The 72,089-nt window shown below is 36.2% G+C and overlaps 1 protein-coding gene and 1 long non-coding RNA gene across 2 annotated transcripts; both read left to right on the top strand.

The window, feature by feature from the left end:
• Positions 1-24,795: 24,795 nt before the first annotated feature.
• LOC114268459 (uncharacterized) lies at positions 24,796-49,257 on the top strand. Its single transcript, XM_028209639.2, has 5 exons — positions 24,796-26,070; positions 26,182-26,948; positions 27,031-27,120; positions 47,644-48,438; positions 48,668-49,257. Exons 1-5 carry the CDS (start codon positions 25,962-25,964, stop codon positions 48,806-48,808), a joined length of 1,902 nt encoding a protein of 633 aa, XP_028065440.2. The 5' UTR covers positions 24,796-25,961; the 3' UTR covers positions 48,809-49,257.
• Positions 31,287-32,534, top strand: LOC114268461 (uncharacterized). Its single transcript, XR_003631264.2, has 3 exons — positions 31,287-31,415; positions 32,225-32,295; positions 32,480-32,534. It is a non-coding gene; the product is annotated as an uncharacterized LOC114268461 (long non-coding RNA).
• Positions 49,258-72,089: the final 22,832 nt, after the last annotated feature.

Below are 72,089 nucleotides of genomic sequence, written 5' to 3'. Positions count from 1 at the left end.
TAAAAAAAATAAAAAAAAAGAAAAAAAAGGGGTCACTGACCAAACTCAACAGTCCCATCTTATTATTCAACTAGGAAGACCATGGACTATCATAAGATTTGACTGTTATAATAAAATAAATTTTTAATTTTGTTAATTTAAATTTTATATTTTTTTTATTTTCAATCTAAATATTTATTTATTTTTATTGAGTAAAATTAAAAGAAAAATGACATTTAAACTATTAAACTCAATAAAAAAAAATATTTTACACATTTTAGTCATTAAAAGAGTTTAATGATTAAAATACTAGTTTTCTAAAGAAAATTACTAGTCAATGTTAATTTGGAAAAGTTATGACACATACATGGAAAAGTGTATAATTTTAATAATTAATATTTAAAATGTTTGTCATTAATTTATAATTATTTTTAACTTTTGGACTTATTTGAATTTTTCCCTCTATTATACTGATTTTATTAATGAAAATAGATAAATAATTTAAATTGAAAATAAAATTTAAAAATTAAATTTTAAATTAATAAAATTAAAAATAAAAATTTATTTTATTAAAAGGCTCAAATCATTATTTTTATTTTTATTCATTTTTTGTAACTGTCCCTAAGTGAAAAAAAAAAAAAAACAAACGAGTGTATGGGAAAATTTTATATGCACCCTGTCATAAAAAAAACGTAATTTTATTATTAAATTTTGTAATATCAATCATAAAATATAAAATTTTGTTTCAAATTAATGTAATAAAGATTGTCATAACTAAGTCATAAACTTTTGTAATATCAATCACAAAAATGTTAGATATTTTGTTATGTCAATTTGTGACGAAAATTATACATTTTATAATTGACGTTACAAATTTTAATGATAAAATTACACATTTTTTGTGGTAGGATGTATATATGTGTGGTGTGGGCATTCGTCGGGTCAGGCCGAGCTTGGTTCAGGCCAAGTTAGTATTATATAATAAGGGATTTTGTGTCTGTCCAATCTTGACCTAACCCTAACAGCGGGTCTCTACATCTATCCAAGCCTAGCCTGGTCCAAAAAATAATTATAAATTATAAGCTCACTCGTCAAGCTATATGTTAAAAATAAAATGAAAACAGAAAAATAAATAAACAACTTACTTTATTAAATTCTTGAACAATATTCTGATCAAGTCCAGTGTTTGACACTGTATCCTTAAGACAGATTCGTCTTCTTCACGGTATTTTCATAATATGGACGTCTATTTCCCGGGATAAAATGATCAATCAACGAAAAATAGCAGCACTACAAATTTTTTGTACAACGAATACACTAAGTGTTTTTACTCTTTCTCACAAAAATTTAGATGCAGCAAAATACAGAGAGTAGTAGCAGATTTGAGGACGAAAATTGAAGTAAAAATCCAAATGAGGGACTAGTCTATTTATAGGTGTAATGGTGACTTTTCAGTTTGAATCCAACAGGTAGCAAATCTGTTTTGAACAGATACAACCTGTTCAGTTTAAATTTGAATAGATAACCGAATCTGGTTTGAATCTCAAACAGATAAAACAATTTTTGGTTTGAATCTGGACAGATTCCGGTCTATTTTGGACCTGTACAAAATTCTAAAGAGGTGCAACAATTTTGAATTCAAAAATTGAAATTTAAATTGGACAAATTTTATTTTACCAAAAAATAAAATTGAATTCAAATGTTTTTTGTCCAAAAAAATAAGTATTAGGCCGGACAAGCCCAACCCAACCTCACACCCGCGCCCAGGCCAACCGTAGCGTGCGTGTGTGTGGTGATTTTTTAGTCCAATGGGTCTAGTCCATTTTGCCCACAACCTCTCTCTCTACAAAACTTGGGTGCCCCTGGAGGCCTACTCCAAGTTCCAATCACATGCCTTATGAACCCACTCAAAACTTCCCACAAAATCAATGTGGGACAAGCCTTAATCAAACTTTTAAGGATTTTATACCAAAATTCCATTTTCATGGAGCTTAATTTGGCTTCAAATTTCCATTTACCCGATAGTGGTTTTGAGCAACCAAATATACCACGTGAATTACAACGCGACATAAAACGCGTTATCACTTAGACCCGCAAAATACAATGCATGGGTCCTACCTAAAAATCAGACCCAAGTTTAGAAAAAATTCTGTTTTTATTCCCAGATTTTTCCAGAAACCATTCTAACACATAACTTAGCCAAAACAAAACACTTTCTGATTCTCTATGTGGTTTGATTTAGTGATTTTTATTTTTATTTTGTGAAAATTATATATTTTATTGGTGAATTTTATCAAAAATTTTCCACTAATTTATCATATTTTAAAAAAATAACTAACCTATCATTAAGGGTGAGAAGTAGATATATCGATCTGTCTAAATCGACTGTACAGAAGCAATCCGCCGCATTTTGGACAGATGTGTGATGACAAGCGGACGATTGTGGATTGATTTTTTCCAATCTGCCTAGTTTTGGACAGATGACGGATTTGAGATTCCTTTGCCTGCAACTGAACGGCCAAACCACGAGCACCTCTAGTAATTTGTAACACTTTGTGTTTTCAATTTGTTTAGATATTCTATTTGTGCTTTTAATTGAAAAAGAGTTTAAATATTTTGTTGAAAAAGAGTTTTCAGCTTGAATATATTTTTTGAATTGAAAAAAATAAATGTATTATTTATCTATATTTTTTGGTTTTTAAATCTAACTCTAAAAATAATAAATAAAAAAGATAATATATGCTGATTGGTTTTTGTTTTCAAAAACAGATATAGATGTAACAATACAGAGGCATACAACTCGACTACGGCTCTGTTCATGGTTTTGGTGGTTTGAATTGTTTTTATATTTTAAGAATCACAGATTATAATATTTTTATGTGGATGAAGCATGCTGTGATTGTAATATGTAGATGAGACATGCAATGATTGTAATATTCTAAAGTTTCAAACTTTTTTTTTTTGGATGAGGCATGCAGTGATTGTAATACTTTTTTAAGTCATTGACAGTAATACCATTTTTTTTTTTTAGGAAGTGCATAAGTTGAATTATATTGAAAATTTATAAAATTTTAAACTGCCAAACCGATTCGCATCCATTCGTCAATCTGCCAATCCGTTCAATCCACATTTGCTGGATTGATAGACGGATGCGGATTGATTTTTTTCAATCCGTCAATCTGACAGACGGATGGCGGATTGAAGGTTCCGCGGCCGTAAACGACTCCGTGCCCACCCCTACGTATCATTATGTTTTGAATATAATGAAATTTTTATGTATGTATCTTTTGCTGTACAAATTTACATAAAATGTATATTTATATTTTTTCATATATGATGATGCATAATAATAATTTTTCTGGTTTTTTTTTTTTTTTTTTTTTGGCCTTTGACCTAGTTGAAAATATAGTTTTAGAGATTTTCAAAGTCAAAACAAATAAAAATCAATTTTCTATAGGTGGAGCATGGGAAAAAGAGTTGTCCAACTTATTTTAAATTAGGAAAGAAGGTTGTTGGACCATCTAATTTTATCGTCCAATTTTGTCTATTTTTTATATATATTTTTTTGTTTTGTTTATTGGAAATTCGTGTGCCTTATTACATGTAAAATCACAGTTGCAGTAATATGATTTTACCCCACTAAGCTTAAAAAATCATTTGTCTATTTTAAATTTATATTTATTATTTATTTATTTAACAATAAGTCTAAGTGTATAAATCATGAAATACAAAATAAATACACACATCTCACGAAGTAGTGGGGCTTACATGTGTGACCCATTGTTTATGGCATATTTGTATCAAATCTTGTGTTTAGTCATTGTAAATTGTGATAGTAGCGTTGATGTTTATTTAAAAACAAATATGATAAAAACATTATATATATATATATATATATATATATATTGAGAGGGTAATTTTTGGTAAAAATTGGGCCGAGCTATGAGATGGGTTTTGCGGCCCAAAGTGCCAAAAGCTTGGTGAAAAGGCCGCAATGTTACTCCGGACTGGGAAAGGCCGCAGTGTTACTCCGGCCCAGGAGAGGCAAGGCTATTCCGGCCTAAGAGAGACAAAGTTACTTCGGCACAGTGACTGTAAAAGATACTTCGGTCCGAAAGCAACTTGGAGTTATACCGGTATTGGGGTTAGATCGGCCGAAAGTCGTTGGCTCGGTCCAAGACCGTACCATGGGTTCTACATGGAAAGCTGAGATAAGAAAGGGAAAACACAAGGACCGAACTAAGGATGAGCTCGGTTTATTCAGTGGCTCTGCATAGCCAAAGCTTATTTCGGTCATATAGTAGTTCGGCCAAAGTAAAAACCATCCCACTTGGTTTAAGCAGTGGGGGAGGGTTTAAAAGGATAAGCATTATCCTTAGGAGTATGAATCCTAGGAGGACTCTGCATGGAGAAATACAAGTCCTACTAGGGTTGTGCCACAGGAAACTTATAAAAGCTCACAAATATCACCTTGGAGTAGGTAATTGAACACAATTTTCTGAGAACTTAGAGCTTTGTCTATTTGTCAAGTTTTCTGACTTAGGCATCGGAGAGGTTTCCAGCACACACCCGCCGGCTAGCTTACGTTTGTGTTTTCAGGTGAGAGAGCGACGTCGTACGGAGAAGCGTGGACTTGGTTAACAGGATTATACGAGGAGAATTATTTCCTCCCCGTACATATATATATATATATATATATATATTATATTATATGTATATAAATATAAGAGTAAATTACATTGAGCACGTTGAAGTAAACTTTATAAATTTGGCATAATTATACTAATTCATTTTTAATAAGACTAATAAATCAAAATTAATGCAAATATTATGAAACATGAAGACAAATTAACTAAAATACATTGTCATATAAAGAAATGACAATATTTTTATTTAAAAAAATAAATGACAATATTATTTTTTTTATTCATATAACTATCAAATTATGAATAAAAATAAAATTAAGTATTATATGAATAAAAATTTTAAATTTGTTTAATATGATTATATTAAAATTATGAAATTATAACTATCAAATATGTAATATAAATTTGAAAAACAAACCAATCAATCATCGAAACAAGTCATATCATATTTAAGGCATCAGATCACCCAAAAAAAAAAAAAAAGAGAAAGAAAAAGAAAAAAAGGGGGTCACTGACCAAACTCAATAGTCCAATCTTATTAGACCATTTCCAACGCTTCACCAAATCTGGCATCAAATTTAAAATTTGGTGAAAAAAATATTTTTTCATGCTCCAACAATTTCACCAAACTGGTATCAAATTGAGAATTCATCAAACAAATCATTAAAGTGAGGACAGAATACAGATTTCAGCAAATCACTGTGTGTGACCGTGGGAGGGAGGAATCGGTCAACTAGCCAGTTGCCCAGCCAGTTGACCAACCAGTCGACCACTAAAAGGTTCAAATAGTTCAAATTTATAGGTTCAAACAATTCAAAAAAAAAAAAAATTTTGCCTTGCCGGTCAACCAACTAGTTGACCACTAAAAGGTTCAAACAGTTCAAATTTATTGGCTCAAACAATTAAAAAAAAAAAATTGCTCTTACCAGTCGACCAACCAGTTGTCCCCAGAGTAGATTTGATAAAAATAAACCATTGGAGCAACTGATATCAAATTGAGAAAATGAGTTATTTTTTACTCAAATTTGGTGAAAAAAGAAGTTCACCGTTGGAAATGCTCTTATTCAACTAGGAAGGCCATGGAATAAAAATATAAAATAAATAAAGAGAATATTGGCCTAAGGTCCCTTCCTAACTTTTAATAGGAGTAGAGGTACACAATAATATGTTATGATGGCTAAAGTCCCTCAACTTTATTTTATGTTATAAAATACCTAATTTACCCTCGTTATAACATAAGATCGTTTGGATTTTGGCAAACTGCTGACTTCACAATGAGATCCTGGAAACTGATTTCACGGTAGAGATTTTGTCGGAGATTTTGTAGGGATTTCGCAAGTGTTGCAGTGGACTTCACGATAGAGATTACGATGATCGTGTAGGTGTTATAGTGTGTTGATCACGTAGATTTTTCAGTGGAGTTGAATCAGGTATGGTTTCGATATAGATTCCACATAAATTTTTGATTTTTGTTTTGAATTTTATGTAAGGATTCCAATTTCATATTAGTTTTTCGAATGTATTTTTGCATTAGGTTTTTATTTTCAGTTTTGATCAATTTAAAAGTGAGGCTAGCTCAGTGAAATTGTTTATAATTTTTGGAGTTGATTTTTCATTTGCTGTTATTGATCAATTTTAGACAGAGACCAGCTTGATAGAGTTGATTTTATTTTTGAAATTAATTTTTCATTCTCTGTTTTTTGATCAATTTCAAAGTGTGTTGACAGTGTGGTTGATTTTGATGTTTAGAGTTCATTTTTCATGCTTTGTTTTTCATCAACATGCTGATCAAAGTTCATTTTTCGTGCTCTATTTTTCATCAACGTGCTGATCAATAATAAGTTTTGTTCTCTATTTTTTCAAACCAAAGAAATTTGTTTAAACCAGAGAAATTTCATTCTCTGCACTTTTGTTGGTATAGTTCAGAGAAAATTGTAAGTTTTTTATTATAATCCAACAAAAATGACAGAGAAAATTATAAGTTCATATAGACATAAAATTAATGCAGACAAAATCTGAGAAAGTAAATGTAAGTTCTTAAAGTTCTCTGAATTTTTATTTGTAGTTGAGAGAAAATTATAAGTTTTTTTTTTTGAACTAGGGCCCACAAGAAAACACTTTGCAGGCAATTGTTGACTACAAAGGCTTCCCATGGCAATTAAATACTCACACTGTAACAACCCAGATTTTTAATTATTCTGTAGAATTTATACTAATATTATTTAATCTCAGTTCGAAAAATATATAATTTATTATATATTATTATGTGTAATTTTGTAAAATAATATAATTATTAAAAGTTTAAGAGTTAAAATATAAATAATAATATAGATAATATAAATAATAAAAAGAATAATGGGTGTGGTAGTAAAATAAATAATTAATATCTGTTAGTATACGATAAAGTGTAATTTAATTAGGAATTATTTTATTTATATAATTATATTAAAAAATTGGGTCAAGAGATAATTATCTTAAATATCTATTAAGGATAAGATTAAATCTATATAATTATGAATTATATTTGAGGGAAAGGGACGCATAAGCCACGCGTTGGCTGATCAATGGCCTGACCTAGGATAGAAAAAAAGGAAAAGAAAGAGGAAAGAAGAAAGAAAAGAAAGGAATTAGAGGAAAAGAAGGGAGAAATAGTGGAAGGTGAAAGGGTCTTTGATAGTGGAAAGGAAGAGTGAGGTATTAAAGTTAAGGTGAGTTATATTATGCCTTGAATTAGGGCTGCTCGCGGGTCAGTTTTGGTCGGGTGCGGGTCAAAACCGACCCGACCCGCACTTATGCAGTTGGGAAAAAATGGACCTGCAACCGCCCGCGATGCGATTCGCGGTTTGTGCAAGCGGGTGCGGTTCGGTTTGCGGTTTAGTTTTTTTTTTTTATTTAACTTAAGCAAATTTGACATTTTTTGTTACTTTCTAAACACTTTTTTTTTTTTAGAAGAGTTATAAATTAAATTACAAGATATACAATTCATGATCATAATAAATAGTCCACGTGTTAGATAAGATGATATGGAACCATGCTTGAGGATAGTAATTAATCTTCCTCCTTAGTTTGCAAAAACAAATCCTTAAAAGTCAAACTAGTAACACTAATTTAAATATGTAAAAACAAGCCCTTAAAAGTCAAACTAGTAACACTAATTTTAATAGTGGATTAATCTTCACTGTTTAGTGATAATAGAATGACAATTCAAAATATCATATTTAACTGTGTCTACTAGACTAATGGAATATAATGATTTATATATATATATATATATATAAATAAAAGTCAAACTAGTAACACTAATTTAAATATCATTAGATCATGATAATGTATATAAGTGCCCATATAATAAATTTTACTTTCATCCAAAATGTAAAAATAAAAGTAATAACTAGTTATTTCCATCAATCCAAAATGCAAAAAATAATAATAATAACTAGTTATTTTTTCTTTAAAAAAAAAAGAAAAAAAGATGCAGGTTGCGGGCAGGTCGGGTTCGACCCGAACCCAATCTTTTGCGAATTTCTTGACCCGCACCCGCCCGCCTACCTACATCGAAACCGCCCAAAGCACTGCGGGTAGGGTAGGGTCGGGTGGTTTGTGCGGGCGGGTGGGTTTGTTGCCCAGCCCTACCTTGAGTCACCAAAATGTATTTTACGTATATTTTAACGTACCAAAATCTGTTTTATACAAGTTATGTTTTTAATAAAAGTTATGTTTTATAAAAGTTTTAGTTACGTGGTTTTGTTTCTGAACCCTATTTGCTTAAAATGAAACCCATGGATATATTTGTTTTACTTTTAAAGAATATTTGACTATGACCTTATAAACAATTATGTTTTGTAAGTACCACCACGGGAGTCCCACACATTGGAGGACTTAAATAACCATTAGCCTCTGTTTGACCACTTTTGGTCCTCTGTTTGTCATGAATCCACTGACCTTTGTTTTGTGCGGACCAAAGTGCTGTGCGGAACTAAGTGCTACACTATTGTGGGAGCCACCTCTAGAATCCGTATGAGCCACCTCTTGAATCCGTACCTCTGTTCTGTGCAGACGAAAGTGCTGTGCGGAACTAAGTGCTACACTATTGTGGGAGCCACCTCTAGAATCCGTACGAGCCATCTCTTGAATCCGTACCTCTATTCTGACTGTCACTTCTGTGACCTCTGTTCTGTTCTGTTATGTACCGTGGTTATGGCTATTTACTTACATAATCTATGTATTTCAGTTCTGCTATTCAAATGATTTCTGCTACTCAAAAAATTTATTTATATAAATGTTTTGGCCTAATTAACTATCCATGGTTATTTCGTGTCCCTTATACTCTTGGTATAATATTTCTCACTCTGCCACGTGCTTATAGTTTTTTACCAATTTCAGGAAACATGCAATTCAGAAATAGCTTCCGGAAAGTCTTAGACGCGGGGCTGCGGAATAGACACACACAACACTTTTATGATATTATTTATATGTAAATATCGGCCTTTTGGTCAATATATTTTGTAATAAAAATAAAAGCTCCAATGATTATTTTGGTACCCTTACTCAAATATTTCTTTCGCTTGCGTTTATTTATTTGTATAAGAATTGGCCGTAGGTAACTTCAGTTACTGGCCATCACGATGCTTAACCCTTGGGTACGGGGAGCGGGTCGTGACAAATGGTATCAAAGCAATGGTTTATAAAATAAAATAAAAAAATCATCATTGAAGCATAGGACACATGCACATTTAAGAAGTGGGATAACGGGTAATTAATACCGAATTATTACATTTTGTTCGTCGATTTAATTATATTATAATTTTATATGATTACATATATAATAAAAAAAAAAATTTAGTGTGCCTAATTTGTGAAGGATATTAGATATAATTTATGTTTGTTATAGTAAAAGAAGGACAAGAAAAGAAGGATGTCGGGGTCAAGCACCCACCAAAATTATAATATAATTAAATGCATATAATTTTCAGTTCAGTATTCAAAAAAAAAAATTTATTTTGATATTTTTTAAAAGTGGGTTCAAATTATAAAAATACTATTTTTGAAACTATTTCCTGTCAATGAAAAGTTCATCTCAAATTTTTCAATTTTTGTATATAATTTTGTCATTGTGTTCTCATTTTTATCATAAACAAAACGAGTGAAAAGTTTTTAAAGTCGCCCATTATTTCTCATTTTGGCCCAAACCAATTTTTGACAACTAGACAGTGAGTTATTTTTGGTAAAGTTTTTTTTTTGAGGTACTATTTTCTATTAGATTAATCATCTAATATATATTTATCAGAGTGCGCAGCGGATAACTTACACCTATGACAAATTTCGAGGACGAAATTTTAAAAGGGGGGAAGATTGTAACAACCCAGATTTTTAATTATTCTATAGAATTTATACTAATATTATTTAATCTCAGTTCGAAAAATATATAATTTATTATATATTATTATGTGTAATTTTATAAAATAATATAATTATTAAAAGTTTAGGAGTTAAAATATAAATAATAATAATATAGATAATATAAATAATAAAAAGAATAATAGGTGTGGTAGTAAAATAAATAATTAATATCTGTTAGTATACGATAAAGTGTAATTTAATTATAAATTATTTTATTTATATAATTATATTAAAAAGTCGGGTCAAAAAGTAATTATTTTAAATATCTATTAAGGGTAAGATTAAATCTATATAATTATGAATTATAACTGGGGGAAATGGATGCGTAAGCCACGCGTTGGCTGATCAATGGCCTGACCTCCCTATAAATAGGGAGTAGGCGTTTCATTGGGATAGAAGAAAGGAAAAGAAAGAGGAAAGAAGAAAAAAAGAGGAAGAAGAAAGAAAAGAAAGGAAAGAGAGGAAAGAAAGGAGAAATAGTGGAAGGTGAAAGGGTCTTTGATAGTGGAAAGGAAGAGTGGAGTATTAAAGTTAAGATGAGTTATATTATGCCTTGAGTTATCAAAATATATTTTACTTATGTTTTAACGTACCAAAATCTGTTTTATACAAGTTATGTTTTTAATAAAAGTTATGTTTTATAAAAGTTTCACTTACGTGGTTTTATTTCTGAACCCTATTTGCTTAGAATGAAACCCATTGATATGTTTGTTTTACTTTTAAAGAATATTTGACTATGACCTTATAAACAATTATGTTTTGTAAGTACCACCACGGGAGTCCCACGCCTTGGAGGACTTAAATAACCATTGGCCTCTGTTTGACCACTTTGTGGTCATCTGTTTGTCATGGATCCACTGAACTCTGTTTTGTGCGGATCAAAGTGCTGTGCGGAACTAAGTGCTACACTATTGTGGGAGCCACCTCTAAAATCCGTACGAGCCACCTCTTGAATCCGTACCTCTGTTCTGTGCGGACCAAAGTGCTGTGCGGAACTAAGTGCTACACTATTGTGGGAGCCACCTCTAGAATCCGTACGAGCCACCTCTTGAATCTGTACCTCTGTTCTGACTGTCACTTCTATAACCTCTGTTCTGTTCTGTTCTGTACCGTGGTTGTGGCTATTTACTTACATAATCTATGTATTTCAATTCTGCTATTCAAATGATTTCTGCTACTCAAAGGATTTATTTATATAAATGTTTTTGCCTAATTAACTATCCATGGTTATTTCGTGTCCCTTATACTCTTGGTATAATATTTCTCACTCTGCCACGTGCTTATAGTTTTTTACCAATTTTCAGGAAACATGCAATTCAAAAATAGCTTCCGAAAAGTTTTAGACGCGGGGCTGCGGAATAGACACGCACAACACTTTTATGATATTATTTATATGTAAATATCGGCCTTTTGGTCAATATATTTTGTAATAAAAATAGAAGCTCCAATGATTATTTTGGTACCCTTACTCAAATATTTCTTTCGCTTGCGTTTATTTATTTGTTTAAGAATTGGCCGTAGGTAACTTCAGTTACTGGCCATCACGATGCTTAACCCTTGGGTACGGAGAGCGGGTCGTGACACACACACACACCCAAGGCTATCTGATGTGGAATACAAAATTATAAGTTTGTTATTCACTTTTAGTTTGTAGTTCAAAAAAAATTATAAGTTTGTAGAAAATGAATATAAGTTTTTGTTTCTCTGAGCAAAAATTTTTTTTTTTTGTTTTTTCTTTCAGTTTAGATAGGCAGTGCACTTTTTTTTGTTATCTTGAAGGTGTATATGAGTTTGTAAATTTCTCTGGATTTTGATATGAGTGTAATATTGTAGAATGACGCAAAGAAAATTGTAAGCTTGTACTTCAGTGAAAATCATAGAGAAGCTTATAATTTTATAACAGATATTCTGTGTGTTTTTTGTCTATGATTGTGTTTAATAGTTAGCAGTAAATTTTTCTGTGATTCTCTCTGGATTTATTAATTTTTCTGTGATTTTATTTTTGTTATCTTGAAGGTGAATATAAGCTTGTAAATGTCTCTGGACTTTTATTTGAGTCCAGAGAAAATTATAAGCTTGTTATTATAATCCAGATAAAATTATAATTATTAGAAATTTCTCTAAACTTTTATGTTGTTCTTGTGAAGTGTTTTTATGTTGAACAGATTATTTTTCTTGTTTTTTTCTTTCAGTTTTGATGGACAGTGCAGTGTTGTTGCTGTGCAAATATTGAAATGAAACTATTGTCATTAATGTTTCATGCGAATTGAATTTTGAGGAATTGGTTGGCATTTTGTGTAAAACATGAGAGAATTTGCAAACTGAGACTTCTGAATAGTTCAAAATGATATTGATTTTCTGAATATGTTGAGGGTTGTTTGTGCACGTAGTGTTGATATAGTTGATGTTTCAGTTATTAGATGTAGTACTTCTGATCAAGAGGATGAAGTGGGATCTAATTGGGTAGATGTTGTGGATGGTGAGTGTGACAGGCTGATGGATATTGAAAGGAATTCACTCTCTATTTTGTTCTCACTAAGAAAATGTGTTATTGTCAGTTGGTTGGCGAAATAATATTACGAGTGTTGGACAAAACTTTGAGGGTGGTATGGTTGAGTTTCGTACTGTTTTATGCAAGTATGCTATTGAGGTTGGCTTTCAGTTTATGTATGTTAAAAATGACAAGCTGAGGGTTACGGCAGAATGTGCATATAAGGAATCAAGGGGATGTATGTGGCGTGCACATGCTTCAGTTGAAAAAATAAGTGGGTTCTTTTACATAAGAACTTTGAACAATGAACATACATGTGGTGTGGCGGTTCGTTCTAGTAAACACGCTAGGATGACTTTCAGCTTAGTTTCTGGGCTGATACTTGAAGAGGTAAGTGCAAAACCTTTAACTCGTCCAGTGGATGTTGTCAAAAAAATGAAAGACAAGTATGGGGTCTCAAGCAATTATAACTGTGGTTGGTTGGGGGTTGAAAAAGCAAAATGTAGTACATATGGGGATTCTTGTTTGTCATTTGATTAATTACGGTGGCATTTTGATGAGGCATTGAAGAACAATCCAGGTAGTCGTTTTGAGTTAGATTTTGAAGATAACAAACGTTTTAAAAGAGTGTTTGTGGCTTTTCATGCATGCATTGCTGGTTTCAAATATTGTCGGTCATTGTTTTTTCTTGATGAAACATTTTTGAAAGGGCGATACAAAGGAGTTATGCTTGATGCAACAGGGAAAGATTAGAATGAAGGTAATTGTAAATATGCCTAATTTTATCTAAGTATGTAAATTTTCTATACATGTAGGAATTGAGTGAATGTGATTTTTCTTTGACACTTTGAATTTTCTCTGGTTTTGGCCACTATGTGTGGATTTTCTCTGGTTGTGGCCACTGTGAGAATTTTCTCTAGATGTTGTCATTGTATGAATTTTATCTGTAGTTGGTCACTAAGTGAATTTTCTCTAGATATTGTCACTAAGTGAATTTTGTCTGGATATTCTGATTGTGTGAATTTTCTCTGTAGTTGGTTACCAAGTTAATTTTCTCTGGATATTGCTAATTTGTGAATTTTCTCTGGAGTTGGATGTTGGCAGTGTCAAATTTCTCTGGTTGTTTATTGTTCTAATTTTCTCTGCATGTGTATATCTAATATGCTTGTTCCTATTTGTTTTATAGGTTTTTTTCCCATAGCTTTTGCTGTTGTTGATGCTGAGAATAAAGACAATTGATGTTGGTTCCTTGAACATTTATGTGAAGTATTGGGATCAGAGAGGGTGATAAGTTTCATATCAGATCGACATTGCGGTATTGTAGAAGGAATTGCTAGGTTTTTCCCTAACTGCTTTCATGGATTTTGTCTTGAACATCTAAAGAGAAATTTGAGGGATAAGTTGTCATATGGAAACACAAATTTGGTTAGGGAGATGATTGTGTCTAAGTTTTCAGAATGTGCATATGCGCCAACAAAGGCATAATTTCATTTCAAGTTAAATGAATTAAAAAGTGAGGGAGGAGACGTTGTAGTGTTTTCTTGAGAAGTTTACCATATGAAAATTGGAGTGATGCATATTTTGAGGGGAAACGCTATGGTGAGATGTATTCAAATGTTACTGAGTCATTCAATTCATGGATATGAGAAGCTCGGCACTTGCCAATAACAAATTTGGTGGACATGATACGGTTGCAAATCATGAATATGAGGTCTGATAGGAGGCTGCTCTCTAGTAAATGGAATAAAGTTCTTTGTCCTCGTATGGATAGTGTATTGGAGAAGTCTTTCTTAGATGAGAGGACATGGGATGTGAGTTTATCATCTGATAATGTCTTTAAAGTGCATTGTTTTCCTTCGGTTATGGTTGATCTTGGGTTAAGAACTTGTTCATGTCGAAAATGGGAAATAAATAGGTATCCATGTCAATATGCTGTTGCTGCAATTTTTAGGAGTAGAAAGAATTTGAATTTTTTTGTTGAACCATTTTTTCATGCTGATATGTATCGTCAAGCATACTCGTTTTCGATTGGCCCAGTTCCAATTATTGAAAAACTTGTGTGTAGCATTGATGATGCTATGATTTTATCTCCATTGAGTAAGAGACCAGCTGAGAGGCTAAAGAAGAACAGAATTACTTCTACTGGAGAGTTTAAAAGGGTGATTAAGTGTAGTCGTTGTGAGAGTATTGGTCGCCATAATAAGAGGACATATAATGAACCTTTGTTAAGTAGTTGAGGATAATACATTTTATTTATTGAATAACACATTTGATGATTACTTTTGTGTATTTTGTTTTGTGAAATGCATTTTTTAGACACTGTATATAATAATACCAATCAAATTCATCCAGAGAAATTTTTCAATAGCAGTGAAAGTGTACATTATGTTTGTTGATACATACTATAGGCAGTGAGTTTGTAATACCAGTCAAATTCTTCCAGAGAAATTTGCTTATGGCAGAGAAAATTCTCTGTGCATTGTATTTTACAGCTTCAAATTCATCTAGAGAAATTTGCCAATAGTAGAGAAAAGTACTGTGTGCATGGTGTTTTTTGAATTTGATTAATGTTTTGTACTAGCATAGTGCATTACAGATTGCATGATTATATAGGCACCCTCTTTGGCACGATACGAGTTTAATTTCTCTGTGAATTTTTGGTAACTTCATACTAGTCAAATTCATCCAGAGAAATTTGCCAATAGCATTAAAAATTATAGCGTGCATTGTGTTTGTTGAAACATACTATGGGCAGTCTGTTTATAATACAGTCAATTTCATCCAGAGAAATTTTTCACTAACAGAGAAAATTATCTTGGCATTGTGTTTTGAAGCTTCAAATTTATCCAGTGAAATTTGCCAATAGGAGAGAAAATTACTGTGTGCTTTGTGTTTTTTGAATTTGATGATTGTTTTGTACCAACACAAAGTATTATAGATTATATGATCATATAGGCATCCCCTTGGAATGATACGAGTTAAAATTCCTTGTGAATTTTTGGTAACACCATACCAGAGAAATTTCTGCAGACAATTTTCTCTGTGTGGATTGTGTTGACAATCACAATAAAAACAAAATATATTTAACCATTGATAGGTATGAAATTTACATGTCAAAAAATGATATATATATATATATATGTCAAGTATCATAATTCCTTCAATGTATGAAAAAACAAATTGAATGGTTAATCCTAATTATATTGTGTATATTGTCTTTCTTGCATTAGTTTCATTATTACACTTTTGGTTTTTCTTCTGAAGGTATTTGAATTGGTTCTGTCCATGACCGACCAACTTCGGTCACAAATCTTTTTATGATTTTTACCCTCATCAACCTTATGTCTTGTGTGGACAATTTCGAGCTGATAGATTCATGCTTGCTATATTGTTTCATTATATAGCATACAAAGAGGCCACAATCCAAATTGCATACAAATTATAGATATAGTTAGTTTTAAGAAACATTCAAATCAGATTATTTTATTTATAAATGTTGTATGAAACTTACGAATAACTATCTTGTTGTGGAGCATTGTTAACATACTCAAAGTCATAATTTGTGTTTTGTGAGTTTATCAATTTGAAAGAGGGTTGTGATTGTGCATCTTTTTCAAGGCAAGCTTTCAAAAAATTCTCCACATAATCTTGTTGCAAAAAAATAATTTTTAAGTAATAGAGAAATTTACAAACAAATCAATGGGATTCTATGAAAAATATCATCACAAAAACCTTATGATGAATCAGAGAAATTTACACTCATTACCAATTTTTTTTGCATCTTTGACATATTTGTCTTCTGCATCATCCCTCATTGGCCTTAGTGAGTTGTAGAACCACCATAAATTGTCTTGTTTGTCGAGGATAAGCAAGGTCCAGTGATTTCCATGTGTTGACTTCTAACTACCCCCAATATTTATTGAGAAATGGAGGAACCTGTAGTTCCTCCATGCTGTTTCAATATGCTTGTCAACTAATGAGACTTGGAAAGTTTGATTTTCCGTCATCTAATGAAATTCTATGGTCAGAGAAAATCAAAAAATGGTTATGTTATGAGAAAGTTGAAATGATAGGAATTTAAGAAATATACAGACAGAGAAATTTTAAATGTACACAACTAGCTAGAGAAAATTAGACTAGTGACACAACTGGCTTCAAGAAATATCTTAACAAGAGAAAGTAGTAACTAAATTTCAGAGAAAATCAAATAAAAGAGCAGTAACATACTAAGCTCATGGATGTGATAAAAAATGAAGTTGGTTGTTGTCTTTATCTGATTTGGTCAGCAAAAAGGATCTCTCTATAGCCATCAATGACTTGAAAAATATCATTTATAATTGTAATATTGGTTTATAAAGGCTGATGGAACTTTGCAGAGAAATTTTGATGAAAGACTTACATTATTGGCAATTTTTTTTGCTTTATTAGGTTTCCAATGTTTTCGAAGGTAATGAAATTCAACTCACTTGTCTAAATTAAAGCTCTACAAGATGACAATGAAGAGATTTAATAGTTGTTAATGCAATATAAGTTAGTAAATTGTTATTTGTTATCTTCTATTTTATTTGTTGTACTTACTCAAACCCAGACACATTTGATATGTGCTGCAAGATGTCTTTTGCATGATCTTTTATCAATCTTGAAATCGGTAGAGTTTATGAAAAAACTCAAGATTTTTTGATATTTGTTGGTTGAGGCAAGACGTACGCATCATCATTAAGTACTCCTTTGTTTTTCGTGGTTTGCTCGGTTTGCTTTGCAGCTTGCTTCGAATCTCTAGTCACTTTCGCAACTTTAGGATATTAAAATTCTGGATCGTGCTGCTTTTCTTTCCTTTCTTTTGCCTTTAAATTTTTTATCATTGATGTAGGATATTTTTTGATTGTAGACAGTGAAAATATCAGTAAAAGTGAAATTTCTCTGAAATAACAGATGATATTTCAATATGTAAATTTATTTGATTCAATATTTTCCAGTTATCATAGACTTTTGTCTTTTGTTTTGGTTGTTCTTTGTGTGCCATTTGTTATTGTGGGGTTGTTGGTTATTGTTCCATTTGTATTCAAGCTATACACAGTGAAAATCAAATAAGTCCCAAAAATCGAATAAGAAAATAGGCAGAGAAAATCAAATAGCAGTAGAAATCAATAGAAATAAGCAGCAGAAACTAATGTGTTCAGAGAAATTTAACTTCCAGAGAAAATTACCATTGACAGAGAAAATTATAATAAATAGAAATTTCTCTGAGTTATGTTGACACAATGACATAACTTTTTGTGGCTCAAGATTTTCATTGACCTTGTGGTTGAACTTGTGTTGGTGTTCGGTATGGTTGTATTGCTAGTTGGACGGATAGTTCTTGAACTTGTTCATGCAATTTACCATTTTCATTTTTAAGCTCCGAAATTGAATACCTCAACTCTTGAATTATTTTTGTATCATCTTCTTTTTGAACCTCCAACATCCTTAGTTTCACTTGGATTGTGCTGTCTTTTTCTTGAAGTTCTGAGTTAAGTAATGTTAAGGTTCTTATTGCAATAACCTTTTCTGCAAGTAATTCATTCCAATTTCTCTATTCTTTTATTTTAGATTTGGAAAGTTCCTTTAGTCTTTAACATAGATCAGCAATTTGGGTATCCTTTGATTCTTCAGATTCTTGAGGCTGATGCATTGTTGAGCCACAAATGCTATCACGATGTTGGTCCATCGGCTCATTATGTTCTTTTTCATCATTTTCCTCATTGTTTTCTTCTTGCTGTTTAGATTGAATGCCTTCATCTTCTTCTTTACTGTCTTATTCTTTCTGTTCATTTTCTTCTTTGTCTTCTGCTTCTATTTCTTCACTTTCTTCTCTAGTTTCTGCTTCTCCATTGCTTGCTTGATCTTTTTGTCCATTGCTGGCTTTGTGTTCTTCTATATTGCCTTCTGCTTCTTCATTCCCTCCATCTTCAGATGAATCTTGTAATGTCTCATTGAATTTGACAATTGCCTTTTTTGATTCTTTCTTCATCTTTTTACCAAAACAGAACTTCTCTGATGGATTTTTGACTAGCTCCTGGTTATCTACCTATAACAGGAGACTCTTTTATTAGAGAAATGTTACAAAATTCAGTGAGAGAAAAAATTCAAATAAGGAAAATAAAATTCATCTAAATGATGCTAATGGGAAACAAACTTCAGAGAAAATTGTATGGGCCAGAGAAAATTACAGACAATGAGTTAATTTTATAAGATAGAGAAAATTACAGACAAGGAACATAATTTAGATATCAGAGAAAATCAATCAAGGCATATAAGTTAATGTTTTACTATAATTGTGTCAGAGAAATTTGAATTTCAGAGAAAATTCATTAGAAAGGTAGAAATAAACAGTGTTAAACAAAGATGCAAGGCACATAAAGTATGGGCCATAGAAAATTACACACAAGGAGAAATAATTTTACGGGTCAGAGAAAATTATGAAACAACCAACATAATTCAGATATTATAGAAAATCAATCAGGGCATATAAGTTAATGTGTTACAATTGTGGTCAGAGAAATTTGGATTACAGAGAAAATTAATTACAATGGCAAAAATAAACCAGTGGTAACCAAAGAAGAAACATAAATTGATAGTTCAGAGAAAATTGATCTCAATCAATCAATGCACAAGGAGGGAAAAAAACCAGGAGTCAGATAAATTTTGGAATTTCACTGAGATTTCAGTGGCGATAGAAATCTAACCCGTCGAGGTGCAAAAGAGTGGACTGGTGTCTTCTGCAGCTGTTTCGTCAAGCTTTGCAGGTTCCACTTGGCATATCTTGGGAAGTCAGTTGTGTTACTGTCTTCCGAGTCAATGATATTTGCATGTTCACATAGCCAATACTGTGATGAAAATTAAAGTAATTAAATTTTGCTAAATACACAAATTTGTAAGTATGACAACTGCAAATTTAAATGGATATTATACTTACCAGCAATGCAATGACACATCCCGTAACTTTTCTGGAGTTTTGTACAATGCTATGATAGAATCAATCAATGTTGATGTGATTGCTTCTGGCCAATCATACTGTTTCATTGATTCAAGAGGTTCCACATACTTTATAAAAACCCATCCTATTGAATTCCCACTTGTTGCAAAAAATAGGGTGAGACACAAGTACAATGTAACAATGATTGCTACATCTTTTAAGTCAGTTGGTTGCTTGCCTTTCATTGCTTTGACCAAGGTATTTTTAAGAACATGACCAATGAGCCTTGTGTCCTTTTGGAATCTTCTCCTTAGGAATGCAGATTTTGACTTTTTAGAGTATCTTAATGACATGGCTCCTTTACCTCCTTGCAAACCAAAAATCAATATCATGTTATTGGTTGTAAAGGTCAAGTTCTTTTTACCAACTGTGAATGCTTTTGTTTTTTCATTGTAATATTGGATTATTGCAACTACATCGTCATCAGATTTCCTAGATTTCCTTGGATCCATCCTTCCAGTGGTTAGAGCTTGGATTAAATACCAGAATGAGGTCTTTTGAAGCTCTACAAGTTGGTTTGATTGAATTTAAGTGTTTGAAAAAAGGAGACAATAGATGAGAGGTCGGATCGGTATTGAATGCTGTAGCGAGCTCTCTTTCTTTGGAGTTTAACAGGTTTTTTCCCCCTTGAGCTTGAGTATATTGAAGTTGGGGTACTCATCTTGATACTAGTTACTTCATCACCTTGGATTTGTGTGTTTTGACAAGAAGTTTGTGGTGTTTTGTTGCTGGTTTTTTATCTTAGATCATAAGAGGACCGAGAGAGTTTCTGTTTCTTGCGTGGTGTTTTCGATTTTTTGCTGTTGATTTTTGATTTTAGATCATAAGAAGGCTGAGATAGTTTCTGTTTCTTACTTGATGTTTCCGGTGTTTTGCTGCTTTTACGTTTTGCTATTTCTAGACAATGATGAAAACATAAAGATGTTAACATTAAATCCCAGAGAAAATTGAATATGCCAGAGAAAATTGGACATGTCAGAGAAAATTACACATAAGGGAGAAAACTAAGGTGGCTAAGGAAAATTATAAATGTCAGACAAAATCAGACACTAAAAATAAATTTCAGAGTATTAATTGTTTTCCTGTGGAATACATCTAACCACATAAAATTTCCATTGCTAGAGAAAATCAACAAATCATCATAAACATGGTAGAGAAATTTTCAATAATTGTTAAAATTACATATAGAAGTAAAATATAGCCAGAGAAAATTGAAAAAAGAAACATATATCTAGCAAGCACAGAAAATAAAAGACAGAGAAAAGTAAACATGGCAAGCCAAAGAAAATTTCCATTTCACAATTAGCAAGATAAAATAAACAAAGTAATGTAAACATGCCACTGAAAATTAGTCCACATTGAAACTAAGAATTGAACAAAATAAACATATCAGAGAAAATTACACATTTCGGAGAAAATTACACATTCGTGAGAAAATTTCCATTCCAGAAAAAAATTCAAGTCCATAATATTAAAATACCAGAGAAATTTATATACACAACCAGAGAAAATTAAACATGATAGAGACACACAAGGGAGAAAAGTGATGTGGCCAGAGAAAATTATAACTTAGACACAAACAAGAGTAATAGACATTCTAGAGAAAAATACATATTCCAGAGAAATTTATAGGCAACATCACAGAAACATGTTTAAGAATAAGATCAAAACACAGATAAATAATTTTTTTTCAAAATAAACATGCTAGAGAAAATTCAAAGAAGAAACACACATTCCAGTCCATAATATTAAAATGCCAGAGAAATTTACATACACAACCAGAGAAAATTAAACATGATAGAAACACACAAGGGAGGAAAGTGATGTGGTTAGAGAAAATTATAAATACCAGAGAAACTTAGACAGAAACAAGAGAGTAATAGACATTCCAGAGAAAGATAGACATTCCAATTAAAAATACATATTACCGAGAAATTTACAGAGCAGATAAATTTATAGACAAAATCACATAAACATGTTCAAGAATATGATGAAAACACAGAGAAATAGTTTTTTTTCAAAATAAACATGCCAGAGAAAATTCAAAGAAGAAACATACATCAAGCAAAAAACAGAAAAATTCAAATGCCAGAGAAATTTATAGATAAAATGACACAAACATGTTCAAGGATAAGTTCAAAACACACGGAAATAATTTTTTTCAAATTCATGTAGCTTTTTATTACGAAATTGAAACCCTAATTTATGGAAGGTTAATACAAAATGCAATTAACTATGTTTCCAGAGAAAATCTAGTTGTATTGTAGAAAAACTTACCAAAGTTAGGATGAAACTTTAATGACGAGCTAATATGTCTTGAGATGAAGATGTGACGTGACGAGACGAAGATAAACTGAGATGACGATGAATAGTGAAAACGGGGTCAGAGAAAAATGTGAGGAATGAATGAAATGATTTTTGCAAAAGGTAACAAAGCTCTAATGTCGATGGTGAAGATGATATTGAAACCCTAATTCTGCTGTTCTCTTGTTCATGAAGTGGTTGGATGCTTAGAATGGAACTCAATCGTCGGAATCAGTTTCGTCTGTGTGTTGATTGTGTGAAGGGTATTTTGGTCCACGAAATAATTATAAATGCGCGCCATGTTGTTCAAGGACCTGATGCATCACTCTTTTTTTTGGTATCATTTATCCTCTAAATTACTATTATTAGGGACCTTAAAAAAAATTCCCCATAAGTAAAAGGAAAAATTATAAAAAAATCATAAGGTTTGACTGCTATAATAAAATAATTTTTTAATTATGTTAATTTAAATTTTAAAATTTTTATTTATTTTCAATCTATATATTTATTTATTTTTATTAAGTAAAATTAAAAGAAAAATGACATTTAAACTATTAAACTTAATGAAAAAAAGTATTTTACAAATTTTAGTCATTAAAAGAGTTAATTTTCTAGACAGAATTACTAGTCAATGTTAATTTGGAAAAGTTATTACACATACATGGAAAAGTGTATAATTTTAGTAATTAATATTTGAAATGTTTATCATTAATTTATAATTATTTTTAACTTTTGGACTTATTTGAATTTTTCCCTTTATTATATTGATTTTATTAAGGAAACTAGACAAATAATTTAAATTAAAAATAAATTTTAAATTAATAAAATTAAAATTAAAAATTTATTTTATTAAAAGGCTCAAATCTTTATTTTTATTTTTATTTATTTTTTGTAACTGTCCTTAAGTGAAAAAAACCAAACATGACATGAGTGTATGGGAAAATTCTATATGCACCCTACCATAAAAAAAAAAAAAACGTAATTTTATTATTAAATTTTGTAATAGGGAAAATTAGCCTAAAGCCCCTCCCCCAATTTTAGTAATGGAAAAGATCCACAATATTATTTTATGATGTCTAAGGTCCCTCAATCCCACACCCCATGCATTACAGAGAAATTTGGTATAAGCTTGAAACCTTCACCTCTCTCTCTCTCTTCTCTCTCTTAGACTTACGCCTCACCTCTTCTCTCTCCTCGTTGCTGTGCTCTCTCTTTCGTCACCAGAACCTGAACTGAAGTCTTCAGTGGTTCACAGAGAAGTCACTGATTTGTCGCCACCATGGCAGTCGCGGAGGGGTTACCACAATCCATCGCTAGAATCTGAAGCAAAAGCATTACATCATTTTGGCCTTGATCATAAACATCTGAAGTCCAGCGACCAAAATCTTGATATTTCCCCTCCTCGTAAGCGGAGGCCTAAGTATGACACACTTTCACCTGAACCCAATCTCAGACCATTGGAGTCTGGCAGAGAGGTTGCTGATTTGTCACGGCCACATAAGCAACAATATCGTCATTATACTCCATCACCAGAACCTGAAACAAAGCAATTACTTTCTTCTGGTCCAGATCTTGATTTTTCCCCTCATTGCCGGCACCATCCTCAAAAGGCAGCATATGAAGGAAAGAACTCAAAGATATCTGACTTGCCTGACATTTCCCCACCTCGACGAGTTTGACGCAATTCTCTGTATTAAGATGATTCACATGCCTCTCTAGGGACAGATCTTTCACCTCCAAGGACAAGCAGGATGGGTAGGCCCTAGAGAAATTTCTTTTATCCCATGTAAGCTTAATTTCATTGTTTATGATTTCTATGAGTATTTGAGAATCCAATAAGATTTGAGCTTGAACAGTTTTTTTATATTTGAATCAAAGAAATTTTTTCTCTAGTTTGGTCTAGAGAAAATTCAGCCCAAACCAGAGATGGACCAACCCAATTTTCTTTGAAGTAGAGCACTAGAAACCAGAGAATTTCTCTGGATTAACCCAATTTTCTCTGTAGAGCACTAGTTCAACCCAGAGAATTTCTCTGGACCAACCCAATTTTCTCTGAAGCAGAGAACTAGTTCAACCTAGAGAAAATTCAGTCCAAATCAGAGAATTTCTCTGAACCAACCCAATTTTCTTTGAAATAGAGCACTAGTCCTTATTGTTGTCCAGAGAAATTTGGAGTTTTCTTTGTGATGTATCCAGAGAAATTTGGAATTTTCTCTGTGATGTGTCCAGAGAAATTTGAAATTTTTTCTGTGATTTATCTAGAGAAATTCTCTGGATCGAATTTTCTCAGGATCGAATTTTCTCTAGATTGATGTTGAGAGACCTTAGACATCATGAAAATATTGAGTGTCATTTATGCTATAAAATCTTAATACCAGGGGTCTTAAAAAAAATTTCCCTTAAAATAAATCCAATCACACATCACCACAAATATAAGTTTTAATAAAATCAATAAAGATAAAATTTAAATCTTAATGCTGTATTTGGTTAGGAGATTTTGGAAAGAATCTTTTAAAAAAAAAGGTAAGTAAAATATAAATAAAATATATTTATATTTTACATAATTTCATACATTTTATTTTTTCTTTCTAAATCCCTTGTTAGATTATTTGAGATGATTTAAATAAATATATTTTTTAATTTTTTATGAAAAGATATAAAAAAAAATAGAGAATTAGGCCAAGTTTGGCATCTTCAAAAAAATTCAAAAAGTCAAAAAGTCACTATCCTATTTAAATCACATCATCTCATTTAAGTCACATCACCTCTCTAACACATCACTTCAAACCCAACTCAAATCCAACCCATATTTCATAAAAAGTCAAAAAATACACTTATTTAATTTTTCCAAACTTAACCTTAATATGATGAAAAATAATATACTTATCTAAAAGTGTACTTGTGTCAATCATATCAAATAACTCATATAAAAGAATAAAACCGAACCGAGCGGGCTAGATGGGTCAACCGGCCGATATTATATACATAGAAAGCACATCAGCAACGAAATAGGGTTAAATTAAGAACATTTGTCAGCCAAAAAAACTATACCTTCACATTTGACACACCCCAACACAAAAAAAAAATTCCTCTATACATCTCTCTTCTGTCTCTAGTCTGTAAAACCTTGTTGCTTCTACCCGGTGCAATCGAAGCAGGTGCGTGCGTCCCCAGTGTTTTTCTCTCTCTAACTCTCTCGACAAAAATGGCGCCTCATTCTCTCTCGTTCTATCTGGATATATAGGCTTTGCTACAATTGAAACTCTTTGCATTCTCTCTTTACAAATCCCCACACATCGTTTCGCTGATCACTTGCTCAGCATTGGCTATACCAAGGCGCGCCAGATTAGGGTTTGGTTTTAATTCAATTTTTATCGATTATATATATATATTGATCGAAAGGGTTCAGGGTTAGTCTGTTTTCTCTCACCCCCATATACTGTTCTGGTAAATATTTTTTTGGGTATATTCTCTGCACTGCTCAAACCCTAGTGGGTACCAATTTGGTTACAATAAGTTGGATTGTTCTTTCTAGTCTTGGGATAATTGGGTTTTGTTCTATCGGTGATTCTTTTAATGGGTTTCAATTTTTGTTCAAGAAGTAGTCTGTTTTGTTCATCTTTATACAAGTGAATAGGATTGTTTTTCTGCGTTGGTTGAAGGTATTGTTATGAGATGAGGGTCTTCTAGTTTGATTTTCTTGAACATGGAAGCCTCTAGAAACCCTTCTTGATATCATTCTTGGCACCAAAGGGTTTGCAAGTTTGATTATTGGAATTTATTAAAGCTGTTCTTGATTGACTTTTAAGGTATATAATGTACAGAGAGAGAAATAAATACTAGTTAAGTGTACAGGACAGTTAGGATTCTTTTATTGGGAATTGGTTTTGAAGGATTACCGTTTTTACAATTTTGTTGGGAGAATTAGTGATTTAATTGTTTCTGGTGACATGTGAAGCGAGATTCAGCGATACGACAAAATTGAAATTAGGTAAACGGCAGGTTGATACTGTGAAGAAACAGAACAGTTTGTCAGAGGTGGTTATTGGGCAATAATTCGCGAAAGACAAGTTGATATATATATATCTATATATATTCCTTTATTTGATCATGTTTGGTACTAATTATGGAAAGAAGTGAACCCACATTAATACCAGAATGGTTGAAGGGCAGTGGAAGTGTGAGTGGCGGTGGGACTACATCCCACCAAATGACATTATCCTCATTATACTCAGGTAACATTTATATACTTTGTTTGTCGTATTTGGGTTTCTGTTTTGAAGTACTTCATGTCTATTCAAGTTTCAGTAATTACCCTTACAAGTTACTTTGTTTTCTTGTCATAGATGATCACGTTGCCACAAAGCCTTCAAGAAATAAGTCATTATTGAACACAAATGATCATGATATAGGACGTCCATTTGTTGCAGATCGAACTACTTCCTCATATTTTCGTCGGAATTCCAGCAGTAATAGTTCTGCGCACTTACGGTCTCATGGTAGTTTGGGTAGAAGCAATCGTGATAGGGATTGGGAGAAGGAATTATATGATTCCCGTGATAAAGAAAAGTCATTTTTGGGTGAACAAAGACGCCACGAGTACTCTGATCATTTAGAAAACATTTTCCCGAGTAGGTTTGAGAAGGATTTGAGGCGTTCACAATCGATGATTACTGGGAAACGAGGTGAAACATGGCCCAGAAAAGTGCCATCTGATTTGAGCAATGACAACAAAAGCAACCCTAATGACAGCAATGGTCTGCTTTCTGGCAGCAGTGCTGTTAGCAGTGTGCGGAAGGCTGCATTTGAAAGGGACTTCCCATCTCTGGGGGCTGAAGAAAGACAAGCAGCTTCTGAAATAGGAAGAGTCTCTTCTCCTGGGTTGAGTACTGCCACACAAAGTTTGCCAATAGGTACTTCAGGTGTGATTGGTGGTGATGGGTGGACCTCAGCCCTGGCAGAGGTGCCTGTATTAGTTGGAAGCAACGGCACTGCTGGGTCTGTTCAACAAGCCATTTCTCCAACTTCATCTTCTTCAGCTTCAAGTACAACTGGCCTGAATATGGCTGAAACTTTGGCCCAGGGTCCTTCTCGTGTTAATAGTACTCCCCAGGTAGTTTCATTGCACTCTTCTTTTTGGCGGCACATGTTAATATTGACAAGTTCTTATTTTTTGTTATATTTATGTATTGTAGTTATCTGCTGGAACTCAGAGGCTGGAAGAACGGGCTATTAAACAATCTCGGCAATTAATTCCCATGACACCAGCCATGCCTAAAGCATTGGTAAGAGTTGCTGCCTCCCTTCTTTGGTACTTATAATAACGTAGTTGTTAGGTTACTTGAATTGTGTCTCTGAACTGTTGAAATATTGATTTGGAGGCTGCTATTTCCACAATGTTGTAACAAGTTATTGTTAGGAATATTTCCTAGTTAGATTTCTTGGTTCTTTATTAAGTTTTCTTTGGCAAGTTTGTATCTAATATTAGTATAATGATGGGAAACACCCTAGCGGAGAGTCTCTATTTTTAAGATTTAAACTCATCTTGCATTGTTGTGGAATTGGTTGGGATGATTTCATGATGAATATTGAAGATCCAATCACTATTAAGTAGGGGATATACTATATATTTGATGGGTGGATTTTTACATATTTGTCAGGTTACATGATTTAGTGGTTGAATTTATATACATGTCGTATTGTATGACGGCAGACAATTCGAATGATATTTTTACTAGAAAATAGCTAGTTGCGATGAGTTCGTATTGAAAAGCACAATCAATAGATGCTTATTGGAGTTAACATAATCCATAGATGCTTATTGGAGTTAACTAAGTGCTGTCAAAGATTAATGTGGAAATGTTTCTCAAAGAAGCAAAATAGATAGTTTTATCAAAAAGACAAAAAAAAAAGAAGCAAAATAGATAGTATGGTTCGTGAATGGGCAGATTGTGGGCCTGTTGGGAATTATGATAGGCACTAAGATGGCATAGGACCACTAGGGTGGGGGAGATGAGTGCTGAAACGGGCTTACACGAAGAGAGGGGGAGTGGCAGTGGAGAGCCTCTGAGCTCATTGGGGGTGGTAAATATGGTTGTCATGTATATATTCATGTGTGGGGGTGGATTCCTCCTTTTTAGGAGGGTCAAGGCATGGGGGCCACCCTTGCATAGCGTGCCAAGGACAAGTGGGTTATCCCCTTGACCTAACTCTGCCAATGTTCAAGTTTTCGGATCATATTAAGCAGTTACAATGTACAAGTGGTAGGTATGATACACCTTACGAGGCATCTCATGTCTTGGTAAAATTTGGCCTTGTCTTCATTTGGATTGTCTCTCTTTCCAAGACTTTCGTTCAAGGTGGCAGGGCACCTTGATGATTCTCAACTCTAGCCTTTAAGTCACAAATCTTTTGAGATCCTAAGCTTTGGTCAAGGCTTGCTTGGGCGGCCCATGACTGAGGCACCAACCCCGAGGTGGTTCTTAGGCCCTTTTCCTGGCATAAGCAAACATAACAACAGTAGGGTGCCATTTGGAGTGGAGAACTACTTAAGTGAATTGAGGAGGCCTAGTGCAAGTGTTTGTAGGTACATGCTAGGGTGGAGAGCCACTTGGTCGAGCCAAGGGGTGCTGAGTGTGTCAATCATGAGTGGAGGGTGACATGCTCGAGCTGAGAGTCACTTGGCCAAGAGTGAGTGTGCCTATGCAAGCGACTCTGGAAATGCCCTATGCCTCATGGCTCAACCCTGGAGGGGGGAGCATATGGAGATGTGATTGGTCCACATCTCATCCTAGGAGACTTGGCATGTGGACTAGTGGACCTCAAGTTGTGGAGATGGTGATGTGGTTCATCATGGAGGAGATATGGACACATGTACCTACATGTATACACTTAACGGGCGTGTGATAGTAATGTGCTTATACCAAGAGACTTGCCAACCTCTAACCAAGCTCTGAAGGTGATGCCTTAAAACTGTATATACATGTGTTGATTTATTTTGATAGCATTTAGTTTCAACGTTAGTCTTGGTGAAACAAAATGTTTGCTCTACAATTCTGTTATGTTTACTGTGGATATATTGTGACTCTGAAGAGAATCTTTTGGAAAAAGTAAGGCTCATTTTTTGAAGGTTTTTGTCCATATGTTTCCTTTTTTCTTTTTCTTATGGCAACTTATGACGGAAGATAATATGATTTCAAACATTTCCTGCCACTTCCTGCCCCCTCTTTTAGTAAAGCAGTATAAAGTAGTGGGATGTGGCTTATTTTTTGAAGGGTTTTTGTCTCTACGTTACCCTTTTTCTATTTATTGTGGCAACTTATGAGAGAAGATTATAGTATTTGAAACTCTTCCAAATCCTTCTCTTAGAAAAGTGGGATAAAACAATTGGCTATGCAGGATATCTTTGTTTGTGTTACCTTCTATTTAATGCATTATATTATCAAGATATTTTGATAATGCAGTGAGATTCTTATTTTTGCAATATTACCTTACACTCATCTATTGCATTGTATTCATTTCAGTTGTTTACGTTATGTCTCTTACATGATTAATGAGTGATTATTAGCATTATACCTTTGTCATTTTGCTCACATTCAATTGGTAATTGATTAGAAACCTTTTTCTATTTTGCTGTGCTTCTCCCACTCTCTGTAGTGAGGAAAAAATGGTTAGAACCTATGTTAAATGGCTTGGTTATGTAATTTTAGATGTTGGTATGTTTCTAAGTGTTTGTTTCGTCCAATTCATAAAGTCCAAGATTCCAAGGACATTGGGATGTGGCTAAACGATGAGAGTTCTTAGTAGTCATCATTTATTTCCATTGGTATAATGTGTTTTGTCTACATAGACTGTTTAACTGGGGCACTTCATTTATTTTGAAATAAATAAATAACATAATAAGGGAGATTTATGTAAATTACACAATAAATTTGGATTACTTTACTGTATCCCAAGTAGATGTGGTGGACATATTCCATGCTCTCTCACTCACTTATGTTTGACATAAGGTACTGGCAAAAGGTGGGTTTGTTTTCTATGGTCCCTTTCCCCGCGCTACTGCTGGCTTCGGTGGGATTATTACCCCCACTCCCGCCTTTATGGGTATCCACATTGAGTCGGGTTATTTCGAGTGGAGTTATTTTTCATTTTTATAAGTAAATTAATTAATCTCATTAAAATAAAACATTATAAATCAAATCTTCGCATTACAAGCCATCACCAAGTATAACAATACAACAATTGACGTTTAAAACGTAAAAATAAAAGTATGGCTTATATATTTTAGTGGATTTTAATATACTTGGGTTGGGGTTGTGGTTGGGCACCCCTCTGCCCCTAAACCTTCATCGGGTTAGGGGAAACCCACATATTTCGGGAACATATGGTGAAGCAAGTTAAATGATCCTGCTCTTACTGTATTTCCATCTCACACTTCAACTATTTGGATCATCATATGGTGAAGCAATTTAGATGATCGTACTTGTATCGTGTTTCCATGTAAATTTGATATCATGTGCCTAATTTTTTTGGGTTTATAACGTTACAATCCAAGTCCAGTTTCTAGTGTTTTAGGGTTAACATTGTCTAACATTCCACATTAATTGAGCAAGTTGGAGATTAATCATTTCTTAGTTTCATGGCCATGTTATTATTTTCCTAACCATTCTTGATTTTTCACATATTTTCTCTGTCGATCCTTTCCATTCCCTTCTTCTGGGATATGGTTTTTGTCTGTTAAGCTTTGGTGTTTCTTATCATTGTCTTCCTAATTTGTGGAACTCCTTGTTGATGCATGAGAATAGTTTGAGTAGAAGAGATGATGATTCTTTTCACCACTTTGTGGTTGTTTTCAGATTCTACATTCTAAAATTCTTTTTGCCACTTTGTGATTGTTTTGCACAAGACTCTTTAGTTGAAGCATGTTTCCTCAAGAGGATTTGGCAATAGTTTTCAATTTGCTGCCAATGCCTCTACACTTCGGTTCCATCTTCTGTCTCTTGACAATTACAATCACTCCATCTCTGACTATTTATTACATGCCAAATTCTTGCCTGATTCCTTGATTTCTATTAGACAACTTGTGTCCAATGCTGATTTGGTGACATATGTTCTTTGTGGCTTAGGATTGGGTTATGAGATGATTACGCCTGCTACTTTGTATTTTCCACCTTTACCTTCCTCTCAGTATCTGCGGGCTTGCTTATTGCCCTTTGAGGCTCAGACTTTGCTTCCTTCATCGCCCCCTCAGAGATTGCCCTTTTGGCTTAACAGTATTTTGTTCCTTCTAGGGTTTCCACTACTACTTCTGCCCCTGATACAACCTTAGCACTGGCAGCCAGAATTGAAATTGTCACTGTGAGTGCACCAACCATTGTGGTTTGCTTCCAACTCCTAGTTCTCTTGCCTCTGTTTGTTAGTTATGCAACAGTACTAGACATGTCGCCCTTCAGTATCCTTGTTGGTGAGCTCACCCTACTTCTTATGCTCTCCATCATGCCTTTGCTGGTCTCCAGTTGACTCAGTCCTCTTCTTCATCTCCATACTTGACATTTGGCTATCAACTACAGGCTTCACCAAGGTATTTTCAGCCACCATATATTGTGGGTGTTTGGGAAGTTGCTATTTTAGTTTGACTATTTTAGTAGGTTAAATTTTTGTGTTTGGGAAGATAATTGGATTTTTTTGTAGTTGGATGTGATGTTTGTGAGAGAAAAAGTGAAATGATTATGGGCTAAGAAGCATGGACACGGACACGTGACACGACACGGATACGACACGGACACGCCGACACGCTAATTTTCAAAAATTGCAGGACACGACACGCGGGGGACACGCATGAAATATATAATTTTATATATTTATTATATGTTATATATATGAATATATCATTCAAAGATAATAAAAATATTAAATATGACAATAATTCTTATGAATTTATATGATTTTTGTTTTATTATTGTAACTTAAGTTGTTTTGTTCAAATTTATAATTGGTTTCACATGTGTCTAATTGATAGACACGTGTGTTTAAGAGATACACATGTATTCTCCAAGTGTCCAAAGAGTGTCCGGGTCTTTAAAAAATGGGACACGTTTTAAAGAGTGTCGGACACGTGTCGGGAAAGTGTCCAAAGAGTGTCGGTGTCCGACACGGATACGACACAGATACGTTACCTTCTTAGAAGTGTCCGTGCTTCTTAGATTATGGGTTTGATGTGACATTTTGTCTTATTAGCTATTTTAGTTTATTTTGTCTTTTTGTGAATTTTAACGTAAATTAGGCTAAAATTTACTTCCCAAACAGCCCCATTATTAGCCAATGACCCGACCTGGTATTTGAATACTAGTGCTACTCGTCATATAACTCGTGATCCTCGCCTTTTTGTAGAATCGTGCCGCATATTGGACTTGGTTCAGTTTATCTTGGCTACGGTACTCATCTCCCTATCCCCGGAACGGGTAAATTGTCACTTCCTCTTGGTTATTCTTCCTTTCATCTTAACCGTGCCTGTTTCATGTTCCTGATATGTGTAAAAATCTTCTTTTCATTGTACAATTCATGAAGGGTAATAATGCTTACCTTTCTTTTGATGCAAGTCACATTTACATTCACAACTAACCTCTGGTGTTCTCCTATTTCAAGGCTTATGCAAGGATGGTGTCTATCCTTTGTTATCTATTCACCCCGTTCCTAGGCCCTTGCTGCTTCAAGTCTGCCTTATTCTCTATGGCACTGTTGTCTAGGTCATCCATCTCCCAAAGTTTTTTCTTATCTAGGATTTAATATATTGATATATTCAGTTTTTCATTTCTTTTTGTAATGGTTCTACCTGAGGAAAATCACACGTCTTTTCTTTTCCACTGAATAATGAAATAAGTGTGTTTACTCCTTTTGATTTTGTGCATTATGATGTGTGGAAATCTGCAGTTCTTTTTGTTTTTGGCTTTATGTATTATGTTCTATTTACTCATGATTACACTCGTTACGCCTAGCTTTATCCTATGCGTTGCAAATCAAAAGTTTATAGTCATTTCAAAACATTTCTTGCATTCATTCACAATCGCTTCGGTTGTCATCTCAAGAATTTTCAAAGTGATTGGGTATTATGAGTTGTGTATTACATTTGGGATACATCATTGATTTTCTTGTCCTCACACACTGGAACAAAATAGCCTTGTTGAATGCAAGCATCATCATAGATTTGAGATAGCTTATACACTTCTCTTTAGTAGGGTTCCGTTAAACTTCTGGGTTGAAGCTGTGTCTACCGTGGTTTATCTTATTAACCACTTGCCTATTCCTATCTCCCAGTGAGATTCTCCTTTTTCTCAGCTGTTTAGTCATATACCCTGTTATACCGAACTTCGTGTCTTTTGTTAACCTCATGTGGGTGCTTATGTTACTAATAAACTTTTGCCAAGAACAATTGAATGTGTTTTTCTAGAATACAGTTCTCACAAGGACTATTAGTGTCTAGGTCCTATCACTGGCAGATTATATTTCTTGCGACATGTTCGCTTTGATTCCTGTTGCTTAGCCACCAACTCTCCAGCGCCTTTGAATATTGCTATCGTGCCTGTTTTCCCTTATAACTACATGTTAGTGTTCTAGCAATCTCTCTTCTTAGCAGCCCTCTTGCCCTTGCTTGTTGCTTCGGACTCTGGTGTTGTTTCTGCACCATTTTTTCCATATTGGACTATTGCTGTTGTGCTGGTTCTTCTGCTTGTAGCTACATTAGGGGTGAAATCGGTTCGGTTCGGTCGGTTTTTCACTAGTTTTGCACCGAACCGGTAATTTCGGTTTTGCATATTTGTGAACCGAACCGCCCAGAAAAATGACACAAACTGGCGCGGTACGGTTTATTACGGTGCGGTGCGGTTTTTTCGGTTTTTTGGCTCTCTTTTTTTTTTTTTGCTGGTTGGGCCTATATTTCTATCCATTTTGCATAAAATTTGGGCCTCGGGCCATGTAATTCCTGCATAGGTTTGGGGCCTCACATTTTGGGCTTATATTTTTATCCATTTGCGTAAAATTTGGGCCTCAAGCCATGTAATTCCTGCATGGGTTTGGGCCTCACATTTTGGGCCTATATTTTTATCCATTTGCATAAAATTTGGGCCTAAAGCGATGTAATTCTTGCATAAGCTTGTGGCCTCACATTTTGGGCCTGCCCCTGTTATTAACATATACCAACAAAAAATGAAAAATAACGTATATCCAACCATAAAGTCTAAGCCTTGTATCCAAGTCTAAGTCTAAGCCATCAACCAACCATATATCCAATCCAACCATAAAGCTATGTGTCTAAATCCAAGGCTTAATATATATTACATACCATTAATATAATCAATCTCAAAACTCAAAAACATAAAACAGAAACCATCTAAGGCAAGCAGCAGCAACATGAACTTTCCAACTAAGCAAACAAAAGAGACTTGTAAAAAAAATAAAATTATTATCAACATAATTCAATTTAACATTAAAAAAAAAAAAATTACATCAACTATTCAATTTCTTACCCTTGCTTTCAAGCATCAATCAATAACAGTTACATCCTTGTTGCTTGTTCCTTCCATAAGTACTAAAAAAAGACCCAATGCACAACAGGTTAAAGTGTTAAACATATAATTTTCATTAAAAAAAAAAAGAAAAGAAAATAAGAAATACTTGTGACTTAAGAAAAAAAATACCTGAATCAAGCTCCTCCAATTCTTCCAATTGATCTGTAAGACTGATTTGAGATGGGGAACGAAATCAATTTTGGGCACAGACGAGAGCTTCCACCATAGAGGGTGATAGAGAGCTGCGAAATGGATCAAGAACACGTCCTCCCGTGCTAAAAGCGGATTCTGAGGCAACTGTGGACACGGGGATAGCTAGAACATCACGAGCCATATGAGAGAGGATGCGATACTTAGTGGAATTAGTCTTTCACCAACCCAATACATCAAAATTATCATCATCTTCTTCACAACCCTCCACCAAATACCTCTTCAATTCGGACTTGTTAACCATATGATTTTATTCTTCCAAATGCATCTTAAACTTGGATTTCATTTTTGTTCGGACATCTGTGTCATGATCTTTATCCAAATTCATTTCCCTTGATGGTTGCCCCATATTTTGTGGTTGCATACTTTCATTTTGAACATTCAAAACATACCACTCATATAACCTTGTCAATCCTCTCTTTAGTTTGTTTACCAAACCATCAACATGTTGAGTTTCATAAGTTTCTTCCAAGCACCATTGCACATATTTAAGTTTGTAATGAGGATCAACAACAATAGCAACAAACAATAGCAAATTGATCTTGTCAGACTTACCCCAATACTTGTCAAACTTTGAACTCATGTGCCAATAATTTCAAACTTAGATCATCATGCTCACACAATTCAGTTATTGCACTTTTTATCAACATTATCTCCGAAAAAAATGCATTGCAAGTAACATACAAAGAACCCGAAAAACGCAATGTGGCATTGTAAAACAATTTTAAAAACTTGACATACAACCTCACTTTCATCCAATCATAACTTGTCGGTGGCCCAATTGCTTTTCTTCTCTCTTTTCCTTTTCCACTATTAGTTGGACCAACTCTAAATCCCTCACCAAGTTCACCCTCCTCACCAATCTCACCAACTTCACCCTCCTCACTATTTTCACCAACCTCACCAATCTCATCCTCTCTAAGAGTCAACTGGAAGTGTGTGTCGTCATCTTCTAACCACTCAAAAGCCTTTTGAAATGGTAAAGCCCGCTCTAACATGAAATATGTAGAGTTTCATCGGGTAGCTACATCCAAACAAGGTTGACCATGACACTCAATGCCCTCCGTTTCAGTACACGATTTGAATTTAGCCATCCTAGATGGAGAGGATCTCACGTACTTCACAATATTCCGAATCCTTGTTATGGAGTCATCATTTTCTTTCAATCCCTCATAAACAATTAGATTCAATATGTGAGCACAACACCTGTTAAAATTGATGTATTATTGATTGATGTATGTTGTATACAATGACTCTCCTATATATAGAAGAGAAAAACATATTCACCTACCACACTCAACTCTCACCTATCACACTTACATCTACCTACCACACTCAACTCTTACCTAACACACTCAACTCTACCTACCACACTTACAGCCCCCCTCAAACTCAAGGAGGATAGATACTAACCAACTTGAGTTTGGAGAGAGTAACAAAACAGGAAAGTAAACTGATAAATAAAATAAAACAGGATAGGAGACACGGTATGGTCGTGTCAGACCGTTGTAGGAGACACTTATGGTCGTGTCACACCGTTGGAGAAGATAATGTCTGGACAGTTTACGAGGTCACACCGGACCGATGTAGCAGACACTGTGTGGTCGTGTCAGATTGTTGTTGAAGACACGGTATGGTTATGGCAGACCGATGTAGAAGCTGACCGGAATCAATGTCGGGACAGTTTATGGGGTCATGTCGGACCAATGTAGAAGACAGTTTATGGGGTCATGTCGGACCGATGTAGAAGACAGTTTATGGGGTCATGTCGGACCGGTGTAGAAGACAGTTTACGGGGTCATGTCGGATCGCTGTAGAAGACAGTTTACGGGGGGTCATGTCGGACCGATGTAGAAGACACTGTATGAGTGTGTATATAGGCTGCCCAAAAGATATACATGTAGATATATATATCGAGCCCTCAAAAGTCGCGCCCTCAAAAGGCGCGCCCACTTCATCAAAAGTCGTGCCCGACAGAAAGCGTCGAGCCATCAAAAGTTGTGCCGGACATGCGGCGAGGCACGTGACTACCTTGGCTTGCGCGCCCGTTTTGTCGTCTGGCGTCAAGTGGCGCGCAATGCGCGTGTCTGCCTTGGCTATTTAACCAAGACGGAGGCTGAGGCTGAGGCAGAAACTTGCGAAAAACCTCTGAAAAACACTTCGTTTTGCTGAGAGAGATAGTCTGTAACACTCTGGTGCCCAGAAAATGGCATCGTCTTCCCGTGGTCTGCTCACTCTCTTCCCCGACCTCAACGAGTCAACAAGAGAGATAACTGGTGCGGGGGCCCGTGAACCTCAACCAAACACCGCTGGTTTTGCTCTGTTGAACTTTCCGATGCGGTCGGTGGAGCAAAAAATGGCAGTGCAAACGGATATTGAAGCCAATCAGTATACATTGAAGTTATGTGTGGAAACCATGACTGCGGTCACAAACTTGTCGCACCGGCTGCAGAGTAGGACAAATGAGGTGCAGCAGTTAAACGCCTAACTGGCTCTGCTCCAGCGCATGTATAAGGATGCGCGAGCAGAGATAAGTGTGCTAAAGGCGGAAAACAAGGAGTTGAAGCGGAAGGCCACCGTGATGTTCCGATTTGGAGGTCCGCCATATGCTGCAGTGGATGAGCAGGAAGGAGTGAACGTGCTCGGCGGCGCGGGAAACACGGAGGCAACACCGTCAAGGGCCGCGCAAGACGGAGGCAAGAAGAAGAGACCGGCGGCAGAGTAGAGAAGAAAAATCCCACTGTTCCGATTTGTGTTGGTTTGGTTTTGTTGTTTTGTTTTGTTTTTTTTTTTGTATGGTGTAAAATGGTGATGGGGGGAGCCCCGACATGAATAAAATGAGTTTGGTGTGCAGTTCGGCTTCTTTTTTTTTTTGTGTGTTTTTTTTTTTTTTGTTGTGTTTGTGTTATGTTCACGTGGGTTCTTGGCCCACGGTGTTGTGAAAACCTGCAATGGTTTTTGTTTTTGTTTTTGTTTTTTTTTTTAGTGGAAAAAAAAAAAATAAATAAAAAAAAATAAAAGAAAGAAAGTGGAGCAACGTGGGTGGGGTGCAAAAGGTGAAGATGGACTCAGTGGCTTCAGAAGAAAAAAAGAAAAAGAGGTATGGGTTTGTGCAAAAGTTGGCGTTGGGCAATAGAATATAAAAAAAAAACATATACATATATATATATTAAAATAAAAGAAAGCTGAGTGGCGTTTCTTGAAAAACATCAGATTCTGATATGTATGTGAAAGATGTGTTGGTGGGAGAGATGAGTTTGTGTATGACGTCTGTTCCTCTGCAATTCACGTGTTGCACACTCACCTCCATTTCTTCAAGAAAACCATACAAAACGGCTTTGTTCACGCTGTCTGTCGTCTCGCCAAGAGCAAGCAAGAGGTGCTGAGAGAGAAAGATTCTTAGTTTACAGCCAGACACTATTGGAGATGTGCCCCAACTCTACCATTCAAAAATTTTGCTTCCAGCAGAGTGTGTATAGTGAGCAAGCCTTCAAAACCTGAAATACCTAACACCAATTTATCTCCCCTTCCTAGACAGCAGAGACATCAATCTTGGATGATTTTAGTTTTTATGAGGAAAGAGGAAAAAGCTTGCAGGAAAGGAAGGCTAGACAGCAGCAAAATGCCTCAGTTGTTGCTGATGCATCCTCGATTATTCAACTTTCTGATAACTTTGGTGAAGCCCTACAGTTGAAGTTGGAAGATGGTAAACAAGTGCCGCCAAGAACTGAATAGAGAGAGAGAGAGGTTAGTGAGAGAGAGCTTGTAGATGCGCCCGTTGTTGCAGGTGGCGCCTTGGAGGTAGGAGGTGAAGCCGGAGCAAGGGTTCTGGAAGGTGGTTTGGGTCCAGTTCTGGAGGTTGTTGTTTGGAAGGGCAAGACTGCAGAGGAGTTGACGGACTCCGTCGACTTTTTCAGGGATATCGTCTCCGGTCCCTTGGAGAAGTTCACACAGGTGACTAAGATGGAATTTGTTAGAAACTACGCTGGCTCACGGCAAAGCACCACTGATGGGAAGGTATGTGTAGAAAATAAGCGGAATAGGTTGAGGTCCGGCGGACGGCTAAGGTGAGGTTGCCGCCCGCCGGTGAAGCGAAAATACTAGGTTCTAAACCTGCTCTGATACCATGTTAAAATTGATGTATTATTGATTGATGTATGTTGTATATAATGACTCTCCTATATATAGAAGAGAAAAACATATTCACCTACCACACTCAACTCTCACCTAACACACTTACGTCTACCTACCACACTCAACTCTCACCTAACACACTCAACTCTACCTACCACACTTACAACACATGTAAAAACTCATGCTCTAATATGGTACTCTTCCTAGTTTTCCTCTTTCGCTTCAAAAAATTAATGAGACCATTATTTAAGCTTGCGTTATCAACTGTAACTGTGAGAAACTTATCTATCCCCCATGTTAGAATTTCTCATCTTTACCTTCACCTACTCCACTACACACTCCACTTCACCTATCTCCACTTCACCACACACTCCACTTCACCTAACCCACTATCACCTCCACTACACCTACTCCACTACACACTCCACTTCACCTATCTCCACTTCACCACACACTCCACTTCACCTAACCCACTATCACCTCCACTACACCTACTACCACATTTTCTTCTATATATAGATTGTATAGGAATTGTAATTTATCAATCTTGTAACAATTACAAACATCAATCAATAATACAATTCTCTTTTTCTCTTTATACATTAAATTTCTACATGGTATCAGAGCAAGGTTAAGAAGCTAGTAATTCTGCTTCACCGGCGGGCGGCAGCCTCGCCTTGGCCGCCCGCCGGACCTCCACACATTCCTTCACTCCGCTGCCACAAATTCCACATCTCTCTCTAGATTTAGTATATACAGAGAGCTATGGAGTCTAAGCCAAGCTTACTGAGGAACATTCTGGTTCGACTCTTTGTCTTCGGTGTTCTCATCATCGCCGTCCGATTCGCCTACGTCGTCACCATCAGAGGCAAATCCTGCGATCTCGGAAGCTTCTGCTTCTTTTCCTCGCCGGAAAATCTCAACCTCGTGATCGGCGTCCAAAATCGCAGGTCATCGGCGATCATTTCAAACGACGCCGCCCTGATTGCATCGTCAGCGACATGTTCCATCCCTGGACTGCCGACCTTGGTGCTCGCCTCGGCATTCCCAGGTTCTTGTTCTATGTTACAGAGACATTTGCTTTGCCGGGTCTCCCCGATGATAACATCATATTTACCAAGAGAAAAATCCCATACTGGTTTAAGGAGAAAGGAACTGGTTATGGACAAATAATTGACGAGGTCATGTTACTTTCCAACCCATGTGCACTTTTGTTTTTATTCTACTTTTTGACATACCAACTCATGTGCACCTTTTTTTTTTTTTTTTTTTTTTTTTCTGTTTTATTCTACTTTTTGACCCATTATTCCACCACCTTCCTCTTTTTTTCTAAATCATATTTTTATCACCGCCCACTCCATGATACCTATTTATTATTATTCTTATTATTATTATTATTATTAAAAAAAAACAAAAAAAATTCATTCCATTTATTTTTTCTGCTCAGTCTTGTACCTTCAAGCCATTCGGATTTGCACAATACACTCATTTTATTTCTATCGGGATTTCGCCCTGATCACAATTTTACACCAACAAAAAAAAAAAAAAAAAAAAAAAAAAAAAAAAAAAAAAAACAACAAACCCAAACAACCACATCCACAGGCGGGCTTTTTCTTCTCTACTCTGCCGCCGGTCTCTTCTTCTTGCCTCCGTCTTGGCCGGCCCTTGACGGTGTTGCCTCCGGATTTCCCACGCCACCGAGCACATTTACTCCCTGCTCCTCCACTGCCGCATATGGCGGTCCTCCAAATCGGAACATCACGGTGGCCTTCCGCTTCAGCTCCTTGTTTTCTGTCCTTAGCACGCTTATCTCTGCTCGCGCATCCTTATACATGCGTTGGAGCAGAGCCAGCTGGGAGTTTAAATGCTGCACCTCATTTGTCCTACTCTGCAGCCGGTTCGACAAATTTGTGACCGCCGTCATGGTTTCCACGCATGACTTCAGAGTATACTGATTAGCCTCAATATCAGTTTGCATCGCCATTTTTTGCTCCACCGACCGCATCGGAAAGTTCAATGGAGCAAAACCAGAGGTGTTTGGTTGCGGTTCGCTGGCCACCGCACCAGTTATTTCTCTTGTGGGCTCGTTCAGTTCTGGAAAGAGCGTGAGCAGGTTCTGGGTAACTGGACGGGAAGAAGAGGCCATGTTTTTGAGTTGCTAGGTGTTTCAGAGAAGGGTTGGTTTCCGGGTGTTTCAAGATTTGCAGAGACAAGCTCTCCGAGCGTTCAGAGGTTTCAGACTCGTATGCACAGCCTTCGCCTCAACCTTGTTTTAAATAGCCAGGGCCAGCCACGCGCATCGCGCGCCTCTTGCCGCCCGACAAACTGGCACGCCTTTTCATGGCACATCTTTTGATAAAGTGGACACGCCTTTTGATGGCACGCCTTTTTATGGATTGGGCACGTCTTTTGATGGCACGCCTTTTTACAAAATTGGGCACACCTTTTGAGGGTGCATTTTTTAAGGGTCCGACAAGACTCTATAAACTGTCCCGACATTTGATTCCGGTTAGCTTTTTCAAGGGTCCGACAAGACTCTGTAAACTGTCCCGACATTGATTCCGGTTAGCTCCTTTAAGGGTCCGACAAGACTCTGTAAACTGTCCCGACATTAATTCCGGTTAGCTCCTTCATGGGTCCGACAAGACTCTATAAACTGTCCCGACATAGATTCCGGTTAGTTTCTACAAGGGTCCGACAAGACTCTGTAAACTGTCCCGACATTGATTCCGGTTAGTTTCTACAAGGGTCCAGCAAGACTCCGTAAACTGTCACAACATTGTCTTCTACAACGGTCCGACATGACCCCATAAACTGTCTTCTACAACGGTCCGACATGACCCCATAAACTGTCTTCTACAAAGGGTCCGACATGACCCCATAAACTGTCTTCTACAACGGTCCGACATGACCCCATAAACTGTCTTCTACAACGGTCCGCCATGACCCCATAAACTGTCTTCTACAAGGGTCCGACATGACCCCATAAACTGTCTTCTACAACGGTCCTACATGACCCCATAAACTGTCTTCTACAACGGTCCGACATGACCCCATAAACTGTCTTCTACAACGGTCCGACATGACCCCATAAACTGTCTTCTACATCGGTCTGACACCACCATACAGTGTCCTCTACAACGTTATGACACCCCATACAGTGTCTTCACCAACGGTCTGACACGACCATACAGTGTCTCCTATCCTTTTTTATTTTTATGTATTTTCTTGTTTTGTTACTCTCTCCAAACTCAAGTTGGTTAGTTTCTCTCCTCCTTGAGTTTGCGGGGGGCTGTTAGAATTTCTCATCTTTACCTTCACCTACTCCACTACACACTCCACTTCACCTATCTCCACTTCACCACACACTCCACTTCACCTAACCCACTATCACCTCCACTACACCTACTCCACTACACACTCCACTTCACCTATCTCCACTTCACCACACACTCCACTTCACCTAACCCACTATCACCTCCACTACACCTACTACCACATTTTCTTCTATATATAGATTGTATAGGAATTGTAATTTATCAATCTTGTAACAATTACAAACATCAATCAATAATACAATTCTCTTTTTCTCTTTATACATTAAATTTCTACACCCCATTCTACCAAACATTGCTCAATCACCTTACCAAGTGTCTCACCTTTATGGTTAGGAACTACACAAAAGTTAAGAATTTTTTTGTGAAGTTTCCAATCACAATCAATAAAATGTGCGGTGAGACACATATAATTCAGATTTTGCACGGATGTCCAAATGTCTGTGGTAAGGCATAGTCGTTGATCTCTAAGTGCATTCTTCAAAACCTTCTTCTCACTAAAATATAGTGACATACAATCCTTGGCAACGGTAATTCTAGAGGGGATTTTTAACCATTTTGGTTGCACCACACGCATGAATTGTCTAAATCCCTCACCCTCCACAAATTTAAAAGACAGTTCATCTATTATTATCATCTTTGCTAGGGCCTTTCTACATGCATCGACACTGAAGCTTACAGCTACAAGATTACCACTTGTTTCTCCATCACCATCCTTTTTTGGTTTAAAACCTAGGGTACTTTGCTTTGCATCTTCCCTTAAAGGATACTCCTTACACCTTGATTCTATATGAGTTAGCATTGATTTTGTCCTAAGAAGCATAGATACGGATACGAGATACGGATACGATACGATACGGATATGGCGATAAGACAAAACCTAAAAAAATAGGATACCGGTACAGCTAGGATACGTTTGTTAACAATATATTTTTTAAAATTATTAATAGTGAATTACACACAAACTAAAGAACGTTGAGAAATCATAATATAATTTTATAATGCAAAATATTAATTTTTAAGAATTTTGTATTAATTTAAGCTAGTAGCTTATTTACTTCTTAAATTTTTAATAGGTTTTGCAAATATTTCATTTCAAGATCAAGTTTAATATATTTATATTATAATAATGAAACAATTCACAATTTGTCCCTATGCTTTTCCCTTTGACACTAGTGAAAAATATTGTATTCAAGTTTACTTGCTTATTTATTTATTGATAATTAATTTTACCATTGTTATATTCTCTTGTTAATTCTTACTTTCTATGTAGTTATAGGGGACATGCATGAAATAATTAGGATACATCAGTTTGACAAATTCTATTATTTAACTCACTATACTCTTCTTATCGAAGAACTTAATAAAGTATTAGAAAAATATTTTTATATTTATACTTACAATTATATTATATTATATTACTATGCAAGAAATGTTACAATTCTAATTTCTTAAAACAAGTAAACATGATTTGAAGTATCCGATACTTCAAAATTAAGTATCCGATACTCCAAAATTAATAAAAAAATAATTAAGAAGTATCCGATACTTTTAATAAGTATCCGATACGTATCCGCGAGTATCCAAGGAGTATCGGTATCCGATACGGATACGATACGGATACGTCACCCTATTTGAAGTATCCATGCTTCATAGATTTTGTCCCATTAATCTTCAGATTAAATGCATAAGTTATACCACAATAATTACAAGAGGCCCTAGGTCTTTTACCAGATTCACAATCCAATTTCGTAAAATGATACCAAACCAAAGACCGTGGCCTTCTACCCACATTATCAGATTTATTTTTTGTGCTTGTTTCCTTAGCTTCTTGTACCGTAGGTTCTTCAGTTTCATTGGGCACTTCAAGCATATTTTCATCCATCTAAACATAATAACAACAAGAATTAGCAAACCATTATATTTATATATATATATATAAATATATATATTTATTATTTCTTTATATATCATTAGCACAACAATTAAAAAAAAAAAATGAATGTCAATTAAAAAAAAAAAATGAATGTTTCACAACTATGATGCTATTTCTATTGATAGTCAATACCAAATCATTAACACAGAATCCAAATACAAAAAAAAAAAAACAATACTACTAATAACAAGAAACAGAAAGGGATTCTCCAAATATAAAAAAATAAAATAAATAACAACGTTACATGTAGCATACAGCCCTCAAATTACTACTAATAACAAGAAACAAAGAAACTCCTTTAGGGCACAATCAATAAAAGGGATTTCGAAAATTAGGGCACAATCAATAAAAGGGTTTTCGAAAATCACCTTAGAGTTTTGATTAAGCTTCTGCTTGTTGATTTTGCTACAAACCCACCAAGATCTTCATCGTCTGCTTCGTTGATGAGTGAAGGAAGTGCGAAGAGAGAGTGACGGTCGGTGTCTCTCGTTCGAAACAGAGAGCTCTCATTTGATTCTTGAGAGAGAGAGAGAGAGAGAGAGAGAGTGTGTGTGTGTGTGATAGTGAGAGAGGGCCGTGAGAGAGAGAAAGTGACAGTCTGAGAAAAATGGAGAAACTGGGAGAGCTTCTTCTCAGGAAGAAAACGAAGAGACGAAGAGAGAAAAAATCTATGGTGCGTGGTGTGTGGTGGGTTGGTGAACCGTGTATGTGTGGTGTGTTTTTTTTTTAACATAGTGAGACACGCGGACGGCTTAGATGATGCGACGTGGATGGCTAGGATTTTAAGACTATTAATATTATATAAGTTGGGTCGGTTCGGTTCGGTTCAAAAAACAAAAAACCATAACCGAACTGAATGTACAGAAAAAAATAAACTGAACCGAACTGACCGATCGAAAACTTAAAACACCGACTGAAAACCATTCGGTTCGGTCGGTCCTTCCGGTTATTCTTTCACCCCTAAGCTACATGTTAGTGTTCTAGCAATCTCTCTTCTCAGCTGCCCCCTACCTTTGCTTGTTGCTTCTGACTCTAGTGTTGTCTCTGCACAAGTTCCTCTATCTGAGTTCTGAGTCTCTCAGTCAGTCTTTGCTCGTGCTTGCACTGTCTTCGACTACTCTTGGTTTTCATTTTGTTCCGATCTTGTCCCTTGCATCATCAGACCACTTACTTGATGGGTATTCTTCCAACCGGAGATTCTGCTTCTCTTGCTCGGATCCATCCGATGGTTACTTGTCTCCGTGTTGGGACATAGCGACCCTTAGTTTGCACTGATGACATTGTGTGTTATCCATTGCTCCATGCTTTGGCTGCTCAACTTTCTTCTCCTTGTGATGAACCTACTTGCTTCTCTTAGGCTGTTCATTTTCTAGAATGTCGTACTGCTATGGTTGATGAGTTTAATGCTCTCCTTAAAAATCAAACTTGAATCTTGTTCCTCTCTCACCGCATCAAAATACTGTGGGCTGCAAGTGGGTTCTTAAAGTTAAAGCGATAAGTTGATGGCACCATTGAATGCCACAAAGCCTGTCTTGTGGCCAAAGGCTTCCATCAGCAACATGGTTTGGACTATGATGGACCTTTTGTCCTGTTGTTAAGCATACCACTATCCGGATTTTTCCAAGAGTGGCCATTTGCTCTGGGTGGTCTCTACAATAGTTCGATGTCAAGAATGCCTTAATGGTTTTTGTCAGAAGAATTTTTTTGACTCAGCCTTCTAGGTTTGTTAATACTCAGTGCTCATCATGTTTGTCAGCTTTAGAAGCCGATCTATGCTCTCAAACAGGCTCCTTGTGCCTGGCTTCAATGGTTTATCTCATTCATTATCCGATATGGGTTCACTCAGTTAACCACTGTTTGTCCTTAAGAAATCCTCTTAGATGATTTTTTATTTTATTTTATATGTTAATGATATTGTGCTTATTGGGAACACACTGTCTCTGATTTCACCATTTATCTCCACGTCTGGTACGGAATTTGAGATCAAGGATCTTGGCTTTCTTTACTTTTTTTTTTTTTGTCTTGAGGTGTTTTCTTTGAGTTTTGGTCTACATCTCTCCCATAAGCGCCATAGTTCCATGAATGAGTGCAAGCCTGCAGTACACCCTTGTTGGCAACTTTCTGCACTCTTCTGAGTATCGTCACTTGGTCGACCCTATTCAATATCTGACTTTGACTTGTCCTGATAGTGCCTTTGCAGTTCATGTTGCTTAGTTCATGAGTGCCCTTCAGACCACTCATCTTGCTGTTGGTAAATGCATTTTGCGTTGCCTCAAAGGCACTCTAGATCAATTAAACCAACAGCAGCAAAATATCACTTAAAACATTACTCTCATATTTTTAGATGCCAATTACTGATTAAGCCTACATAATCTAACTTATCTACTATCTCCTTTTCTATTGATAACATGGTTAATCAATTCAATCTTTGTTATGACATGGATGACTGAAGATAAGATTATGGACTTTCAGTAAGTTGGATTAGACCCTCATTTTTGGACCTTCTACAAAGCTAAAATTATTTGGGGCCCTTTGAATTTTGTTAAAATTTGGGGGTTCAAGGTGGTGGCCTTCTTGGCTAACCTTAGGGCCTGCTTGACGGTGTGTGCCAAATCAATAGCCCTAAAGCTACCAGCATGCATCATTTAACTGTCATATAATCATGTAATGTTAATCGATGTTATGTTGGGATCTGCATCATTGCTGCTATTATGTTTTTTCGGCCTTTTGATTTGGTGTGGAGAACTTTGAAACTTCGCTTCTGTAGCTGTTGAATAATTTCTGTTATTGATTATCCTCTGCAATTTCTCCATTTGAAGCAGGTGTCCTATTGATGCTATTGCATTTAATTTTTTTACTTTCTATGACCTCCTCCTCTTCTTCCTTTTTACCTTAGCCAATAAGTACTGTAAAGGGACAATTCTTCAATCGTTATCTTGTGTTTGGTTGATTGTGAGTCTATAATTCACGGTTTCAAGTAAATGAGTAAACCCTTGGCTCTGTTGTGAGGAAAATGAGGTTTTATTTTTTTTAAAAGCAAAAATTATAGAATGTAGCATTTGTGGGATACAAATAGCAACTATAATAATGGAGATTGTGTGCATGCAGTTGCTGCATTTCCCCCCAGAGGGGACAACCTGCCTGTGCAAAATTTTGTATTAAGATTGTTTGGCTATGCACAACAAAGACCAGTAACGGGAGAGTCTTTAACATGTAAGGAAGACTGACAATATCCATATTGGCAATTTGGCAGTAATGATAGGGGGAGCAAGAAGATCAAAATTAACATGGATTGAGATAGTAAGAAGCATGGTAACATGTGGTTTTAATCTTAGAGAAAACAAGTAAGCATGTTGTTTAACTGAAGTGATGGCCCTCAATAAAGCAAATAGGTGAAGCAAGATTCATGTAGGTGACCACAAGTAACTGGGACAAAAGTCATTATTGTGTTGAGCTCATTTTGTAAGTTTGTTTATTTATATAGATAAAGTGGAACAATTTAAAGCCAGGATGTTTACATGTTGGAAGTTGATCCTTCAGGATGGATTACAATATTTTGTTTTAAATGTTGATCCAGTTATTGTATCACATTCACATAATTATGGCCTAATCATTTAATTTTGGTTTTAGGTGCTCAATCCTTCAGATAAAGCAAAGCCTAAACTCGGGCAGCCTCAGCCTCAGCCTCAGCCTCAGCCTCAGATATCACCTTCTCACTTTGCCAATCACTCTCCTCGAAGTGGGCCTGTGAAGTCTGATATTTCAAGGACGTCTAGTGTGGGAAAGCTTCATGTGCTCAAACCGGCAAGGGAAAGGAATGGTGTCTCTCCCACTGCAAAGGGTAGCTTGAGTCCTACAAGTGTTGCTGTTGCTCCTTCAGTTGTTGGATCTGCTCCTTTGAGGAGCCCAGGGAACAACCCTAACCTTGTCAGTGCTGAGCGCAAGCCTGCCTTGACTATTTTGGAGAAGAGACCCACACCTCAATCTAAGAGTCGGAATGATTTTTTCAACCTTGTGAGGAAGAAATCTATGACCAGCCCCTCTTCTGCTGCCCCTGATCCTGGCCTTGCTGTGTCATTGCCTGTCTCCGACAAGTCCGATGAAACAGGATCTGGGAGTGCACCTGTTACGCCTCATGATGGAGATTCCCCTTTATCGGATAGCTTTGACCGGTCAACTGAGAAGAGGAATGACATGAACAGCAATGGTAATGACAATGCCTCTGACAGGCCTTGTGAATCACTGGATGACAAGCACCAGGAACCTCTTAACAATGGAAAGGATCCTTCAAGCTCCAATGGCATTCTTTATTCAGAGGAGGAAGAGGCTGCTTTTTTACGCTCGCTTGGGTGGGAGGAAAACGCTGGAGAGGATGAAGGTCTTACCGAGGAAGAGATCAGCTCTTTCTACAAGGAGGTGGATGAGGTAATATCTCTTGAAACAAGATGAGTCTTTTGTTTTACTTTAATAGTTATTTGATATTTGATTAAATTAAATTAATAATAATTGAGCCTCTGTCATACTGTTGGAAGACAGCTCCCAAATGCTATATATATTATCACTAGTCATTTTTTCAATGTTTTTAACTAGCTTTTTAATATTGTTTGGATCTCTTAAAATTGTTAGGCAACTACTTTCTTGTTTCTCTGTGCAGTACATTAAACTGAAGCCATCCTCGAGAATTTTCCAAGTAATGCAGCCGAAGTTTTTAGTGCCGCTCAATTTGCGCACGGGGAGTGTTGGTGGTGGTGCTTCATCCGGATCAAGCGCATCCAACTCCAAATTAGAATCTTAATTAACCTAATCTCTCACCCTTGATAGGTTCTTTGTGGGTTTTGTTTTCTTGAATTGAAATTGAGTTGGAAATCTGAGGAGCCAGTGGGGGCACCAGGAAAAGAGAAGTAGTGGATATATGCTTGTGCTTTTTTTTTTTTTTGTGGAAGTAAATAGGAATAAGTTACAAATGGTCCTTTTTGCCCCTGGATGACTTTGGATGTGCTGTTGACTTTCTAAAATCTTTTTGAGGCTAAAGGTTTGATGGAAGAGAATAGGAATTTAGGGTTTCTTTAGGTCTGCTGATGTAAGAAGCTGCTGTGGTAGATCTGGATGCTTGTCAGTTTTGGTTTTTTTTTTTTTTTTTTTTTTGAGAGGGCCTCAAATCAACAAATTGGTTACTTTTACTTTTAGTTATTTTTAACAGGAAAGAAAAAAAGCAAGAAATTTTTATGTTCTTTTACATTCTCTGTGCCCTTGCTGTTAGTTTGCTCAAGTTATGTTTTCTTTGTTTTGCCCATGCTAGTTCTGTGTATCTGATGACTCAATTCTTTCACTCACTCTCAAACACACATGCACTGCTTTTGACATGCATCCGGAATTTTGTTTTTGTTTAGTTTTTATTATTTTATTATTTTTTGTGGCCACGGGATCAAAGAAATCTAGCTGTACTATACTTACACATATGTGGAGAATTTGTGGAGTTTGAGAGGGCTTCAAGTCAAAGAGGCAATTTGTGGAGTTTGAGAGGGCCTCAAGTCAAAGAGGCAATTTGGTTATCTTACAGCACAGAATGGAAACTCCTGGTTGCAGTATGGCCAAGTAATTGATGGCATTGCCTGCAGCGTCGTGTTTTCTTGCATATCATATGAAGGTCATCGGTTTAAATTGGTGTTTGGTTAACACCCATCGGTTTAAATTGGTGTTAGGTTATTCAGGGCTCTTTATATATATATGTTTTTGTCATTCAACAAATTTTTTTTTTTTAAAAGGTAAAGGAAAAAAGATTTGTGTTAAAATCACAAAAAATACTTAGCATTACATTATAACAACTAATAAGTATTACTTGATCTTTGCTTTTTTTGCATTTTTAGAAGCAAATAAATCAATCATACTTGCATAATTTAGTCTTTTTGCAAAATCATTTTCAATAGGTAACAATACTAATCCATTCAATCTTTCTTGTGACATGGTTGATCGAAAGTAATTTTTGATCATTTTTAACTTTGAAAAGCTTATTTTCCCCGATGCAACTGTAGCCGGAATAGTCCAAAGTACTCTATAAGCAACTCATGAATTTGGGGAAACAATTTGCCATTAACTACAGATGATTGAGCATTTCAATTAGTTTATTGACTTATTTTGGCAATCACTCTTTCAAAATTTTTAGCTCCATCAATAAATCTCTTCTATAAATATCGAAAATCTCACCATGTTTCAAAAATTCTTCAAGGTTCACACACCCCGCCTTAAATGATTCATCGTTGGCATTTTTCAAGTCAAACAAAAAGCTAAAATATGCCTCATATACTTTGAATTGTTCGAACTTATTTTTGAATGAACAAAGGACTTGATCAACAAAATAGAAGAAGTAACCGATTCTAAGTTAGTTTGGGTTTTTTAATTTTGAATGGACCTTTTAATTTTTTAATGGATCAATTTATTTTAAGTTAGTTTGGGTCTTTTAATTTTGAATAGGCCTTTTAATTTTTTAATGGGTCAATTTATTTTAAGTTGGTTTGGGTTCTTCTTTAATTTTTTTTAAACGTAAAACATACTTAATATATTACACTAAATTACAATAGCCAACCTTTTTTTTGGGTCTATTTTGAGGGGTCCTAAGCTATGACCTAGTGAGCCTTTGCCAGGTCGGCCCTGATTATAATATTGGTATTAACTAGTAAATGCAAAGTTGGTTACTATCTAATGTACTATATTTTAGTTATATCTCATGTAGACTTACTGTGGCAGCTTTCGGCTGTGACAAAATTAGTATTCAGTTATATACTACACTGGTATTGTCTACAACCCAATGGAGAGATTAATGGCTCAATTTTCATTTTAAATATTTGATGACTGAAAATAATAGTGTATATGGTTTTTATACCTTTTTATGGTAGGCATAGTAAGATTTTCCTTGCTTTCATACCTTTTTTGTGATGTGTAGTAGGATTTTCTTTTCCTTTGCTTGTAAAACACAAAAAGCGATTTTGTTTAGATAAGATTAATGAAAATCAAAGCATTAAACCTGGCAATTTGGGATGGAGGATCAACTGCCTTATGGGCAGTTTGGTTCGGCATCATTTGTTTTTGTTTTTTAAATTGTACGTTAGTTTTAAAATGATTGTTAAAAATGTCACTTATTTTATTCTGATCCTTGATATTTAATTTGTATCAATTATATTTCTAAATTTTCAACAATAATTCAATAATCTCTTAACTATTGTCTATAGAACAAACATAATACTTGTTTCAACTTCACATTAGGCATTTGAAAGCCATCGGGATGAATTTATCCTTTTTTCGCCCTTCACAACGTGAGAACAATGTAAATGAAATATTAGATATATTTAAAAAAAAAAAAAAAAAATCTGTATCTAAATTCATAATTCAAATACAATTTAAATGAATCTTGATTCTCGAGTCAATCTCCTAAACTTTTAAAAAGTCAAATTTTCTACTTGTGATTTGTATTGGGTTAAAATTCTAAAAGGAGAATTACTCATCAGTGAGATCAAAAAAAACATTTATAAAAAAGTAAAATTTTTTATGATTTTAATTATGAATATTTATAATATTTATTATGTTTTTTTATAAATATATTTTTTTTATTCACATTGATGTGTGATTTTCCCATTCTAAAATGGCTGAGTAACATACAAAATGTTGAACCGTGAAAATATCAATAGTGTTCTTCAATACCTAATATGAGACTGTTGTAAGAACATAAAAAATGATTCATCCATCGAATTTGAGCTTGCCTAAATTGCTCAAATTATGTAAGTCAGATGTCAACCGCGGCTGTTACCCTTATTAACCAATGTGTCAATTGGCATTTGCCTGGATAATCGCTATCCTCTTAGACGACCGGTTGGATGATCTACATGCAAAAATTCGGACAATTTAAGCGAGTCCAAATTTAATGAATATAGTATTATTGAATATCTCATCTAATTACTGTGTCCGACTAAATAATAATAATAATAATAATAATAATAATAATAAAACCCTAACTCTAAAGGAAGCCAAAATAATTGACCTAATAGTTGGCAGCCCTAAAAATTACAAATCCTAGTTTGACCTAATGGGCCTTTAAGAAATGTAAAAAGGTCACAGCGACATTAGAAAAGAAGGATCATGGTTGGGTTCACGGCCACCCTAGTTTAGTCCTACTCTCTTCTCACTCATGGACACCTTGCCCTATTCTTGGTCCAACCCCAAAGCTTGTGCCTAATTTTCTTAATAGTTGAAAATAGGTATGGCTAAGGGTAAAACATTGATAGCCCAATGCCCATTGTCACTTTGGGTAAGACCCACAATCAATACTCAATTCAAATCAAACAAGTTCTTATTCCAAGCAACTCAATTCAATTCCCTCTCTTAAATTTTTTGTTCGACGTAAAATTTTTTTTTAAAAATAATATGTTATCGTATTGAAATTATTTTTTTTTCCTTTTCTAAGCTTGGAACTTGTAGATATTTTGTTACTTGTTGTTTCTGTTAATATTCATTCATTTTTCTTGATATGGTCTATCTAATATAAATTTCTCTAGTGAAAAATTTCCAATGAAAAAAATTATTATAAATACTCGTGGACACAATCTATACTAGTATCAAATTTGTCACCATCTCATCTCATCTCATTTTACAATAATAAATTAGAAAATATCTCAGAAAAAATACAACCAAGTTCAAATTTTCTTATGAGAAAATGCCAAAAATAGCGACCCTGGGTTTAATTTTGTCAAAGTAGGATTTGGCTTATTGTGGGAACAAGATTAGAATGATGGAGCCCAATGCCTCCCACGTGCTGCCAAATGTGTCATTTTAGAGTCTAAAACATTATTACACCCATAATGTTAATGGTCAATTAGTGAGTGGTCATTCGTCTATAAGAAATATATATAGAAATACGAAAAAAAATATATAAAAATTTAAAAAACTATTTGAGAAAATGTGAAAATTACATTATTGAGATTCTAATTATTTTTACATTAATTTCACTTTAATTATAGTTAGGATATTTAAATTTGGAAAAGGTGGAGTAGATTTGTGGAGTAGATTTGTGGAGTAGAGTAATCTTTAAAAAGGGCAATTCTTAAGTTTTATGCATTTGTGTAAGTTTTCACAAATATACGTAAGTTGTCTTATAAAATTGTGTAAATTTTTACAAACATACGTAAGTTAACTCATAAAAATTTTAAAAATTATAATTTACGTATATTTATGAGAACTTACGCGATTTTATGAGATAACTTATGTATATTTGTGAGAATTTACGTAAGTGCATATGATATTCACCTTGCAAACTCAAACACCTCCCCTTTAAAAATTATTACACACTAGTGAAACAATTTATAATTTTAATTATTAATATTTATAATATTTATTATTTTTTTGTAAATACTTTTTTCTCACAACAGCTGTTGGTTTATTTTCCCATTTTTTTGTTAGTTTTTTTTTTATATATCTTTTTAGAAAAAAAAGTTGATGTATTTGAAAAATGCTAAAAAAAATTTACTTTTTATTATTGGAAAAACCTCCTTCACATACTTTAAAAGATAATTTTTGTTTTTTTTTGTTAGCTAAATCAGTCATTATCAAAGCGGGAAAAATCTTTTGATTGGAATAGTCAAAATTAAACAAACCCTTATATGATGTGAGTTGGAATCTCATGCAAATGCAAGGAAAATATCATTTCAGTGAAAAAAAGATTCTATAAACTCATAGTTCTTCATCAAATTGATATTAATACCATTGATATATATATTGCTTATTATTAATATTAGTTTTTGTTGACAACTTTAAAATAATTTTTTTTGGGATTCATATATAAATCTATATTTGGGAGGGGAGGGAGGTGGTGAGGAGGAGGAGGTCAAGTTGGAAGAAATTAGAGAAACCAATGTCTGGGAGGTCAACTCTATGGAGTCTCACTTTGTTATTGGGCACCATCCCCAAGAGCCGATTGGTCCTCGATTGCCTCTAAATTATGCTCTCCTACTATAATAATTCAATGAAGTAGTAGTTTGGTAAACTTTTAGTTCAATTCATCAAAAATAAAATAAAATAAAATAAAAAATATAAATATAGTATTAGATTGTCTTCAGTCCAGTTGTGAATTGGATATATTCAATTTGAGCTTGTGGATTTTACGAGTCTTATTTTGATAATTTTATTCAACGATATATATGATTTGAAAAATAGACAACTCATTTTAAAGCATACAATTATTAAATTAATTTGATTTTGTTTTCTTCATATATAACCTTTGGAATTTAGAAAAGAAAAGAAAAGAAAAGAAATGATTACATAAGTTAAAAAAGAAAAGAAAAGAAAACATTATAATTCATCTCTTTTTGTTTGGATAAATATAAAAGAAAAAAAAAAGAAGATAATTATGATTTCTCTTTTATCTTGTTTGGTTAAATTACATTCAGTATGTTTGGTTTGAGTTTTCTGGATTAAGTTTTTTGAAAATTGAGTTTTTTGGTTTTCGTATTTTTTTTTAGTGAATATTTTTAAAATTTTAAATATATATATATTTTTTACTTTTTTAGATGAACATTACTTGGATGTATCTAAAAAGTAAAAAATTTATGAAAAAATATTTTAAAAAATTAATAAATACATAGAAATACAAAAAATGTATTGAATTCTTATATTTTGAAAAAATGGAACCAAGCAAAATTTTTTATTTTTGTTTTGGTGTCATGTTATACCTTTCAGTTCATATATATATATATATATATTTTTTTTTTTTTTTTCTAGAGCTTTTTCTATATTTAAAAGAGCAATTATGGTTTTTACAAAAATAATAATTAGTTAGTTTCTTTTTACTCATAATCCCTCCAATTTTGGATAGCTTCAAACGAAAAATTATAAGAGAAATGCGTTTATCTATATTTTTTTCTCATTTTATTTATCCAATATTTTTCTTTTTGAATCACCCAAACCCAATCGACTTTTACAAAATCAATAGAACAAATTATCAGAGTGGATCCTGTGTGAGTGATTTTCTGATCACACTGCCCGCTTAGTAATCAGTTGGAAAAACACTGGCAGAATAGATGGCCTCTAGCTAACCTGCAACAGAAAGAGAAGTCTCCGGCGGTGGTTCAACCACCCGGGGGCACTCCGACGATTAAGTCAGTATATCTCTCAAAGATAATCAAGTGCTAAACTCACAAGCTTGAGTATCAAAAGCATAAAATTGCGTACCTTAGACCCACGGGGGTGCCTCTCTTTTATAGCCAACATAAACTTAGTCCCAATAGAAGCCTAACTTCTATGGACTCAAGATTACTGCTAATCTTGGACTCCCAGTAAGATTAGGATAAACTCTCTAAGAGTCATATCTTAATACAAACTGAAGTCTTCTCTCATTCTAGGACTCTTGTCCCGCATCCAGGTTGAGTTCCCTTTTCATTCTAGGACTCTTGTCCCTTATCCACTTATCTCGGATTCCGATATCTTCGGAGATAACCTCGGCCTTGCCGAGATCACCTCGGCGTCACGACCAGGACACGTGGCACCTCGGCTGATATGTCGGTGTCACCTTGCCACGTGTTGGTACTCAGAAAATATATCCCCACAACTGCCCCCTAGGTTCTATTACCTCGACATTCTGAGATGATGGAACCTATATTTGTATTTTCTTCCAGTAAATCGGCTTAAAATTTGATAGCCGAAATCATTCATTTCAGGCCAACATGATTTCCCTAAAAAATTAAGATTTTTAAGGACCTTCTCACGCGCATGAGCTGTCATGCACTTCAACCCAACCGTTTTAGCCACGCGTTTCCCTCTTACTGGTCCGTACACGTGACGCGTCTGTTAGCCGCCTCTTTCTTCATGTGCGCCGCCTGACGCCCTCGTTCTTCTAGGCGTATTGATTGCTTCTGCCGCCTCTTCTGTTTAATCAAAAACTTTTTCCCTTTTTTCCGTCTCTTCACTTTTTCATTCGAATCTCCTGCTATCTCTCACTAGCTTTCGAAACCTTCCATCGCTCAAGCTTCCAAAACTCTGCAACCCTCTCCGTTCACTCCTTCCGGCGAGACTTCCATCGATCTTCTGCTCTTACAACCGTCGTAGGACATCGGCAAATCCCTTTCCGACTTCCATTTTTTTGGTAAGCTACTGTTCTTTTCGTTTTCAATTCCCTGATGTTTCTTCTTTTTTTGCTGTCCCCATCACTGTACTGTTTCAAGCTTTTTTAATTCATAAATCGTTCATCCGAATGCATTCATCCATGATTTTGCCTTTGCTCACATTTTGAACACACGCACTGTTTCACCATTTCTTTGCACTTTTGCCACTGTTCTTGGCCTTCAACCCTTTGTATTCTTCATGTTCTTGATAGTCCATCTTTGTTCTTGATTCTGAAACTTCGTATTTGTTTTCTGTTTTTTGTATCTTTTCCAGATCTGTGGCTTTGATCTTCATCTCCATAGTTTTAGGTTTGGTATTTGTTTGTAGAACCCATAGCTTAGGAAAAAACTGAAACTTGCAGCTACCTTATTGTTTACCGAGGTCCCAATAACCTTTCAAAAACATCTTCTGAGACCCACCTTCTAAGATTAAGCCGATATCATGGGTATGTGGGAACATAGGGTAAACAACCCCTCCAAACTAGAATACTTCAGACAGGAGTTTGAGATCCCAGCCAACGTCCATTTGAGGTTGGCTGGAGATGATGACTCCATTATGCCCACTGCCGACTCCATGCCTTTCCCCGTAGTCGCTTTTATCGAGTGTGGACTTCGGTTTCCATTAAACATTCTGTTTCGTGAGGTTCTCCATTACTATAAGTTGAACCCTATGCAACTGGCCATCAATTCTTACCGAGTGATCAATGGTATTATAGCCTTAGCTAAACAGGAAAACGCTAGGATCACCCTTGCCAACATCCAATATTGCTATACCATGTGTGGCCTCAACTTGAAAGAAAAAGGCTACATTTATTACCTTAAGCCGAGGTCCACAGAATTCAAAATTGTAGCCGACCTCCCAGACTCCAACAAGGGAGCTGGTGACGATTATTTCATTACCTCAGGGAACTGGGAGTTCGCCCCAGATGAAGACCTCCATCTCTTCCCTTTCCCACGATCAATCTTTATAGAGGGTAATGGTAAGAGCCCTGCATTCATACTTGTTTTACTTTTAAAGTCTTGTATACTTTATCTATTTCCTAATGTTTGCTTTGTCTTTGCTTTTGCAGTTCTTCCTCAGCCGCCAAAAAATTTTCGCCAATCATTTGTTCTCGGCAAGGATTTAAAGAAATTACTGGACCTGCCAGTTTAGAAGCGAAAGGCACCCCTGCTTCTCAACTTCATCCCAACATACAAATCAGCTCTCCCCGACGTTTCCAGGAAAAAGAAGAAAAAGAGCTTATCTCCTCCCTCTGCTACAACTCTTCCAGCTGCATCAACATCGCGAGCAGACCAAGGATCAACCTCTGATCCAGCAGAACAGCCATCGACCTCAGCTTCATACCTCATTCCACCATCCCAAAGAAAGCATCGCCGACGTCTTGTTCTTACAGCCGAGATGGGTCGCGCAAAGCCAGTTGCTAAAGACCTCCTAGCCAACATTCCATCATCTATTGACGAACAACCAACACAAACCCAACCTCCAGAAAAACCAAAAAGAATTAAGGAAGCTCAACCGAAGGCGAAAGTGACTCAGGTTGAGACTGAGGACACTTTACCAGCCCCAAAACTGGCTCTAAGTCAGAAAACTGCCTCTGTCCCTTCGAAGAGGTCTGCCGAAGTACCTCTTTCCGAATCTTCTAAATCAAAAAGGCCGAGGTCATCTACAACGACTTCGGGGTCAAAGAAACCAGATGCCCCATGGGCCCCTGAAATCACCCTAGAGGATAAGCCCGTAATGGCAAGTGACAGCGCCGACGATATCAATGTCGGCGTTGCACTCAGTACCGCTCTACTTCTTCCGGGAGACCTGGAGCGGAACGCCCAGTATAGCGAGTATAAGAACTATGCCTTAATGTTACAGCACTCTGTTCAGGTAAACATCTTCTACTTGGTAAATTTTCCTCTCTCTTTATTTCACACTCTAAATATTCTTTAATACCTTTGTTTTCTTTCAGGCCATCCAGCATGCCCACTCTTTCTCAATGCAGTCTTTTGAGAACAGGGAGAGGCTTGCCGAGATGAAGAGGGAGATCTCCAGCCTCCAAAAGACCAACAAAGGTCTCCAATAAAAAATGAAAAAGCTGGAAGACCAAGCTGAGGAAGCCATTAAAGCTCAGACCGAAGCCGAAAAAAAGGTTGAGGCTGCTGAGGCTATTAGGAAGGTGACCAAATCGCAAAGGAAAGAGGCCGAGGAAAAAATGGCCCAAGCTGAAAAAGAGCTTCAGGAGGCTCTGGCCACCAAAGAAGCTGAAATCAAAGACACTGATGAAAATGCGTACTCACAGGGTATGGCCGACGTTACTGAGGCCTATGAAAAACAAGTGAAGGAGGCATGCAACAAGGGTTTCACCTTTGGTTGGATGTCCCTTCTTAAAAAGCTTAATGTTCCTGATGACTCTCCACTACGGAAGGCTGACGCCATTCCTTTGCCATTTCCTCCAGTCCCAACTCCAAGTGAAGATGTCGGCGAATCTGATGCTGAAGATGAGGTCGAGGAGGAAGAGGACGAGGCTTTGATTAGAAAAATAAAAGATGCTGATGGGGCCAAGTCCTCTCTTCAGAATAAGCAAGTCCTAGACTTGACTTATGATGAAGAAGGCGATGAGGTTGTCCAAGAAGCTGTTCCCGACATCGCACCAGCCGACATCCCTTCTGAGGTCAAGACTGTTGAAGAAACTCTCCAAGAAATTGATGCTGAGATAGCGGCAGAGAAGGAGGCAGAGGTGGTATCTGATCTTCAAATTCAACAATCTGGAGGAGAGGAGCCTTAGCTCTAAGTCTTTTTTGTACTTTTGTTTCTTCTTTATCTTTGGAAACAATGTAATCTTCTTGTATGGCTGACATTCCCTTTTATCTTTGAATGCTAATACAACTTTTTCTTTTATTAAATGCTTGTAATCTTGTCTTTTCTTGGCTGTTCTAGGGCTATTCTATACTTAGAATATTCTGCACGTCTTTCACATATTCTTCCCACTTTGTAAAATCTTCTCGAGGTGACACACCTCGGTTATGCCAACCGATGATGTACCTCGGCAAGTTCTTGTCTTGGTTTCACTTTAACTTGTAAATTGCTACAAATTTCAACAAGTGAAGATAAACAATTATCTCGGCTTAACTTTAACTTGTAAATTGCTACAAATTTCAACAAGTGTTAAGCATTACTTCGGTTTAACTTCAACTTGTAAATTGCTACAAATTTCAACAAGTGAAGATAAACAATTATCTCGGCTTAACTTCAACTTGTAAATTGCTACAAATTTCAACAAGCGTTAAGCATTATTTCGGTTTAACTTCAACTTGTAATTTGCTACAAATTTCAACAAGTGAAGATAAACAATTATCTTGGCTTAACTTTAACTTGTAAATTGCTACAAATTTCAACAAGCGTTAAGCATTACTTCGGTTTAACTTTAACTTGTAAATTGCTACAAATTTCAACAAGTGAAGATAAACAATTATCTCGGCTTAACTTTAACTTGTAAATTGTTACAAATTTCAACAAGCGTTAAGCGTTACTGTCTTCTCTCTGCCCCCAATGTGAACCTGAGTTCCACTTGGGTTCTCATTATTTAGAAACAATTATTCTGCATCTTTTGTCAATTTACAAGTCTTTGGAGAACTCTGCTAAAATTTTATTGATGATGTCGGTAAAAAAAAAAAAACAAGGAACATCTAATGATAGAAAAATTTTAAATTACAAGTGTTCCATGGTCTTGGCAATGCTTTGCCCTCATTATCTTCGAGTCGGTATGCTCCATTGCCCAATATCGAAGTAATTCTGTAGGGTCCTTCCCAATTTGGGCCAAGCTTGCCCTCTCTGGGGTCCTTCTTGTTGCCAACAACTTTCCTCAGGACTAGGTCGCTGACCTGAAAATCCCTTGGATTAACCTTCTTATTGTAAGCTCTTGCAAGTTGCTGCTGGTATGCAGCGAGCTGAATTGCAGCTTTTTCTCTTCTTTCTTCTAAGAGATCCAGATCTCAGGCTAGAAGTACGTCATTAGTCCCATTCTCTACTCCCTGGGTTCTGATCCCTGGGATGCCGATCTCCAGTGGAATGACTGCTTCTGTGCCGTAGGCCATGGCAAAGAGGGTTTCCTCTGTTGATCTTCTCGGCGTAGTCCGATATGCCCAGAGTACATTGGGTAACTCGTCTACCCACTTTCCTTTTGCTGCCTGCAGTCTCTTCTTTATCTCATTCAGAATTACTTTGTTGGATGCTTCTGCTTGCCCATTGCTTTGAAGAAAACTTGGTGTTGAAAAGTAATTCTTTATCTTGAATTTCGCACAGAAGTTCTTGATAAGTTTGCTGTCAAACTACGTTCCGTTGTCGGCAACTATTGCTCTTGGAATGCCAAATCTGGTGATGATGTTTCTCCATAAGAAATTCTTGACGTCCACATCTCGGATTTTGGCAAGAGGTTCTGCTTCTATCCACTTCGTGAAGTAATCTGTTGCTACCAGTAAGTACTTCCTTTGCCCAGTTGCTTGGGGCAACTGCCCAATGAGATCCATGCCCCATTGGGCAAATGGCCATGGATTGGATGCAGGGTTCAGGTCAGCAGCTGGCTGGTGTATCAAAGGTGCGAACCTTTGGCATTGTTCACAGTTCTTCACGTAGGCTTCTACATCTTTTTGCATGTAGGGCCACCAATACCCCTGGGTAATGGCCCTGTAAGCTAGTGATCTGGCCCCCAGCGTGACTTCCATAAATCCCTTCATGAATTTCGTATAGAAAATCCTCCACCTGTAAAGGGTGTACGCACCTTAAAAAGGGTCCAGTGAAGGACCTTCTGTAGAGATGTCCGTCCGCTATTAGACTGAATCTTGCTGACTTCAATCTGACCTTATGTGCCTCCTTATGGTCTTTTGGCAGCTTTCCCTCTTTCAGGAATGCAACAATTGCATCTATCTAGCTTGGTCCAAAGTCCACACACATTGCTTCTTGTTCTATGATCGGACTGTTCTATGCTCGGGCTTGACATATAGTCAATCATTATCGTTCTTGTTTTTTCATTTTGCATTGAGCTTGCCAAGTTGGCCAGCGCGTCGGCGTGGTTGTTATCATCTCGGCTGACTTGAAGAAGTCAGTAGTTGCGAAACAAGGCTGCCAGCCTGATGACTTCCTTTGCGTATACCGACATTCTCTTATCTCGGGTTGCAAACTCTCCTGTTGTTTGATTTACTATAAGTTATGAATCGCAAAAAATTATTACCTCATCTACTTCTGCTGCCACTGCTAGCTTTAGTCCTGTAATCAGTGCTTCATATTCTGCCTCATTGTTTGAGGCCTTGAACCCTAATCGAATAGACTGTTCTAATATCTCCCCATCAGGACATATTAACACTACTCCTGCCCCCGCTCCTTGCCAGTTTGAACTCCCATTGATAAACAGGCGAAAGGAGTCGCCGATGTAAATGTTGCAGGGTCTGAGTTTTTCCTTTTCTTGTTCTTTTGCCTTTGGCTGGGCTTCTCCTTGTTTGTATGGACATCGTTCATCTTGGCTCAACGGAGCCTGATGTTCGATGGATTCTGGCGTGAATTCGGCCACGAAGTCGGCCAAAACTTGGCCCTTAATTGCTGTTCTTGGCCTGAACTCCAGGTCGTGCTAGCCCAAGGCCACTGCCCATCTTGCTATTCTTCCAGTTAAGTCTCCTTGTTGTAGCAAGGACTTTAGTGGGTGCTCTGTTAACACTATAATCTTGTGCGCTTGAAAGTAATGGTTTAGCTTCTTTGAAGCTATTACTAAGGCCAACATTAGTTTCTCTAGTGGTAGGTACCTTGTTTCTGCATCGGCCAAGGTTTTGCTTACATAACAAAAGCCTTTTGCTCCCTATTTTCCTCTCGGATTAGCATTGCACTTATTGCGTGTTCTGAAACTACTAAGTACAAAAACAGTTCTTCTCTAGGTTCAGGTGTTGAAAGGACTGGAGCCGTGGTCAGATATTTCTTTAGGTCGGCCAAGGCGGCCTCACATTCCTCAGTCCATAGGAAGTCCATGGCCTTCTTTACCAGTTTGAAGAAAGGTTTACATTTGTCTGAGCTTCGGCTTATGAACCTGTTTAGGGCTGCGGCCCTTCCAGTAAGTATCTGAACCTGTTTTGCCGATGTCGGGCTTTTCAGCTCTAGAATGGCCTTGATTTGATCTGGACTGGCCTCAATGCCCTTTCTTGTTACCAGGTACCCTAAAAATTTACCTAATCCAACTCCAAACACACACTTCGATGCGTTAAGTCAGAGCCGGTATGTTTTAAGTATATCAAAGACCTTTTTTAGGTCAGCAAGATGGCCCTTAGGTTCCTTGGTCTTCACGACCATGTCGTCGATGTAGACTTCTACTGTTTGGCCAATCAGGTTTTTGAATATCTTGGTTACCGACCTTTGGTAAGTTGCTCCTGCGTTTTTCAACCCAAATGGCATTACCTTGTAACAATACAGCCCTTTCGGGGTGATAAACGTCGTCTTCTCCTCGTCTGAGGGGTACATGGCTATCTGGTGGTATCCTCTGTAAGCGTCCAGGAAGCTCATCCTTCCATGTCCAGATGTGGCGTCTACCAACTGGTCAATCTTGGGTAGAGGAAAGCTGTCTTTGGGACAAGCTTTGTTCAGACTTGTAAAATCTACGCAGACCCTCCATTTACCATTCTTCTTCTTTACGACTACTATGTTGGATGGCCATGTCGGGTAATGAACTTCTCGGATGGCCCTGGCCTCCAGAAGTCTGTCCACTTCTTCTTTTACTACTTCGACGTGCATCAACGTCGGTCTTCTGGCTCGTTGAATCACAAGTGTTGCCGACCTGTCGACATTCAGTCTGTGGCAAGTGACCCCGGGGTCGATGCCAGACATTTCGTAAGGTGTCCAGGGGAACACCTCAATGTTGGCTCTTAGAAAAGTCTCCAACTCTTTTTCCTCTCCTTTGGCTAAGCCCAAGCCGAGAAGAAAGAAGCGTTCTTCATCCCCATCCTGGACGAGGATTTTCTTCAGCGCCTCTTTGCTTTTCTCGGCTGGTTCTTTGCCGACGTCTTCTAGGATTTCCACGTCCTCATCTTCAATTTCTGCCTTTTCTGGTTCTCGAATGTTGCAGGTGGATTTCATTGCTGCCATGGAGCAATTCTTTGCTTGCAGTTGATCTCCTTTGACTTCTTCAATCTCATGCTCTGTTGGGAACCGCAGTAGTTGATGTAATGTTGAGGGAACAACCCTCATTACATGCAACCATGGCCTTCCCAAGATGATATTGTATGGGAAAGGTGTGTCAATCACCATGAATTCTGTCCTGATCTTCTTAGTGCCAGCTTGCCCTTCCAAGCTTGTTGCGCCCAGTGGCCACGTCGGCGTTCCATTGAAGCCGACCATCGGTCCATTGGATTGCTCTAAATCATCAGGATGAAGGCCCAGCTCTTTGTAACATCTAACATACATGATGTCGCAAGAGCTGCCTTGATCAATCAGGATGCGTTTCACTTGGCACTTCCCAACCTGGAGGGATACTACCAAGGCATCATTATGTGGATGCGGGACTATCTCTAGGTCGGCTTCAGTAAAGGCTATCGTCGGTCCCTGGCATTCTTCAGGACGAGGTCTTTTATATCCAACCTGGTTCACGTGCTGTAGGTGTTTTACCTTCTGGGTCTCCCTTCGTATGTCGTTTTCATTCACCTTTGAATGAATTACGTTAACCACTCGTGGTCCTCCTGCGGGTGGTTGCCGTGTTGGGGGAGGCAGAGCTGCTGGTGCTTGAGGCAATCTTGCCTGTTCTTCTCTAGTCCTGGCCTCATCAACAAGGTCCCTTAGATGTCCTTGCCTTACCAAGTCTTCTAAGTGTGCTTTTAGGGCTCTGCAGCCCTGAGTTGGGTGCCCTTCTTCATTGTGGTAAGCATAACGCCTTCCGACGTTTCTTCTCATGAATTCCCCTGGTGTTCTTGTCGGTCCTCTAAAATAGGGTTGTTTTCGTATTTGATCCAAGACTTTGTGGATCGGGACTCGGAATATAGTCGTTACTGCCTGTTTAGCCCTCAATTCCGTTTCTTGTTTGGTCGGTCCATTGTTACCTCGGCTTCGCTTCGGCGAGCCGTTTCCTTTCTCCTGCTTTGTTTCTTTATTTCCCGACGCATCCTCCTTGGCTCTGGCGTACTTCTCGATTCTCGCCATGAGTTCTTCCATGCTTTTTGGCAATGTCTTTGCCAAAGATTTCCGTAGTGGGCAGTCATCTTTCAGGCCGTTCTTGAAGGATACGACCGCCACCTCTTGGTTGCAATTAGGTATTCAATTGAACACCTCGTAGTACCTTTTTGCGTAGGTCCTAAGGCCTTTATCCTTGGTGATTTTTAAAGCCATCAGTGCGTCGACCCTCAAGGGCTGTAGTTTGTTCGTCACAAACCTGGCCACAAACATCTCGGCCAGGCCTTCCCAAGTCTTTACGCTTCCCTTCGGTAGTTTATGGAACCAATCTGATGCAATTTCCCCGAAGGATGAGGGGAATACTTTGCAGAGCAACGGCTCGTTTCCACTATATAACGCCATTGAATTCAGGTATAGTCCAACGTGAAAGTTGGGATCTGACTTACCATCATATATTTGGAACCTCGGCATACTGAATCTCTTTGGTGCTTCAAATTTGTCCAGTCCCATCGAGAATGGTGTCTTCGGCTTAACCGGAGATGTTACCTTGGCTTCAGCATTCTGTTGTTTCCTCTTGAGGTAATCTCTTAAGTCTTCTTTACTCCTCCCTGGAGCTCGGCTGTCTTTGGACTTCAATCTTTTCGGCACACTACTTTCGGCCTCGTGGTGGGCTCGTTTTGATCTCTCTCCATGTGTTGTGTCAAAGAAGAGCGCCTGCCCTTGAACATGCCGATGTTCTTTGGGCTGTGGGTCATTCGAGTGATACGTTCTTCGGGACTCCTCTCGTCTTAGCTCCTCTCATCCGACTTCTCTGGAAGGTCGGTGAGAGTGCCTTTTGCTCCTGGTGTGCTGAGGGACTTCAGGGATTGTTCTTCTTCCTCCCTTCTGGGTATTAGTTGCTGGCATCGGCGTATCCTGCAGCGGGTACGGTGGCTGCATGACATTGTTTTGCATCATGAAGTTGACGACTGATTGTAGGTCAGCCAACTTGTTTGCCAATTCTCTTACTTCCTGATCCCTCCGTAGGCACCTATCCCTCCATACCTGAAGGTTATCTTCGTTATAGTACTTGCCTTGGTTTGTCCTCTCCGAAGTGTCGCTCTCCTGGCCGACGTCTTTCTCTCCGTGGCCCTGGTCATGAGTTTCTGCATTGTGGTTGCCCTCTTCAATGTCAAGGTCAATTGGTCTGCCACTCCCAGCAGGAGTGTTGCCCCCAATGTTTTCCTTCTGTCCGTTACTGGCCATCTATTCTTCTAAGTTCCCACAGACGGCGCCAAATTGTGTGAGTGATTTTCTGATCACACTGCCCGCTTAGTAATCAGTTGGAAAAGCACTGGCAGAATAGATGGCCTTTAGCTAACCTGCAACAGAAAGAGAAGTCTCCGGAGGTGGTTCAACCACCCGAGGCACTCCGTCGATCAAGTCAGTATATCTCTCAAAGATAATCAAGTACTAAACTCACAAGCTTGAGTATGAAAAGCATAAAATTGCGTACCTTAGACCCACATGGTGCCTCTCTTTTATAGCCAACATAAACCTAGTGCCAATAGAAGCCTAACTTCTATGGACTCAAGATTCCTGCTAATCTTGGACTCCCAGTAAGATTAGGATAAACTCTCTAAGAGTCTTATTTTAATACAAACTGAAATCTTTTCTCATTCTAGGACTCTTGTCCCTCATCTAGGTTGAGTTCCCTTTTCATTCTAGGACTCTTGTCCCTCATCCAGGTTGAGTTCCCTTTTCATTCTAGGACTCTTGTCCCTTATCCACTTATCTCGGATTCTGATATCTTCGGAGATAACCTCGGCCTTGCCGAGATCACCTTGGCGTCACGACCAGGACACGTGACACCTCGGCTGACATGTCGGCGTCACCTTGCCACGTGTTGATACTAAAAAAATATATCCCCCAGATCCTATATCATCTCCACTCTGATAATTTTCAATCTAGTCTCTCTATATATAACATATACACACATACACAAAATAATTTAGAATAGGTATGTTGGTAATTCTAAATGACGTCATTGTGATGGAAAGTTGCCGAAGGACTAGGAAGATTGAGTCATGTGGGATAAGGGTTACGTGCCATCCTAGTTGACTCTAGAATTGTATAATAATATGAAGAAAAATACAAAAAAGATTGGTAGGAAAATTTTTTTAAAAAATAAACAAATACTAATAAATTAAACATGAAATGTATTACATCACGATATCAACAATTTAATTTTGTCATGCAATTGAAATATATCTATGGCTTTTTTTTTTTTTTTGAGTTGTATATATATGACTTGGTAGTTGGTATAAGTTGATGGAGTTGAGTAAGGATCTAAGCAACAAAATATGATACAAAATTAATAATTTTTTTTTTTTTTTCCTTTTTGGGTTAGAGGAAATTAGGAGCGTAACTTGGGTAGGCCTAATCCGGTAAGTTGGTTTCTTCCTGAAAAATTTTATAATTTTAATTTGAAAAATTTATTAATCGGTCCTATAAATCAGACTTAATACTCAACAATTTCTACTTCAAATTAATAGGTTCATATTTTCGATTTTACTCTTTCAACAGAATTCGCTAGTTCACAATTCTCAACTCACACTGATTCTCACAATAAACTAATCATTTTTTCAATGATTCTCAATAGTAACATGTATGATTTTCAGTACTAATATATCTATAAAAATCTCACTCAGAATTTATTGAGTAATAATTTCAACTAATTAGACTGACTAGTAATTTTGCCTTTTAATAATTATTACTATGATTTGGATTAAAATTTGCAAGCCAAACATAAATTTAGATAGGACTTGGACATGGGTTCTCACGTCTTGAGTTATCGACTCACACACATATATATATATATATATATATATAATAAATATTGATTGTGTTTTCACAATCAGTCTAGTTCAAAATGTAGTGAGATAAATTCATACTCAAGTTTGGACTTAGACAAGTAAGTTCGGGCAAAAGTGATTGGACAAAATCATTTACTTTTCAGATTTTGTCTACTTCCTTTTTTTTTTTTTTTTGGTAGTATATGAATATTTCTAATGGATATGAGTCACAGTTTATAATTGTCAAATTGTGACAATAATAATGAAGGCCCGGAAAATATAAACAAACAAGCCACAAATAAGGAAAGGGCGAATTACATTATCTCCCCCTATAATTTGAAATTTATATCATTTTAATTCTTAATTTTTTAATTATAATATATTTGATAATAAATTTTGAATCTTATTTTAAACAAAACAATAAAAGATATTTCCTTTAGAAATGGTCCATTTCAAGGGTAGAATGGTCATACAACTCATTTTTATATAATTTTATCTTTTGAGATGATAGAAATAATTTTTTAAAATTAAATCATTTATTTATTTATTTTTATTAAATTATTTTATATTTTTTCAAAAGTTTTTTTATTTTTTATTTTTTTAGATAGTCATATTTTTTCAAAAGTTAAACATGGAGACAACTTTGATATTATTATTAAATCAATCATCTAAATCAAAAAATTCGAAACTAAAAATATTTCATGTATTAAACATATCGATTACATATTAAAAACTAAATAACTATCCATTACATGATAACCATAAAAAAATTATCTGTTAACAAAAAAAAAAAAATTCAAAAACATTAATAAAAACAACCACCCATTACATGATCATCATCCAAACACATACAAAAAATTAATTTGCTAAAAACATAAAAATGTAAAAATGTAAAAGATTTATCATTTTTATATAATTTTTTCTCTGGTGGGTAGAAATCAGTATATTTGGTTTCAGTTTTCTAAATTTAATTTTCTGGAAATTAAGTTTTTGTTTTTTGTTTTTTTTTGTTTTTATTTTTAGTGAATAATTTTAAAATTTTAAGCAATTTTTTACTTTTTTAGATGCACCTTACTTAAATATATCTAAATAGTAAAATATTTGTGAAAAATATTTTAAAAAATTAATAAATACACAAAAATACGAAAAATGTATTGAATTTTCGTATTTTTTTATTTATATATTTGATATTTAGTGAATTTTTTAAAGATTCTTTCACAAATATTATACTTTTTAAGGTATTTATGTTAGATGTGTCTAAAAATTAAAAAAATTACTTAAAATATTAAAAAAATTCAGTGAAAAAAAATATGGAAAACGAAAATGGAAACCAAGCAGAGTAATATTAAAAAAATTCAGTAAAAATGGAAACCAAGCAGAGTAATAATTTTCAAAAAAATTCAAAAATAACTTTTTTATATTTATTTTTGTCAAACTAATTTATATTTTATCTAATTAACGACTTTACCTTTGAAATTGAGCATTTTTCGTTTGCAAAGGAAACATTGTTTTCAATTGTTTTTATTTGAAACGAGATTCAAAATTTAAAGTCAAATATATCACAATTGAAACATCAGACTGTAACAACCCTCATACTGTTTACTGATTAATGACTGATTAACCGCTAATTACTGTTACCCGAGACTGATTTTGACTGATAATTGAACTGCCTAAGGTACTGAACTGACTGACTGAAAACTGGAATCGAATTGACTGAGTATGTGTGTGTTAAATTGTATTCTATCTGTTTGACTGCTTGATTATCTGTTCCTGTTTGTATGTTTAAATTGCAAATTGAAGGCCTTATCGGCGGCCGAATCCAAAATTGATTAGTGTGTCTTGATCAACATAATTTATGTAATTTTATGGTGAAGTTATCTGAAAACTGATTAGGTATGATTAAATTAGATTAATGGTACCAAATTTCATGAATTGGACTTATTACCAAATTGCCACCTGAGTGGCCCACTACTTGAGCCTTTTTGATCTCCTAATACACTCAACAAAACATTTCTTCTTCCACTTCCTGCACACAACTGACCTTAGAGAGAGAGAGGAGCTAGAAGAGTTGAGTTCAACTTGTTTCATTGTGAATTGGCTTGAATTGTTTGAAGAATTGAAGGTTGATTGCATATTTGAGCTCCCTTCTTGAACTACAAGACTAAAGGTAGCTCCATTGTCTTCTTATTCATGTTTTGAGTTGATTCTTGCATGGTTCATGTCATATTGGTGGAGTGTAGAGCCAAAACATGGTTTAGATGTTGAATCGTGGCTTAATTGTTGCATGCATGTACATATATTGAAGTTTAGAGGTTGTAGTCCATGTTTCCTCACATGCATGTCCATGTTTTGAGAGTAGTTCATGAAGTCATCTTGTTATAAAAAGAATTGGCTCATTAGAGCAACAAATTGGAGCTTCAAAGTGTTTCAAATTCATGCATGTTTGCATGTTCATATTGTTCTTGGAAAATAGCTTGAAATTGGGTTTGAATTAAACACCCGTGGGCTTTGATTTCTCAAATGGAGTTGTGAATCGTGTTATTCCATGTGTTTATAAGAGTTTTCCAGAAAATGAGCCCAAGAGGATCGGTTTTGAGTTGTTAACAACTTGGTTTTGAGCTCAGAGGTGCAATCTGGAATTTCCAGATTTCGCACTTCCGCTCGAGCGGGGAACGTGCCGCTCGAGCGTGGAATTCGAGCATCTAGCATCTCTGCACTGTTTTGCAGTCCGCTCGAGCGGAGGTTTGGGCGCTCGAGCGGAGTCATGTCTCAAGCTCGAGCGGGCGTCGAGCGGAGATTTCACCCATCCAGTACTTTTTCTGAAAATGCTTTTAAATGTGCATCTTTGCATCCTCATCCCATTCTAGGCGTTCTTAAGCCTAGTTTAAGACATCTTGTTGAGGATATAGATGTAGAACACACCGAGGCAAATTTAGGGATTTAATTATTACCTTTCCCATCTGTGAAACTTAGAGTGTGTTCAATCTGTTAACTGTTTAGGGTTGGCATTTCGAGGAGACGCTCTAGCCTACTGTAGCCCAGAACTCTGTGAGTAACAATTGTGTAAAGATATGTTCAACTGATTATCTTTGAATACTGAACTGAACTGTTTACTGAACTAGTATTACTGAATGAATGTATGTCCTTTATTTCTGAACTATACTGTGGCATCCTTGGCACCTACTGTTTACTGTTACTGTTACAGAGATCTCTGTCGGTTCCCTCGTGGAGCCACTACTGTTTACTGACTGATGGCCATCATTACTGTTCGGTCTTTTAAGACCTACTGTTACTGATATGCTAATGGATGTACCACATATGACTGTTTACTGTACTGAGCAACTGAAATACTGATTGAAATGAACTGTTTTCATTACTGTAAGGACATTCATTCTAAACCCCTTTACGCTTTATGTTATTCACTGGGCTTTAGCTCACTGCTCATATATATATGTAGGTGTTCAGGCACCAGACCGCAGCTAGGAGCGTCAGGGTTACTCCAGTTTTGTCAAGCCAGCCTTTGTGCCTCACTGCGAGGTTCCGAGCCTATCGTGCTAAGGCTTAGGGGTGTTTTAGAAGTCCCCCTTCTGTACTGTCTTACCGTTTTGTAATAACTGGATGAATGGTATAGACTGACTGTTTACCGTACTGTTATCAAGGGATTAAGTCCCTGTACTGTGTGACTGTAAATTTTGTATAGACTGTACTGTTTGTACATGTGAATGCATGAAAAATCTTTTGGCATGCAGACTGTCACAGCTCAATGGACGTTATTTATTTACTGTATTGGCTTCCGCCAGGCCCTGTACTCTGTTTTACTGTACTACTGTTCTGCAGGCCTTCGGTAATCTCGGATTACTGGCCGGTTACGGTGGGCCGGGTTTGGGTCGTGACACACAGTCTTTTTTGAAATTTCATGAATGCACATGAAATGAATGCACATGATGGCCGAGGAGTCGAATTGCACGACTCGATGTGAAATGAATGCACATGAAAACACAACAAGACCTAGACTCCATCATGGGTAATCCGGAGTGTCGGCGACCGGAAATTGAGACACGTTCCGTCACTCGGAGTACGAAACATCCCTCGTTTCCCGTGCTTGGGCTAACTCCTATCCCAAACACAATGCAAATGAGATGGCATACACAATGCGACTAACATACAACCTAGCATACGCAATGCTATGAAATGGCATACACAATGCATAATGGACTTACACAAACATGAGTGGACCTCGGCCACACTCACATTAGTGGCCATTAGATGAAAATGAGACAACTGAAATGCGTGCACACATGCACGCAAACCGAGGACCGAACCTAAGGCATTAAATGCCACTCTACCAAAACATGGTAAGGATGAAGCATGGCATTCAAACATGTAAATTTCAGCACTGAAACATGATGCTAAATGGTCCTGAAACATGGAAATATGACACCCGATGTATGGAATAAGCCCCGAAACTCAAAACTAGTCCAATGCATTGAACCACAAGTATACAAAGCAAGCATTATTTGATCATGAAGTCTAAAGACAGAGCCAAGGCAGTCCCAAAACATGCACATTTCTAGTTTAGAGCATGGAAAAAAGATGCTAACATGATGGACTAAAATAGCATGCAACATTGGCTAGCAAGCATGGTTTACATGGCATGTATATGAAACAATTGAGAACTCATCAAACCAGCTAAAAACAGTGAATAAAACATGCTAAAATATGCCCAAATAATCACTGAAATGCAGCCAATGCATGCAAAAATGAGGGGCTTCTTTGGAAGGCCATTCAAGGGGTTGTTAAGCACATATAAGATGGACACTTAGCATGACCAAACCAACTCTGGAAATGAGTTATGACAACTCTAAAACTCACAAAATAGGCCCTGAAATCTGTCTAGGAAACATGCAAAGAAAGGCCCCCTCAAAAGGCCTTGAATGAAATTGTCCTACACATGCATTGTAGGTATAAAAAATG

The sequence above is a fragment of the Camellia sinensis genome, chromosome 2 (genome assembly GCF_055761805.1).
Source record: "Camellia sinensis isolate YWXY chromosome 2, ASM5576180v1, whole genome shotgun sequence".
Taxonomy (NCBI): domain Eukaryota; kingdom Viridiplantae; phylum Streptophyta; class Magnoliopsida; order Ericales; family Theaceae; genus Camellia; species Camellia sinensis.
Note: the sequence above shows the minus strand (reverse complement) of the source record. Positions and strands in the feature narration are given on the sequence as shown.

Coding starts and splice junctions, on each gene's coding strand:
- LOC114268459 (XM_028209639.2), top strand. CDS start 25,962: ATGGAAAGAAGTGAACCCACATTAATACCAGAATGGTTGAAGGGCAGT. Junction 26,949..27,030: donor GTGTTAATAGTACTCCCCAG/GTAGTTTCATTG, acceptor TATGTATTGTAG/TTATCTGCTGGAACTCAGAG. Junction 27,121..47,643: donor CAGCCATGCCTAAAGCATTG/GTAAGAGTTGCT, acceptor TTTTGGTTTTAG/GTGCTCAATCCTTCAGATAA.